General features: G+C 45.3%; 1 protein-coding gene across 3 annotated transcripts; it reads right to left on the bottom strand.

Moving 5' to 3' along the window:
* Positions 1–11,950: 11,950 nt before the first annotated feature.
* On the bottom strand, positions 11,951–44,804 carry KIAA0040 (KIAA0040 ortholog). 3 transcript variants are annotated; one of them, XM_060132733.1, is made up of 3 exons: positions 44,399–44,804; positions 29,609–29,681; positions 11,951–12,851 (listed from the first exon to the last, which is right to left on the bottom strand). In XM_060132733.1, exon 3 carries the CDS (start codon positions 12,717–12,719, stop codon positions 12,411–12,413), a length of 309 nt encoding a protein of 102 aa, XP_059988716.1. In that variant the 5' UTR covers positions 12,720–12,851; positions 29,609–29,681; positions 44,399–44,804; the 3' UTR covers positions 11,951–12,410. The 3 variants fall into 3 exon arrangements, with proteins under 3 accessions (XP_059988716.1, XP_059988718.1, XP_059988717.1); XM_060132735.1 differs by lacking the exon at positions 44,399–44,804 and adding an exon at positions 39,783–39,853; XM_060132734.1 differs by lacking the exon at positions 44,399–44,804 and adding an exon at positions 38,107–38,383.
* Between the last annotated feature and the right edge of the window lie 26,907 nt (positions 44,805–71,711).

The raw sequence follows: 71,711 nt of genomic DNA, 5'->3' as shown, positions 1-71,711 counted from the left end.
CACTTGAATTCTAAATTTAACCTAAGTGCAAGCAAAGGTACCATCTGTGCATTATAATGGAGTTTGGTTGGCCATGGCCTCTGACTGGTGTGATGGCCAATAATGGTATTTGGAACCAGGAAGTGGGTGAGTGGGGAGGAAGACAAGTGCCCTAAAAGCTGCGGTCCTCCTCGAGGGTGCTGGAGTCATTTATTGCCTCGGGTTCTCCAGGTTTTAACCTCTGTCCGAATGCCAAGCCATACTTCCGAAACAGCGTTTGTCAACCTTTAAAATTTTCAGCATCCCCTCGGCTCCCTATACACACGCACTGAGCAATGCCCTGGTAACTTCTCGGTCTGATAAAGTGTGGTCTGGATGAAGTACAGTGTCAGCGTTGGGGCTAGTGGTTTAAAAACGTGCTTGCACCTCTCTCATCTATTCAAGGAGAATTTAAGTGTCTGCTTGCTTATCAGGCAGTGTTCTGGGCACTGGGGAGCCAGCGGTGAGCTCACAGAGGTAAGCAAGCCAGACATGGTCTTTGCACTACTGGATTATGTGTGCTGTCATTCATCCACTCATTAACTCATTCATTCAACAAATACTGATGAAGCCCTATTCTGTGCTGGGTTCTACTCTGTGCCCTGCTGCTATAGAAGTGAACCAAACACAAGATTCCTGCCCTTGTGCTTAGATTCTACTTGTGGAGACTGACAATAAAAAACAGATACACGTACAATTCCCAGAAGGGATGAGTGCCATGGAAGAAAATTATAGTAGGATTAAGAGACGGAGGGGGAATTGGTGGCAGAAGCGGGGGACTCCACGGGCCTCTCTGAGGAGTAGATATTTGCAGAGACTGGCCAGATGTCTTTAGTTTGATCCAACTTCCTCAGGGCTGGAGGCTGAGCTAATTTCCTTGTCCGTTTCAAAGCTCCCTTTGCACAGCTTCTCAGTTCCGAGGCCCCTGGTCTCCTGTTTGCACACGAAGTTCTCACCTTGGTGGCTCCGTAGCCCTGTGCTCATCCCAGTGGGTGCAGCCTTTTTAGAAAAGAAAAGCCTCCTTTGCAAAGTGGATCAAACCCTGGAATGATTCAGAGCGGGGGTGGGGTCGGGTGCATCGTGGGTGGTGCTTCCCAAATTTAACTGCACTTGTCACATGTGCCTGGTGGGGCAGGATTGCTGGGCCGCAGCTCTTCTGACTCAGCAGCTCTGGGCCAGGGCTGCTGTTGGATGGGTGACCGCTCTCTGAGTAGCTCTGGCGGCGCAGGGGGCACCCGCTGATGGCCTGTTTGCTCAGGAGGCGTCTGTGATGATGGCAGCAGCACAGCCCCATCTGTGTTCACCAACCCTGGTGTTTTCCCACCGCTGGCCAAGAAGAGGGCTTGTGGGAAACTGGAGCTGTTTCTTGCATTCTTTTGCCTGTAGGGTCCTTGCTGCCCTGAAGGGACAGGACAGAGAAAACCTCAGCTGACCCTTCAAGGATTCCACTGGGGCAAAGAAGAAAGTGCGGGAGGTGGGAAGTTCATTTTCAAAGGATGTTTGTCTGACTGAGGAGAACCTTCCAGACCTAAATCTCTGTGCCTAACCTCATTTTAACATGACCAGCTCTGGCAACTCCTGCTCTGGGAGCTGAATATAGGCCCCAGAATAGATTTCTGGATAGACCTGCTTTTTCAAGGGTCAGACACATTTCTTAGAGCCAGGTTATGAGCCATCAGGGCTTTGAAGCTTAAGGGACAATTCCTACCAGTCAGGACAAACCAAAGAAAACAAAAGCTGTCATAGAAGGGACAGATGACACAGCCAGGCACTAGGGTAAAAGCGAGGACACAAGTATCACAAGCAGCGGATAAAGTCTCCGAGCCATGGCCTGTTGCATGCAAGATACTAGCAAAGCCTCGATGAGCAGAACACAGCCCCTGCTCGCAGTGCGGTGGGGATGGCCACGGGGACAGACCACGACGGTGGGCGCTGCGACGGGGAGAATGCTGTGAACAGGGCGGGGTGCCCTAGAAAGCATTGTGGGCGTGGCGTCAGCATTGCGTCCGGAAGGGGGACTCTGAGTTTGCCAGGGGAGAAACGAGAGGCCTGGGGGAGGCAGGGCACCTTGGGAGGAGGACACTTGATGGCAAGGATGAAAAAGGGTGGCGTGTGGTGTGTTTGAGGGAGGAAGCCGGTTTCTAGGTGGGGTGAGGAGGGGCTGGTGGGGAGCCTTGCTGGAGAGATGGGCAGGGACTGGTCTCGGCCATGTAAGCACTGTGGTCTCAGGTTGCACTGTTTAGCACAATCAGCTGGAGCTGTTACCAGCCTGATCCTACTTCACCTCCAGAGACACTGCTTCAGTGGGTCTCAGCTGAGTCCTGTGCCTCTGAGTTTTTTTTTTTTTTTTTGCGGTACGCGGGCCTCTCAGCCGCGGCCTCTCCCGTTGCGGAGCACAGGCTCCGGACGCGCAGGCTCAGCGGCCATGGCTCACGGGCCCAGCCGCTCCGCGGCATGTGGGATCTTCCCGGACCGGGGCACGAACCCGTGTCCCCTGCATCGGCAGGCGTATTCTCGACCACTGCGCCACCAGGGAAGCCCTGCCTCTGAGTTTTTTAAGGCTCCAGGGGCTTCTAACATGCAACTGGGGCTGAGAACCATGGCTGAGATGAAAAAGGGGGGCAGTGGAGAACACTCAGGGGTGTTTAAACCTTGGAGTGACACTTGTAGTGAGGCTTGTATTTTGGACACATCAGTCTGGTGACAGCATAGAGAATAGGGGGAGGCGTGGAGGGCTGTTTTAGGGAAAGAGTGGAGATTCACAGACAAGTTAAGGGTTATTGCAATAGGCAATAGGTACTGACTTCCTTGGCCTGTGGCAGAAATTGTGGGAAAGGGAAGAAGAGCATAGATTAAATAATATTTCAGAGGAAGGATTAACAGGATTTGAGGGGGGTGGGTGGTAAAGGGAGGGGAGGGATCCTTTCGTGCAGAGTTTAGGGCTGGTTGTTCTTGACAGTAGCTTCCTCTGGGAAGAGGGTCCCAACTTTTATGTTTGTCACATGATGTCAAGAGTTCTACTTTTGGGAGTTCCCTGGTGATCCCATGTTTAGGCCTCTGCACTTTCACTGCTGAGGGCTTGGGTTCAATCCCTGGTCGATCCCGCCCACACAAGCCCTGCGGCCAAAAAAAAAAAAAAAGGAATTCTACCTCTTTTTTTTTTTTTTTTTTTTTGCTGTACGCGGGCCTCTCACTGTTGTGGCCTCTCCCGTTGCGGAGCACAAGCTCTGGATGTGCAGGCTCAGCGGCCATGGTTCACAGGCCCAGCCACTCCACGACATGTGGGATCTTCCCGGACCGGGGCACGAACCCGTGTCCCCTGCATTGGCAGGTGGACTCTCAACCACTGCGCCACCAGGGAAGCCCAGGAATTCTACTTTTTAACTTGGAATTCTCAGGGATTCAAGGATCCTTAAAGCTAGGAAATGCTGAAGGGAGAAAGAAAAATAAATGACCCAAGGAACTGTGATCAAAGGGATGACATGAAAGAAAAGGACCAGGTATGGTGTGTGAAGAGAGACAGGCTGTGGACAGAGTGGAGTGTCAATGCGGGTACAGCATGGCAGTGGAAAAACAATTATAAATAATGAAATGCTCTCGGCGAAACGTAGTCATTTACTGGAGGAAGTCTTCCGCTAAAAGAATTTCCAAGTCGTTCCCTTAAGCCTTTCCCCAGGACGGTGGAGAGGATCGGGGAAAGTGTTTTCTGTCAATGAAAAGCGCGGATCAATCAACAACGTTTGAGGGCAGCCTCCCCGCGCAGCGGGGCGCGCTGTACGCGGCCGGGCCAGCAGATGGCAGTGTGGTCCTACCGGGAGCCTCTAGCCTCAGCGCCACTTTCCTCTCCTCCAGAAAGGGAAGTTCTGGGGGTCTTCACGTTCCTTCCTTCCTGGGTAGAATGACCTGGAGAGTCAGCCTCTGGGGTACGACTCAGCGTCCAGCCAGTGCTTGGTGGTTGCGCAGGCAGTGCTGCTGCACAAAACAGGTAACTGGGAAACACTTTGAAGAGACTGCCTCGTGAGACGGGTACTCTGTCCCCCGACCTGGCCCACTGGGCTGGTGGTCCGGCAAGGGGATGGGGGGGCACCCCTGGAAGGGGTTTTAGGCAGTTCCTAAAGTGCAAGTGAATCCACTTCCAAAGTCCTTCTGTTGGTTGGATGTTGCTACGGGGGAAATGGGTTGAGTTCCGCCGCCAATGGTAATAAAGAAGTTAGGTTCTCAGGCTGGCCCAGAAAAGCCTGTTCATTCTATAATGCAGATAAATTGCAGTGCACTTATAATGACAGAAATAGAAAACAAAGGTATTGTAGTATTGCAATGTAAGTAAAAGAGCGGTGGGGTGAAACCAGTTCTTTATTTTGGCAGGTGAAGAAAATTAGGTTTGATTAGAGAAGGATAGGAAGCAGATAAAGCTGTCTCTGTGTTCTGGGCTGGTCTCAGCCTATCAATACCCAATGTTTTGGTTGGACTGGCCCTTGAGTTATTATAATTGTAAGATACCCTTCAGCAATAGCCGTCAGGAACCTTTGACAAATAAAGGTTTATTACTTGCAAGACCTGGAAATTACACGGCACACAGGAGGCCACATTGTGAGGTTGTGTGTGAGAGGGAGAGAGAGAGAAAATGAGCTCGAGAGAGAGCACGCCTAGGGTTCTCCTTTTATTGGAGTCTGCAGTGGGGGCCTAGGATTTCGAGGGCTCGCTCTTCACTGGTGAATTTAAAACACAGGAGTGGGAATTTCAACTGCAGGAAAAGAAGAAAAAAAATCAAGAGGCCTAAATGGTTAGCTATTGAAATCAACCGGAATCTCTAAAACAAAGGAGCCGCAGTGTGGGAGGTGGTCTGGGTCCTTGTCCAGCTGTGGGGCTGGCAGTGTGTTTATCCTGCATAGTGGTCTTTGAAGTGGGTGCCTCTTTGAAATGGATGCCTCTGCAATCAAAGCTTAAATCAGGCACTTGGATTACAAAAAAGAAAAAACAGAACTGTCAGGGCTCATGCTACACGGTGGAACATCTGAAGGAGACAGTTGGGTGTCTGAAGGCTTGTGGGCAGAGCCCGTTACGGGATTCTATAAGTTTCTGACCCAAAGGAGGTGCTTCTGCAAGTTAACAGTCTCTGAGGAGGCCAGACCAGCAGAATGGCCTGGATCATGATGCCCTGTGTGCACAAGGGGCACTAGGACAGGAGTCTGAAGACTTTGGTCTTCAGGTTTCCAGGTTTGCGTGAGTTGCTGACCTTTCTGTGCCTCACTTTCTTCCTTTATAAAATGGGGACGACGTTAGTCCCTGATTTACTCACTGCGTCAGTTGCTGCAAGAGTCAAATGAGGTATTGAAAGTGCCCGTAACTATGAGGTTGAAGCACTCTGGAATGGTAAGATAGAGGCCTTGCACCTTTAGTCTCCATAACTTCACTCAGAGCTTTTGGATTTTATTTTTTCCTTGATAGAGGTGTATCCCTAGCTACCTCTAAGGTATATTTGCTATGAATAACCACCAATAGGATTATTATGGCTCACAGAAGAAAGAGAAAGCGCAGGGTGAGAAAGAAAGGTTTGTAAAGGTAAAGGAAAATCTCTACATTTCGAAAGGGGTTTCCTTGGGGATGATATGAATTGAGGTGTTAGCAGTAAAAGATGAACAGATGAAGCATGGGGGTACACAGACCCTCCACGGCAGCATTTCCCAGACGGTGTTCCTTGGAACCCTTGCTCCTCCAGAGGTGCTAAAAGAAGAGGTTACGTGGTCAAATAAGCTTGGGAAAGCTGAGTTCAGTGGAGTTACACCATTTCCTTATTCCAGTACCCATTAGAACCTTTAGTGTGATACCTGCATTGCACATTCCAAGGAGGAGTGGGAAAGTCATGGTATGCAGTGCTTTACAAACTTATTTGACGATAGAATGCTTTTGGTTTCTGAATATCTAGATAATATCAATATTTGTCAAGGTATGGTTCAGAGACCACTGTCATTTACCTAGAGTTCTTGTTAGAAGAGCAGCTTGTCTGGTCTCGTCCAAGATGTAATAAATCCAGCAGAAGGGCAGAGAGGGACTGGGTCTCTGCACTTGTAAGAAACACCCAGTGATTCTTTCTTTTTTCCCCCTAATCAATGCATTTATTTAGCATATAGTATGCACCAGGCTCCACGCTAGGAACTGGAGATACAGTGCTGAATAAGACAGTTAGAATTCTGGCCTCATAATGGCGAATTCTAATGCGGGTGAGAATGGGCTAGAGTGCTGGGAACACAGGAACATGGTTGCCATACAGTCTGATCTTGTTGTGATGGGAAAACTTGTGTACTTAGGGAAGCGTTCCTAGGCAGCGATGTAAAATCTGGAATACTTCACCAGAAATATGTTTTAACAGCAACTAAGACTTAGGGTTATGAAAATCCCTTATCTAGCAAATGAGCGTGGCATCGTTGACCCTGACAGGTTTGTGACTATCACATAAAACCCAGTGAGTCTTCAGCACATTGAGTTTGAGGACCTGTGACGTAGCTGGATTGACGTTCTAAGGCAAACACTGTTTTAAGGTGAAAAAGATGTTGACTCAGACTCTCCTGATCTGGCCACCAGGAGGCACTGTCACCCTAGGGTGGCTTGAGGTGAGGCGGGATAGCTACTTAAGAAGTTCACCTGTCACATACTGTAAATTGGGAGCCCTTAATTCAAAGAGTATTAATAATACTGTGGACAGTGCAGTGTGTGGTGAAATTAAGGAACGTATTACATCAGTGGGAATAGAAGGTGTTACATTATTTTCAGTCCCTATCTCATTTGGCCTGTCTGTACCATCTGACTCTACAGACTCTGGCTTTCTTCTTGAAAGTTTCTTCTCCTTTGACTTCGAGGACACAACTCTCTCATGATCTTCCTTCTGTCCTTAATAATAATGAACATTTACTGAGCACTTATAGTAAGCCAGGCCCTGTGCCGAATGCTTGTATGCATTATCTCATTTAATCCTCTCATCCCTGTGAGATAGGTACTGTCATTAATTCTACACAGAGATTAAGTCCTGGGCCTAAATTACACAACAGAGTTGGAGTTAGCCTCAGAGTCTGGACAACTCCAGTCCTAGCTTCCCACACTTACAGTGGTCCTCGCCAGGCTGCACTTTCAGGTTGTATGCAGATGCAAATGGTGCCCTCCTTTCCCAGTTGCCTCCTCTGCAGCTCTCTTCTGGGGGACAGCTTCTGAGTGACGCCCCCCGTCTCCCCACAGCCTGCCCTGACTCCAGCTTTGAAACTTCCCTCTTTGTAAGCAGTGACCATACCGTACTATAATGGTCTCTTTGCTTGTCTGTTCCCACAGCCAGGCTGTGAGCCCCTCCAGATGACTTTATATTGCTGCCACCTGATGTGCTTGGCACATACTAGAATCAAAAATGTTAAAGGGGGGACTTTCCTGGTGGCACAGTGGTTAAGAATTCGCCTGCCAATGCAGGGGACATGGGTTCGATCCCTGGTCCGGGAAGATCCCTCATGCAGCGGAGCAACTAAGCCCGTGTGCCACAACTACTGAGCCTGTGCTCTAGAGCCCACGAGCCACAACAGCTGAGCCCACGAGCCACAACTACTGAGCCCATGAGCCACAACTACTGAAGCCCGTGTGCCTAGAGCCCGTGCTCTGCAACAAGAGAATCCACCGCAGTGAGAAGCCCACGCACCACAACGAAGAGAAGCCCCCACTCTCTGCAACTAGAGAAAGCCCACGCGCAGCAGTGAAGACCCAACGCAGCCAAAAATAAATAAATAAATTTATTAAAAAAAATGTTAATGGAATAAATAGCCTCAAGAGGGAGTTAGATAGATACCTGTATGCATGGCTGTTCCTGAATGAAGTATCACAGGTATTTGAAAACGTCCCTTTGAACCTATGGCAGAGACTGCAAGCTGTGTTAAAGGGACTCTTCAATCTTGTAATCCTGTGACTTTGAATCTGGGAATAATACTAAGGGCAAAGGGCAAGAGGTCAGTGCAGAGGGTTCTGGTGAGTTGAGAATGCTCATAGCATTGTCCAAACTTACATTCACACCCCCAGGGTCAGGGCTGAGCCTGGGCAGGTGGAGCTGATGGCACTGAGCTCTGGCATCCGCTCAGGTGTGCAGCAGCTGCCTCTCCCCCAGATGCTGTCTGGGCAACGTTCCTTCCTCCAGGGTGGAAAGTTTTAGAAGTCCTGGAGGAAGGATCAGAGAGCTGAGTGAAGCGTGTCTGTCCTCAGTTGCTCATGGGATGTGTGGCGATGGGGAAGGGAGCCCAGGGATCAAGTACAGCAACAGGAATAATCAGCCTGCCTCGGGAGAGATGAGGCTCGGGGCTGCCTAGGTGCTTGAAGTGCAGTAAACATGGTGCTTTGCCAGCGTGTTTGACCCCTCCCCCCACAAGCTTCTCGGCCCATGTTCTCCAGGATGGTAGCCACCAACCGTGTGTGGTTGTTGAGCAAGTGAAATGTGGCTGGTGTAACTCAGCTACTGGACCTTTAACTTTATTTAATTTTAATTAATTTAAATAGCCATATATGGCTAATGGTACCATATTGGACAGGGTAAGAAGATTCCCATCATTCCTAGTTCTATTGGACCGCACTGCTCTAGATAGTTTCTGCTTTAATGACAGCTTAGCATCATCAAGGGAGGAATCAGGAGCATCTAACTCATTACATTTCTTAACCAATGCAAAGCGATGGCCGACTTGAAAAAGATATACATTTATACACTCGTACACGTGTGTGTCTGTCTGTCTCTATTTCTATATCGTCCACCTACTCTCCTCTATTTATCTGTCTGTCTCCCTTGCAGCTACTATAGAAGCATTTGGTCTCTCTCCTTTCCAGCACCATATTTAACTCAGAAGTCTGTTTTTACTTAGTCTTTGCTATTTTCCCCTTTTTCCTTTAAGAGGACATTGATTGACCTCATTGATGGGAACGTTCTCTAAGTGTTGCCAAGGAACATCAGTGTGTTTTTCTGCACCTGGCACCTCTGAGGCTGCCTAGTCTTCGAGGTGTCTGCTCTGCAGGTAGCAGTGCGAGAGTTCATCCCTGGTCCTTGGACCTCTGACTCTGCCGGGGAAGGCAGTGCCTGGGGATGGCTGGGCGTTTGGTGTCCCAGAGGAAGTCATTGCATCCATCATTCTGAGTGACGTCTGGGAGACGGTAATCTCCGATGTCAAGAAAATAACTATCTGATTCCATAAGTAAGGAGGCCAGGCACGGCTTTTCATTTTCAAAGTATTTTATTTAAATAAGTTCTTCTCTTGGTGTGTTTGAACTTTCCAGAAAAAAAAAAAATACTGACAAATACTATACAACTTGGACCATTTGTATTCTTCCTGAAGAGGTAACTGCCCTTTTTTCTGCATCTTCCCCTCCCCCCAAGAAACCCAAAGCGAATCTATTAAGCAGTGGGAGAAAGACCTCTTCTGACCATTCAGAAGTCCTGGGCCTGGGGGCTCCTCCCCCAGCCTGGGCTGGTTTAGGAAGCCTCTTCTTTACCATCCTTTTTGCCCTCTGTTAGCTTAACCTCCCCAAGATGGGCCAAGCAGGCTCCAGTCCTGAGGCACCCCTGGCTGCCAGTGGCAGTTCTGGGACAGAGGCTGGGAAGAAGGAGTAAAGATGGAGAGGGATAGAGGAATGGAGCTGGGGTGGTGCCTAGAGAGGAGGGGAATAAGAGAAGAAAACAGAGGAGAGAAAGATGAGAATGAAGTGGGAAGAAATGGTAGTGGACTCCAATTATTGCTTTGAGCTCCTTTCATGCGCCCACGAATACAACAAAAATTTGCGGGCGTATCACACTCCGGGACTATTCTCGGTACTCCAGTGAAGGTTTTCGGGGAGGTGGGGTGGGAAAAAGATAAGCCTCTTTCAGGGTTTGGGTCTCCAAACCTGGGTACAGAAGCAACTGAGAAGTGTGTTTCTGGGTGTTTCATACCTGGACGTAGAGCAGGTCCATTCTGTGAGGAGACAGTGGGGCACTGCCCCTGGAGACGGGCCTTGTCATGGCAATGACGACCGACTGCTCTCTTACTATTCAATTCAAACTAGCAGCCGGTTGTCAAGGCAACCATGGCACTTGTGCGGTCCCTGATCCCGGAGATCCTCTCTCCTAGATTATATCTGACACCAGTCTCGGCCATCAGCCTCCACGTCTCCCCCAAGTCATCCGTTTTAGGGGGGCTGAGAGTTGGAGACTGAAAGAGCACCTCACCCTGCTGGGCAGTGGGGTATGTGGGGAGTCACGTGCATGTTGTGTGGGGAGAAGACAAGTCATCCTGGGATGTGAGAGGGACAGCCAGATGCTCTACGACAAGTCTCCACATGACAAGGGGACAGAGCATGAGAGGGTGCTTCTTTCTCTGGTCAAAGAGGTTTATGCATAAGGAGCCTGAGTGCCCAGGGTATTTAAGGCCACTTAGGGTGAGAGGGTGAACATGACTGTTTTTAAAATACAAGCAGGCCTGAATTATGCTTCACAGGGTCATCTGTCAGAAGACCTTGGTGCAGCGGTTGCTACCAGACACCTCCCCTCCCTAGGACTAGACCTGGACTTTACCTGGAGGGCAGTTGAGTACCAGCTAGCCCAAGTGAACAAATAGAATACATTTTTCCATGAACACAGTCTTTCAGGATTTAGCTTTTGCTTCTATAAATATCATAGTTGAGCTACATTGTTAATTAAATTGCAATTTCACCACCATTTAGAAGAGCTTCCGTGGGAAAATATTTCAAGAGAGCTACCCAGCAGATTTGCAAATGAACTTTTAGAGCCCAGCCTGCTCCCAAGTTGGAAATTATCCATCTTTGTGATATGGTCACAATACAATCAAAATACCAACCAGTTCACCCTATGAGTGGATTAATTCGGCCCCCCCAACCTCAGCCCGGTGGGAAGACACTCTCCTCAACTCACTGCGGACCTAGCTTACATGTCCTCATGGCTCTCAGGGCAGACTTGTCAACCCGACCCTTGGTCCTGCATGCACCCTCCTCCTGCGGAATTCAATACCCAGCTTCCATCTGTTGCAGCAATTAGTGGGCTCACTTAGAAGGGAAGGTCACTTGGGGGAATTGGGGAGGGGTTACAAGTTTACCCTTAACATCATCACATATCCGACAGCATCCACAGACAGTTGTGAGTACCGACTGTGTGGAAGGCACTTGCCTGAGCGTCAAAATAAATATTGATCAACCTCTGTATAGCTTCGTCCTACTTTCATTTAAACTCTGTAACTTCTGCATCCCATCTGCAACATACCATGCATCCATGACAACCTTATGAAATTGTTTCCAGTGTGCCTTCTGTGAGACTGGACCTGTGATTGTCCTAATTCCTTCCCTGCTGAAAACCTTTGGTTTCATAGGGGATCCCTAGCTCAGGGGTAGCATCCCCTTCCCATCTGTGAAACATACATGGCACAGGTATACAACGGTAGTCCACTGAAGTGGATGGCGTACACCCGGTCTCCATGGCCTCCTGGCGGTCGCTACCAGGAGCCGTTTGTCCTTGCTTGGAGAAGGGAGCCTTGCTGAGTGGTTCTGAGGGTAGCATCTCAAAGAGAGGTCTTGGACTACATTAAACAGCCATCAGTGGTGTTGAGGACCTTGTCATGATGTGCAAGACAATAGCTTTCGATGAATTTTGATCCATCACACTTTAAACTTTTCCTCCCAGGTGAGAGGTCAGAAGCACAGGAACTTGGTGTGTCTGTATCAATATACAGGAACAGGGGCTGTACCAGGTTGCTGGAATGTCCTAATATGAAGATCCCCAGTAAAAGGCTATGTAGGGATGGGAACAGAAGAGCATACATCTCTAACCTGAGTGGTGTACGGCACTGACAGTGCGTAGGCCTCTTGTCTGGTTATGTAATTGTGCATGTGTGCCCGGGTCTGCCAGGCTTTCCCATGAGATGTTTTTCTAAGAGCAGATAATGTACTGCCTTGTTTAGTGCCTTGTACAAAGTAGACATTCAGTGACCATTTGATGAACAGTATATACTTGTCCAGGTACCTGTTGCCTGAATGTGTGTGTGTGTGTGTGTGTGTGGTGTGCATGTGTGCATTTGGGAGATATGTCAAGATGTATGGATAAACGTTCCTTGTGCTTTTGCATATGGAATGTGCCAGAGGTGGGTGGAAGGCATGCCTGAGTCTGTAGTAAAGAGCATTGCTATTGGACACACAGATGCTGAGACAGCACCTAAGACTTGTCCACGTGTTCCCCGGGAATGTCCTCCATGGGGATACTCAGTCTGAGGTTTGCTCCTTGGTTGAGTAGCTCCTCTGTGGATGTGAGTGCATCACTTCAGGGATTTCTCCTCCCTACCCTGTGTGTGGTTGGAAGGCAGCTGAGCCCCCAGGGGAGGACACTTCTGCCTCCTGTCTAACTAGACGGGCAGTGATGGCCTCTTGTCCATCTGGAGAAGCTTGGGCTGAGCGGAGATCCAGAGGTCTTCTTCAGCCTTCTTCTTCTTCTTCTTCTTCTTCTTCTTCTTCCCCTTGTTTCGCTCTGGCTGTTGGCCACTTTTGCCTGCCCGGCTCCAGCAACAATGGCAACAGATGAAGAGGAGGGTGATCATCACCAGTAGGGGCAGCCCCAGGAGGATGCCTAGACAGATGCTGTTGAAGAGGCCCTCTTGGTGTTTGGCCGAGATGGTGTCCCAGATGGCGCTAAAGAAGGCGCTGATTTTCTCCATGGTGCTTGGCTAGATGGGACCAGAGGAGCCTCTCAGCTCACCAGCAAGGCCTGGGCGTGACAGGTTGCAGAATTGCCCACTTGTAACTTATTCCTCTACCAGCTTTGGGTTTGGGCATGCCACGGATAGCACCTAAAGAGAGAAAAACAGATAATTTAAGAGATATGCAGCGGGAATGGTCTGTGATTTTTAATAACATCATTGATTTTAGGCTTAGGAAATGGGAGGAAATCAAAGGTTTCCAGAGTTCACTGAAATTGTATTGAGACTGTATAAACAAGATAAACACATGCATTTAGTCAATTAAGTATTAACTAATTCTTGCTATGTACAACTGTATGGGGCTTAGGATATAAAAATTAATAGCATATCAGACCTGGCACATAGTAAGTGCTCTGCAATTGTCAGATAAATAAATCAATGTGTGTATTCACAGTGTTCTGGTCAAGGGTCCCTGGACCCTCTACAGGAGCAGTTCTCCACTGCAGCTCACCTGATAGGTGTTAAATACATACTCCCCACAGGACAGCTCCATATCTGACCTTCTATGAACTTGCCATTTTCAACACTAATTAAAGCTTAAGCACAAGTGAGAATGTCCAAGTCTTGCTGGCTGTCATAGGGGACTTGGACCTCCCCAGGCTAGGAGGTCATCAGTCCTCATCCTGCCTCACTCCTGCCTTCCTTGCTGTCCCTTCATGCTCTCTTCCCTGCTCCGTGTCTCCCCCCTCCTTATACCCCACTCCTGTGCCTCATCGTGCTTTGTGTGGGAAACCAGTTCTCTCTGTTTCTACCTTCCTCTCCCTCATTACCCTTGTCTCTGCTTTCTGTCCCCCAGCCAAAGATTCCCAAGTCTCCTTCCCTGCCTGTTCCCTTTCTTTGCAGTGGAAAGAGTTTTGCAGGCTGATCAGTGATGGTGCTTGGAAACAGCAATGAGGTCCCTGGATGTCTCTCTACTCCTGTTCTGAGCTCAGCTTACAGCCGGGACTGTTCTGGTTGCTTGTCCAGAGTGGCCCCTCTTCCTGTGGCACCTTCTCCAACTCTCTATCTACCTATATCTCAGGCCTCAGCCCTCAAGTATAAGGTCTTAGAGGCGCCTTCAGTTCTGGAATCCACAGGTTCTCGGGTGTAAACAAGACTTGGAGGACAAGGATAATTCAAAGAAATTGAAGAGACCTCTTGGCATAAGACATTGCTCAGGACAATAAAAAAGACATTACCTAGGCTGTAGACCTTATAAATCATCCTGACCAGCTCTCTCACTTAAAGATGCAGAATCTGAGGCCCATAGTGTTGAGGTGACATGTTTGAGGACACACAGAGCTGTGATGAACACCCAGACCTCTGAACAATGGGTCCAGCCCTCTCCTAAAGCTGCTGGGCGAGCAGAAAAACTAAGGATGATGACTTTATATTTGTATTTTATTTGCTACTTTTCTAAATCACCTTCATGTAAATTCTCTTTTAAGTGAGCAATGGGATGGTGCATTGTGAATGGAGGGAAGCACTGGGGGACCTGGGTCCAGAATCATTGGAAGTCTGGGCTTTACTGGGTTCTCCTGCACTGGAGCATAAATGTGTGTGTTACACACCTGGGTGGTGTGTTACACGTGGTGTCCCAGCGGTTGTCCTTGGGGGTCTAATTCCTTGGATAACACACTCTATAAGTGTCCTATGTACCCAGTGCCCATGTATCCATTCAGGCACACCCAGGATCTCCGTCCTGGTCTGCAGGCATGTGGACCTATCCCCTCATAACATTATTTATACAGTTTATGCAATTGTATAAATCGGTACCTGTGCCATTTGGCCCATGGAGCCTGACGTCATACTGTAAGCTAGCCCTTATTATATGCCAGGCACTGTTCTAGGCACTTTGCACCTATCGACTCATTTAGTCTTCATCACAACCTTATGAAAGAGGTACAGTTATTCCCCCCACCCTACAGCTGAAGAGACGGAGGTCACGCAGTGAGGGAGTGGCACAGCTGGGCTTATGGATTCTGGGAGATTTGGCCCCTGATCCCCGAGAGGTGAGCCGTTCACAGGTGTTGCTCTGGGCCTCCTATTCTTTTGTGTGGAATTAACCCATTTTTGGCAAGTAGCCCAGAATTTATAGAATCTTACAATCCTTTGCTATCCCTCAGGTTGCCTGAAACATTTATGCCCGTCTGTTGCAGAAGAAGACTACAAAGAGGTTTATTTCGCATTGTCAGACACCTCACAAATGCATGAAGATACGTACAGTAAAAATCCAGTCCCGCCCAAGGGGAGGTTTATAGCAAGCATATGGCACCTGAACTTAAATTCAACATGCAACAAAGAAGAGCATCCTGAGAAGTTATCTCCTTGCTGGAGGCTTTGCCTGAGCCCCTCTGAGTGTCTGGGCACATCTCGCGCCATGGACCTGCCACACACCAGCAAACATACAGGCTTTTTATAGGGGAAAACCACCCTTGGTCTCCCCATAGCCCCTCAGCGGGGCCACTTCGCTGCTTGTTCCTTCTCACACCACCTGCCTCTCCTCTGGGTTCTCCTTCTCCCTTTGCTATAACCTTTGCTTTGACCTCAGCCTTGCGTGGCCCAGTATTCTTTGGCCCATCCAGAGGGATTTTTCTGCTCTGTTGTTAGGTGCTTTTCTCTAACCTGACCCTACACGTACACTTTCGGGGACCAGATGTTCCTTGCACTGCACTTCTGTGATTCAATTATACAGCAGCAGACAACACTTGCTGACAAACTTTGCTGTGCCAGGGGTCGTGCTGGTCTCTGTGGGGAGCATATGTGAATCAGAGCCCACTCTTGGGTTCAGCCAGGGAGGGAGAAGAAGGGCATCAAGCCCTTGGAGAATATTAGGGCAGTTTCATAAAAGTAGAGCCACTTGAGAATAGAGCATCTTAAGAGATGAGTAGGATCTTGACAGAAAAACGTGTGAAAAGGATGTTCAAAGATTGCAGGCAGTGAAAATTCTAGAACATCAGCAGGAGAACGAGGGGCCTTCTGGTGAGCCTGGAGCTCAGGGTGGGAGAGGGAAGGACTGTAGGCTGTGGCCAAGGTAGAGGGGGCCTTCATAGGGTGTGTTTATTTGGGGAGTTTTATAACAGGAGGATGTTGTGATCAGAGCTGCCCTTCAGAAGAAGATGACAGAATCTGAAAACTTCTGGTAGGTGTTTTAAGAGAAGATGTTTCATCCATTTGGCAAACATTTATTGAGCACCTACTATGTGCCACACACTGTGTTAGGTATTGAGGATTCAGGAATGAACGACAATGGTAAGGTTTCTGGCATCATGGAGCCTCGTACATTCCAGGGATCTTATTATCATTGAGGGATCATGCCAGAAGGCAAATAGAAGAAGCAAATTCCAACTTAGGATGCTTAGTTGGATGAAATAAAAGCATGCCTTTGAATTATTTCTTTAGTTCAATGTTCCAGGCCCTCCCACCCATCCCAACCTTTGTCTCAAACTCATCCATCCCTGGCACCTAAAATAGCCTGTGAGTAAACAGATTTCTTTTCAAGCTAAAGCTAAGTCAATAATCCCCCTCTGGATTCCTGAAGGTACTTAATTGTGTCTACTCTCCATATCCAAAGAGAGTATTCATTAAGAGTTGGGAACCCTGTCTGGGGAAAGTTCAATTAAAAGGTATTGTTTATATTTTTTAATCTAAGAATTCTCTTCTAGGCCCCCCACGTTACTTGCTGAGCGCTGCTCATCTACAGTGTTTCATTAGTATTTATGAGCTTTTCATTATTAGCCTTTCCAGGAAACAATCAAATATCTCCTTGGTGGTATGAATGAAAAGTTAGAGCTTCTATGAACGTTTTTGCAAAACGAGCTACACTTTGAGCCTTAGAAATGCTCTTGGGAGACCCCATCCTTCGGTTGGCTCTCAAGCATCACCCACACTGTTTGAAAAACAATTCATCTATTCTTGTAAAACCAACAGTAGGTGCTAACCAACCTTGATTGTGGTTGTGGGGGTGGTTAGGAGGAGGGAGAAGGGGGGAAAAGGTCCTTTCAGTTTTCTTGAAAGTGAGCAGTATTCATCTCTATATCCTTCATAGTATCTAGCTGGGAGAGAGTCCTTCATCCATTCATTCTTCCCACAAGCGTCTGTCTGCCTGCATGTGAGGTGTTGATGGAGAACACAGATCCTGGAGCCAGAAGACCTGGGTTTGAGCCCTGGGTCAACTCTTGTGACCTTGGCCAGTTACCGAACTTCAGTTACAAAATGAAGCTAATAAGCTTCCCTTGTAATGAGGTTTTGAAGATTAAGAGCTCAGTATGTTTAATGCATTTCGTAAACTGTAAAATACTATAAAACATAATCTATAAAATAGCGAGTGATCTCCCCGTAACAGTGGACTAATTCTAGCCTTGAGCTCTTCTTCCCCATCCCTCACCTGTAGCCCTGTCTTCATGGCCAGAGAACCATGGACACCCCACCCCCCCGCCGCCATTCAAATGAAAAGGGCTTCACAGGTGACCTCCCCGCTTAGAACTGGTCTGCAGTTCTGTGACTGTAATTCTAGACTCTGGCATCCAGCAACAGGAATGGAAAAGGGTCGCTTGGGGAACATCTGATGGTGTCTGGAGGACTGTTGAGCTCATAAAGTGAGACCTGGGGCGAGCACCTCGCCCTCTGCAGGCCCCAGCTTCCCTCCAGGCTTTGGAACCCCTGGAAGTGTACTGGGATGGCTCCTGCCACAGTGATGTCTGATCCATCCCTGAGAGCCAAGAGCTGCTCCAGAGTTGTGTCTAGGGCTGGCCCTCAGCCTGCTGTTGCTTCTGGAGCTCCCCAGGAAGGGGGAAGGGCATTCTACTTTGCACCGGCCTCTTGTAATTTCTGTCTGTTAGGTGAAATAATGCCTGTAAAGCTGAAGAATGTGTCTGTTGGATAGCAGATGCTTTCTAGAAATGTTAATGATAAGGATTGTGATGGCGCCCAATTGAAATCCCTGAAACCTTCTCCAGAGTGATTTCCAAATGGTTTAAACCTTTGGCCTTCTTGTAGGGGGTGGGGTGAAGCAGGAGGGTCAGGTTTCTCTCAGAGCCTTAGAAGATTCCTCTGCTGCAGCTGCAGACTCCTGGGTATGTGTGGGGGGCCACCTCATAATTGTAACTTGGGGGCAAAGACCTTCCCTTCTTGTGTTGTGGTCATCACTGTGCTTGCTTTATCTCCTCACCCAAAGATCTCAGGTGATGGCAGGATGGCCTTCCGGCCAGGGAAGGGAGTCACCAAGTGTGTCACCAAGGGATTAAAGGATGCAGGTTCCCGACTTACACTCCTGGAGACCCTGATTCAGTAGGTCTGGGGTATGCCCAGGAATTTATGTTTATAACAAACAACCCAAGTGTTTCTGGACAATTATCAGGTTCAAAAACTGCTGAATGAGCAGGTTGAGCTGATGACCCTTTTCTGTAAGCTTAGAAGCCATGTGCTGAGTGAGAGGATGGATGGATCATGGGCGAGGAGAGGTGGGAAAGAGGTTTTTTTTTATACACAGCAGCACCAGGGCCTGCTGCAGGGAGCCTCCTTGGGTGTTACTTCTTGCTCTTGTGTAGTCAGGGCATCTGGGCCAGAGCTACTCTCGTGGAAGTCACAGTTCAATGCAATAAACATTCACAGAACACCCACTATGTGTCTGGGCCTGTGCATTCAGATCCTGAGCTCCTCCCTGTCTAGTAAGGAGCAGAGACAAAAATAGCAGAAGCAGGGCTTCCCTGGTGGTGCAGTGGTTGAAAGTCCGCCTGCCGATGCAGGGGACACGGCTTCGTGCCCCGGTCCGGGAAGATCCCACGTGCTGCAGAGCGGCTGGGCTCGTGAGCCATGGCCACTGAGCCTGCGCGTCCGGAGCCTGTGCTCCGCAATGGGAGAGGCCACAACAGTGAGAGGCCCGCGTACCACAAAAAAAAAAAAAAAAAAAAATAGCAGAAGCACAGTGTGATCAAGCGTCCTGTGGTCAAACTCTGTGTAAAGGGCATGGGATCGGCACAGGGGAAGGAGTAAGCAAGCTGGCCTGGAGGGGATTAAGAGGTGAAAAGGAAATGACAATCAGGACAGAGTCTGCTCAGTCATTCCTTCAGGGACTACTTATGCGGCACCTAGTACACGCTGGGAACTGTGTTGGGTCCTGGGTATCCAGGAGCAGGCAGGCTCAATCCTTGTCCCTTTTTTGCGCAAAGTCTGGTGTGGGAAGCAAACACTCATCAAAGAACCCTGCAGACCGGTGTGTAAGTATATAGTTGCTATGAAGGAGAAGCCCGGGATGCTGTGAAAGTGAGTGATACCCATCAGGGAAGCCAGGGCAGGCTCTGGGTGGGGATGGCTTCACTAAGATATGAATGACAAAAGCAGCACACATGTGGTCAGGGCGTCTGAAAACTCTTGAGGACATAGACTAAACTTATCTAAAGCACTTTCAAGTAATATGTGTGATGTGTTTTCTTTCAACTCTCCAATACCTTCTCAGATGAAGCGCCTCTAAATTTAAAGCAGTGAGTTCAATTGTTAATACATGATAAATTGTCCCCCCACCCCAAAGTCTGGGAACACAGGAAATAATGTGTTCATTGTGTTTTCTTCAGATGAACAATTGGACCTGTTGCTTCTCCTGCAAAGGACCTGAAAGGACAGTGTGGCTGGACGCAGCAGCAGTGAGTAGGGGTGACAGTGGGGTGACGTGAAGCCCTCGAGGCAGGTGGCCCTACACCTTCAGGGCCTGCTAAGCCATGTCAATGGCTGGTGTGTACTGTAAGGGCCATGGGATTTCAAGCAAGGAGGGGACAGAATAGATCTGTGTTTCATAAAGAACACTGTCACTGGGGTGAGAGAGAACAGATTGGCAAGGGCAGGAGGGGGAGGAGACGACTGCAGTTGTTCAGGGAAAATGGCACTGGGACCAGGGTGAGGGTGGTGGCGTTGGGTGGGATAAGTGCCTGACTTGGGTGTTCTCCAGCGGATGCGGTGAGAGAACTGTCAGGTGGAGGGACATGAGGACTGTCTCTGGGCTGTGCTCTGCTCTTCTTCTTCTAGCCCTAGTCTCCTCTCTGGTCTCCAACTCTGGTATATTCCTAAAATAGGAATCCCATCCAACAGGCTCTACCTGACTCTCGCCATCATCTCCTGAGGGTTTAAAACCTCTTTTTCAGCCCCAGGCCTCTCCACTGTGCCTGCCCAAACCTTGTCCCAGCTCCCAAAACTACCCTGCAGTCCTTGCAAAATCCCTGTGGTTACAATATCACACACTTCAGAAACCAAGGCTCTCTGGCAGCTAGGGCGCGGGTGGAACCTCAGTCAGCAGTTATTAACTCTACTGCTCTGGATATATATTTTCTTGATGTTTCTCACCTTGCTAACCTGGCACGCTCAGATGCCCTCTAATAGATGTAAGTACTGTTTTGTACAAAAATTGTCAGATCACAGAAAATAATCTGCTAGTGGAATATTACGCTTATAACTTAAAACCTAACTTAAAAAGGCATGATGAAATGGATGTCTGTATTTCCCCCAATTTAATTAATTGCTTCAAGTAACTAGTCCAAGTACAAAATTGGATCCTCTTTTTTCCCCCCCAGAGTATGCATACATGGTGTGGAACTAGATATTGAGGATTAGAAGAAAATAGATAGTATTTTCCCTCAGAATCAATGTTGTAATTATGGTTGCAATTTTGAACAAAAGCACAAATAGGTCATCAGTACAGAAACGATTAAGGTACCATGGTTATTAAAAATAATAAAATGATGCTTTGTCATGTAGACATTCTGAATTGGAAGAATCCAGAGATGGGTCCTTTGGTTGGGTTCCCTCACTTTATTGATAAGGAATCTGGGACCAAAAGAAGCTGTGACTTGCTGGAGGTCACACAGTTGACAACTGGTGGATTCAGGGCCAGAACCAATGTCTTCTGACTCCCAGCACCCCTCCTGCCAGGTTTCCCCTACAGAAGTCCGCACAGGTAACTACTGAGGCAGCACTAGGCAAGATGCCCACCACGTCCTCATCCTGGGCTCAGGCTAGTCTATGCCTCTCAGCCCCCTGACACCTCTGGAGCTGTGTGACTGAGTTCTGGCCAAAGGAACATGGGCCTGGCTCCTGAAATCTCCCCCAAGGGCCTCCACATTCTCTCTCTGCTTGCTCACTGGCTGGCCAGATGCAAAGGGCCCAGGGGAGGACTCCAGGGCCCCTGGGACAGCAGAGATGGAAGATGTTCCTGAATGATTGCTAGCAGAGCACCTCGCTGACCACAGTGAACAGTGGAATGAATGAGAAAGAAACCTTTGTTGGGGGAAGCCACTGAGATTTAAGGATTATTCGCTATAGCAATTAGCCCATCCTACCTCATACAAGTGACAAAAAGCTAACGTTGGCAATGATTATAACAAATATGTGATAATTGAACAACTCTTCTGTGGTGCAGCTTTGACCCAAGAGGGGTTTAGCTAAGTGCTTCAGAGTGCCGGTTCCGGGACCAAATATCCTGGGTTCGAATTCTGATGCGGCTGCTCACTAAGTCTATCACGTTGGGCAGGTTACTTAACCCAGGGGCTCACTTTCCTCATTCGTAAAATGGAGCTGATAATAGTAGGCTGTTGTGAAGACTAAATGAGTCAGTAGACGTAGAGCCTCTTGGAGCCACGCCTGGCCATAGATGTGTGCCCTTATTATTTGACCCCAAAGGAATAGGCTGGCCAAAGAAACACCCTCGACTTCTTAGCTAATGATGATTTTGTTTGCCTTTTCAGAATCTGGGATGGTTCTGGAGTCGTGACTGATTCTTTAGGTCTCCTTTAAAAGGCATTTATTTTCTCCTTTCTCTATAGTTTTCCTGTAGTAAGGAGACTCTTACTGCACTCATCATTCTTTTTCAAAGCAACCCTTTCAGAATTAAAACATGTACAGGCATCACTCAGAAGCAGCAGTATGAGGGTGTGGATACAGCCTTTTCACCCCCCGTGGATCTCATATCACTGGGCAGAGTGGGACATGAGCCTCCATCCTTCCCCCACACCAAACTGTCTTTTTGTTCCTTCCCTCTCTCCCTTCTTTTCTTCTGCCAATGCATTTAATGAGCTCCTAGTATGTGTCAGTTCCTTCCCAGGCACTGCATATATAGTCACGAATGATGCAGATATGGTAAAGCTACTTACTTCCCGCAGGGAGAAGGCAGATAGTAAACAGGTGCACAAACAAAGAAGCCAAGATATGCTGTTGGTGCTATAAAGCAAACAGTCCGCATGGCCTCTGAGGAGGTGACTTTGACCTGAGGTTGGAGGGATGACAAGGGTCCAGTTGTGCGCAGGTGGCAGGAACAGCAGGGTGAAGGCCCGGAGTGGGAAAGAGCTTGGCATAATCTAGGATAGAGCTGGAGCCCGAGAGCGCTGGAGGTGAAGCAGAAGCAGGGTTCAAGCCAGGCAGCTCTGGTGGTATGAGTATAGAGGGCAGAGGGTGGAGAAGCAGAGAAAGGACCCCGAGGAGCACAGGCACCCTCCTCTCCACCCTCGTTGTTATCGCATTTGTCCAAGCCCTCAGACTGCTCTCTAGTTTTCCTTCCTTCAGTTCATCTTCTAAAATCCAAATGGGGTCATGCTCCCCCTGCTCAGCCTGTCTTTGGCTCTTCGTCACTTGCATGATCATCGCAACTCCTTAGCAAGGGGGACAAATCGCTTGTGAGCTGTTGGTCTCTGCTCTCACCCTAGCCTCATCTCCCACCACCACCCTTGTTGCCACATTTCTTCAAATTCTCCCGAGCCTCCTGCTGTCTCACACTGCCATTCTTTGGCACGTGCTGTTCCACCTGCCTGGAATGTCTTCTCACCTCTTCCCTTGGTCCGTTCACAGGGAAACTCCTTGTCCTTCCAGCCTCCTCTGGGAGGTCTTCTGTGACTGTCAGTCCTCTGCCTGCAGACCTCCCTGAATCCATTTCTTTCTCTTCTGAGCTCTCATGGAGCCAATAACCTACCATCACAGCCCTTGTTGACTACATTGTAATTATTTGTTTTCTTTGAAAAATTAAAAGCATACAGAAAAGCACAAAGAATCATATATATATGATATATTTATATGTTAAAACCCTAACCCCTATCTCAAAACATGACCTTAGTTGGACACAGCATTTTTGCAGATGTAATTAGGTAAGATGAGGTCATACTGGAGTAAAGTGGGTCCATAATCCAATATGGCTGGTTTCCTTATGAAAAGGGGAAATCTGGACATAGAGGTAGACTTGCACAGAGGGAAGGCAATGAAGGGGCATTTAGAGAAGATGGCCGTTGACAAGCCAAGGAGAGCGGCCTGGAACAGATCCTTCCTTCACAGCTTTCAGAAGGAAAGCTGTTGGTTCAGAAGGAACCAACCCTGCCAACACCTTGATTTCAGGTTTCTAGCCTCCAGAGCTGTGAGGCAATACATTCCTGTTGTTTAAGCCACCCAGCCTGCGGTACTTTGTCACGGTAGCCCCAGGAGACTCATGTACCCCTCTTGCTTCACACCACTCCCACCCCTCAGCTGGTCTCATCCTTTCTATCTCCAGAATATATCCTGCATCTATCCACTTCTGTCCATTTCATGGCTAGGTCACCATCACCCCTCACCTGGATTACTGCACAGCTTCCTAACCAGGCTCTCTGATTCTACTCTTCCCTCTTTATAGCGTCTTCTCCCCACACGAGCCCCCCCTTCCCCCCCCACAGCTTCCCAATGCCTGGAAAGTATTGAATAAAAATACCCGACAAGTGCTTCCATCAGCTGGCTCTGCCTCCATCTCTAATCTCATCCTGTAACCCCTTCTCACTCGCTGTGCCCTGGACACACAAAGTTCAGAGCTGTCTACCCCTCAGGACCTCGTTTGTCTCTCTGGTACATTTTCTCTCAGATCTTGGCGTGGCCGACTGCTTCCTAACATGCAGAGTTCCACACAAAGGCATTTCCACTCACTTGTAACCACAGATGTTACCTCAACACGAAGCCTTTCTTGACCAAGTCATCTAAGAAGCCTAGCCCCATCAACCTCTAGCACACCATCCTGTCTTATGGCCTTGGTAGTTCTTCCCACGCTAAAGTTTCGGAGTCACACGTGATGCTCTTGTCACTGTAGTGTATGCATTTATGGACTCTCTTCCTGCTCTGGAGAATAAGTTCAGTGAGAACTGGGCCCTTGCCTGTCTTATTCTGTGTAGATACTCAGAGTCAGGAATGTCCCTGAATGAATGAATGAAGTCATGCTGGTTAACCCAAGGGTCCTAAAAGAAAAGAGATCTTGAAAAAAAATGTAAATTAGTCAACCGAGGTCATTGGAGAGAGAGCAGGGGCAATGAAAGACATAGAAAAGAGGCCATCAGTCACATCTGTGGCCAGACTTTGATGACAATTATCCACCATTTAGCCCACCATCCAGACGGATCTTCCAGCCAAGTAACTCATTTAAGGAGGAAATAATGATCAAGAAACTCCCATATCACTGAAAGCAGAAGGGAGTGGGGAGTGTGCTTTATCAACTCCTAAATAATCATCTACCTTCCTTTTGCTCAGTTACAGAGAGCTCATTGTGGCTGGGACTTTCTGATAACAAGGGATCCTTTCCTAATTACTATATGCTCTATTTCAGGTTCAGCAGAAAGAAAATTAAAAAGCTCCATTTCACTCCAGGTTCGAATGAGTCAATCTTTCAATCAATCAAGTATTAATTAAGCTATGCTAGGAAATACAGAGGAGGAAAACGACACCTTCTCTCTACTCAAAGATGAATGTGGGGAAAATAATTAGAGAATAATTTAAGAACAATTAAAGGAGTTTAAAAGGGTTTTCATCCAGGCTTTCTTTGACTTTCTGTTATGGATGGCCTAACATGTCTAGACACTTTATTCTCCTTTACTCTTTCTCCCGCCCTCTTCCCTCTCTCTTCTCCATTCTCTTCCCTAATTACATTGTCTCCAAAGGGTCCATGTCATAGACTCTGACAATAATTAGTCGCTTTCAGTCACTCTTAGGATTAAACACTAAAAATCGTGTCTCTCCGATACTCTGAAAATTCCAGCTGTGCTAAATGTGATCTAATGCAATACCCCCAGCCTGTTAGCAAGTTACAGACTTCCTCATGTTTATGTCCCTAGATCATCATGATAACTTCCTGATTTTTCTCCTAAACCAGAAAACATGCACCAAGAGTTTTGCCTCCTTGGGGATATATGTACACATATAGCTGATTCACTTTGTTATAAAGCAGAAACTAACACACCATTGTAAAGCAATTATACTCCATTAAAGATGTTAAAAAAAATGATATAGTAAGATGAAAACAAAATAAAGCAAAGTTATCCCTCAAAAAAAAAAAAAAAGAATTTTGCCTCCTTCGCTAACACTGGCGTGGAGTCTGGTCAACATCCACTTAAGCACCTTGAGTTTAGTTTTCTCTTCTGTAAACAGAGATATGAGCACCCTTCTCTGAGGGCGAGGTGTTTTTTCCACTGTGCTACATCATTTTATTCTTTCTCCCCAGAACAGTGTCTGGCAGAAAGTGGGCTGGCAATAAGTATTTGTTGAATGAATGAATGAGTGCGTGAGTGAGTGAATGACGCGTGTAAAGACAATGTGTGTAAAGTGTGTGGGCTAAGTACACTTTACACAGTGGGGGCTTAAAATTGCCTTGAAAACCATATAACACCCTATTTGTTATTATACTACTCATATTGTGTGAAAGACAAAAGCATCCATTCATTACAGAATTCATAAGCAGAGTCTGATCAACTTTTCTGTGAACCGGTGGGAGTGAGTCAGCCAATCCTAGGAATCAGGGCAGACTCATTTGCCTTCCCCCTGCTTTCTTGCTAATTTTATTTCCATTCATTCTCAGCTGCTGCCCCTCTTTCAGCCCTCCTGACCTCCAGGATCTAGTTTCTTAGGGATGTCTTGTTCTGTCTATCACTATCAACTTTCTTCTCTTCATTTCAGCTAGAATGCTCACTTGTTTTCCTTTGACTGACTTCTTTTGACATAGATACCTCAGGAGGCCAAAGCCTCAAGAACAGAGGCTTGGCATAATATCTTATCACCTTTCACAGGAACAGGGAATGATCTGTTGAATCCAAAAGCCACCATTTGTTGTGTTCTTACTAAGTGCGCAACTCTGCATGTGTAATCAAGGCTCTACAGACATTGCCTCCTTCAGCAATTAAGGAGGCGGGTCTTTTAATCCCCATTATACAGATGAGGAAACCAAGCCTATCAGAGACTAAGTAATTTGCCCAAGGCCATAGAGCTACTAAAGTGCAAAAGACCCTGCTGTAACTGCTATGCTCTAGAACTGCCATTCTCTGGACAGACGCGGAGGACTTCTCTCTTCTAGGATGGAGGGGTATTCACCAATCATTCATCTGTCAAGCATTTGATAGCCTGCCATGTGTGCCACACCCTATGGATATACTCTTGATGGACTAAAACACCTTCTGTGACCTCAAGGAGCTCACATTTTAATAGGACCAAAAATGCAAGAAGAGAAGGGCGATATGTCACGTATGACAGTGGGTGCTGGGGACCCAAAGGCATAAAACTCCTTAGAGTACTCACTGGCAGCCCAGGAGCTATATCCAACCCATAGGCACTTCTCTTTTCCCTTTTTTTTTTTCTCCTCTGATTTCATATAAAATTCTCAATCTTTAGCGAGTCCTAAAATTTGGTCACACTAACCTCCCACATAGCTATAATCTGCTGGAGCTTTAGAAAGACCGATGTTCCCCCAACCTGTACCCTAGTCCCCACCCTTCCGGCTTCACCCAGTCCTGACACCTACCTGGTCCCTGGAGGCATATTAAGCCTGTAGCCCCTGGACCACACCCTCCCTCCAGAATAGGGACGACATTACCTATTCTTTGTGCTGTCCTCCATGAAGGGGAGAACCACGCAGGGGGCTTGAAAAAGAGATGAGGACAAAAGACAAAAGGCAAGCCTTACTTTCCAGTTGTCACCTCCAGTTTAATGGATTGATCCTGGTCTCTGGCTAATTAGATAAATAATAAGGATGAGGGATGTTTGCAAGAGGAATTAATGCATAGCATAATGTCCCAAGCAGAATACAAAAGGCTGGCAGAGGGGTGCAGTGGAAAGAATATTAAGAGGACCCAGTTCTAGTCCCAGTTCATTTGTCCTCCAAGCCTCTGACCTTGGGCAAATCAGTTAAGCTTCCTGAGCCCTTTTCTCATTTGAGAAGTGAGGCTATTAGCCATCTCAGTTATCTCTCAAGATTGTTGTGAAGAACAGACAAGACCTGTGAGAAAACATCGAGAAGGGAAAATTGCAATCTAAATGCAAGCAGTGGCATATTAGAGGATCGTGTTAAAGCTGAATTACAGCTAAAATTAGAACCCTGACTTCTCTTACTGATGCAGCCCTCTGCCCTAAACCTTCTCCTCTGACCCACTGCCACCATCCCCGCCTCCACCCGCCCCAGGTCCTTTATGAATCATAGTCATTAAGGGCTACGTTTTCAATTTGGAAAGTTTGCAGGCACACACTCTGACACCACTCAGGCTTGTGTTTGCCGTCTGTATATATCCAGTCTGACCACATCCTGGTATTAGTGCTAATAAAACCTGTAGTCATGGTTACAGTGACATACCTGGGTTATACTGTTCTTATTTTCACTCTTCGAAACTATTTGGTAAAAGATTTTGGAGCAAATTTTCATAGGTGTGGTAAAGCACTGAGGCAAGTTTTACTTTTGGAAAGTGTGAGTTGAGGCTCTGAGGTCATCTTCGAGTTAGAAGCAGTTGGGGAGGGATGGTGCCTTCTCTGGTCCCCAAATAAAGGGGACAGTTCATGGCTGACTCCAATAATTGATGTTTAAGTCTTCCAATGTCATATCTGCTTAGAAGGAAGGTGTGTTTTTTTAAAAAGCAAGAAGATGACAAAGCACTTGTGTGATTCAGGGCCTCCCACAGGTGGTAATTAAAAAATAGATTCAATTTAAAGGTGTATCATTCTCTTTAATATTAGAGAAGAGAACTGAGAATTTGGCAAACTTTGCAGTGATAACCGAATGACTGACTTATTTTCCTCAGTGGTGGCAGGGGAGAGGTTTATGGGCTGGAATAGTTGAAAACTAATGGGGTGGCAAAAATATACAATTATGCAACTCAAAAGCAATACAGATACGGTTTTATTTTCCTTTCCATTTCCTCCCTTCATTTAATGTTAACAAAGGCTCAGGGCAATTAAACGCCGAAAGCTACCTTACTGCAATATTAAGGCTTAAAATATAAAGGCCAAATCATGGAGTGAGCAAAAATATTCTCATTCCAATCATAACTCACCCCGGCGGAATGCACAGTGTGGAATAGTTCAGGTTCGTCAGACTTCGGGTCACAGGCTCCATCCAGAGGGCGGGTAGCACAGAGTTGATGTTGCTGGAGAATGAACCTCCACTTTCTGTGTGTATGCGTTTACATCTGTATCCCTAACGTTGCATGTAGATGTTTTTTTTACAGTTTTGATAAATAACTGTTGGTGAATGCAGAGGACATATATGAGTGTGCTAAAATATTTATCGAGCCCCCACTCAGGCAAGTAGCACCCCCTTTTTGCCTCAGTACCCTATTTCTTTTTTTGCGGTACGCGGGCCTCTCACTGCTGTGGCCTCTCCCGTCGCGGAGCACAGGCTCCGGACGCGCAGGCTCAGCGGCCGTGGCTCACGGGCCTAGCCGCTCCGCGGCATGTGGGATCTTCCCGGACCGGGGCACGAACCCGCGTCCTCTGCATCAGCAGGTGGACTCTGAACCACTGCGCCACCAGGGAAGCCCCAGTACCCTATTTCTTTGATACAGATGATATTTGCTCAGTCTCATCAAATGCAGCTTTAGGTGCTTCTGTGCAAATAGACTGTTACCTGTAAGACCCTGTTCTAGAGAAATTCTGCAACTGCCACTGGCTTCGCCTCATCCCTGATGCCCTCAACTTGCCTGCCTTTGCCCTCAAATATCTTATCTTCCTCTCCACCCCTGAAATGACCTTCCCAAAGGAGGCTGCAGGTATTGCCCATGAGTGATTTGGGAGTATGGATGGAAGAAACTGCTGGAGACTGTGGGCTAGGGGAGTTCCCCATAGATACCAAAGTGTACGCGCGCACGCGCGTGCGCGCGCGCGCACACACACACACACGCGTGCACGTGCTCTTCCCTCAGCCCCACCCCATCACTCCTCCCCATCTACCACCCCTGCTCCATTCTTGCCTGGAGGCCTCAAAGCTTTATGAAAGACTCTCTGGAAAGCACATGGGGCCACTGGGAGGTGGGGGCATGGTGGGAAAGGCCAGGGAATTCTGATCTTGTCTCCTAGCTCTCTACCTGTGGCCTCAGGCCTGGACCACCTGCAGGCTCTGTACCAGCCTTAAGTTTTATCTTTCCTTAGCATCCCAGAATGTGTGTGTGTGTGTACATACATATATATGTATATATGTATACACACACACACACACACACATACACACACACATACACATATATATTGTTATCAGACCAACCCTCAAAGTATCAGGGTCTTGAAGAAATAGGACATTGGGTGGGAACACTTTGATAGAGCAAAACGGTCAGGATGTATGGTCCTGCCCCTGCTCGGTGGAAGGCAGGAGAGAGTCCTGGAGATGGGAGTTGGCTTGAAGCAGCCAGAGAAGGGGCTTGGAGTGCCCTGAGAGGGGCAGGCAGCTCTGCTTCTCAGGGGACAGCCTATGGAGCTCCAGGCCTCCAGTTCTGGCTTTGACATTTATCTGGTTTTATTTGTTTACACACTTGTAGATTTTCATGAGCTGAATTCTTGGCTAAAATATAGCCTGGAGTGCAGGGGAAGTTCATAGTGGTGTGAGAAGCCAGTTCAAATTCTCACCAGTGACTTACTCAGTATGCGTCCTTGGGAAGGTCATTCAGTTGCTTTGGGCCTCAGCTTCTTCATCTCCAAAATGGGGGAAATCTGGGAAGAGACACAAGAAAATGACAGATCGCATTCTTGCCTCTCCTGAAGGGCATCGGGGGCAGGGCTGGGAGGGGCTTGGCTTTCCTCTCAGTCCTTTGGTACAGTTCTGAAGGTCTGACTGTATGCAGGTACTTTCCAAAGTCAACAACCAACTGGAAGTGAGTACCTGCCTGGCAGGGAGGGTCCTTGTGTCAAAGCAACAGTGCCTGTGAATGTGCTCCTAGGCTGTCAGGAACTGTACGAAACTGAGAGTCATAACGGGTATTACACCAGGTAGATGTAGGGACATGGCAACAAACAACACTCCTCAGTTCTGCCAGGTAGTCACAGTGGCCTGAAATGCTTAGAAAATTGGCTCCCACGCTGGGAGGTCTTCCTACCTCCAACCCAGAATGGATGGATGGACCCCACCCTTATCCCACCCCAACCTTCGAGGTTCTTGCACCTGGCTCCGCAGCGGTTCTGGGCAACCTGCATCTTCCATGTGCCCAAATTTCCAAGGGCTAGCCCAGCCTGTCAACCCTGCCAGGCAAGTTCTGATAAGCACGTTCCATCCTTTGCCAGGAGGCAGTGGGGCCATGCTGCTTGGTGTGAACAGAGGGGCAGAGCCTGCATGAGTGGCTGTCCTCTGATGGACCCCCGGGGGCAGGGGTGGGGACATTTGTATAGAACACGTGAGAGCCTCCCTTAGGTTGTTTACTGGGTCACTATAATAAAAACAATGCTGCAAGCATACTGTTCTTTATACACGAAGAGGCTAATAGTACTAATAGCAATGATGTGCATCAATGAAATATGCCATTCCTATTATTTTTCCAGTAGTTGCTTATGGATTTCACTTCAAGAAATGTTAGTTAATAACTATCTGCTGTGTGATCAACATGATGCTGAGGGAAACAAAGAAGGTTATGATCTGGTTCCCATCCTAGGAGAGTTTCTTAATGAAACTTAGAACACAGTAAGTCCTGACAGGTGACAGTGCAGGTCCCCGAATCTCCAAGCCTCAGGTTCCCCATCTCAGATGGGAAGATAATAATCCCACGGACTCCAGTCACCATCCAGTGTTGTTGTAAAAGTCAAATAATACATACATGAGATTCTTTATAGACTGATAATGCTCTTCACAGTTTAATTTTCAAAAATAATACAAGCAATTAAAGGCTAAGGTAAATATCAGGAAGTGCCAAAATCATGCACGGTTAGAAACGAGAGGGATCGATGTTGGCTTAGGTTTTTGTTTTTTTAATTTAGTTTTATTTATTTTTGGCTGTGTTGGGTCTTCGTTGCTGACCACGGGCTTTCTGTAGTTGCGGCGAGCGGGGGCTACTCTTCGTTTTGGTGCACGGGCTTCTCATTGCAGTGGCTTCTCTGTTGCGGAGCATGGGCTCTAGGCACATGGGCTTCAGTAGTTGTGGCTCGTGGGCTCAGTAGTTGTGGCTCACGGGCTCTAGAGCACAGGCTCAGTAGTTGTGGCACACGGGCTTGGTTGCTCTGCGGCATGTGGGATCTTCCTGGACCAGGGCTCGAACCTGTGTCCCCTGCTTGGCAGGCGGATTCTTAGCCACTGCGCCACCAGGGAAGCCTGGCTTAAGTTTTAAGGGAGAGGCCGCCTGGAGGAGATGGAGGTTGGGTGCCCCCCCCCCCTCCGCCGTGCTGGGTGTTATCACATGGAGGGTTGGACATTTGGGTGGGAGAAGGGAAGCTGGGCTGAGCTGGGTAGGATGGGAAAGCAAGAGTAGAGGTCCAGAGGCCAGCACATACAGAGTTTGAGACTGGGAAGGCAGTGAAGAAACCTCCTGAGGAAGAGTGGGAAATTAGGTGGTACCGGCAAGGCTGGTGAGATTTCAGGGGGCTGGGAAGGCTCAACATAGCTTTGCTGTACAGTAGTGGGCCCTAGGGAAGCCCTGAAAGTTGGTGAGCAGAAGACAGGTAGCAGCGTCAATGTTTCAGAGGCTACATTCTCTTACCTGATCCCTCTTGTAATTCGAAGTATGCCTTGGCCAGAGCAGGATTAAGCCCCACCCTGGGCTCATGGGCAGTCTGCCCTAACTAGCCAGGCTCAGTAATCACAAATATTACAATTAAAAAGAAAAAACCCTTTTATTAATAGCATACTTTCTCCCTTAGACAAAATCGGATTATGAACTGAAATGACATATGACCAAACCAATCAGAAGGAACCTGCTATTTATCTCCTGATCCCTTGGGAAGGGAGGCAGGGGGAAAAAAGCCCCTGATGCAACGACTTCTCCAGTGTAAATGGGCTTGCGTTTATTTATGACTGGGGAAAGTCCTAGCAAAGACCCTGCACTTAATAACTCGTTTTAATTTTTTAACAGCTTCTGCAAACATTTCTTCATCAAATCCACTGTAATGTGAGGAGGGAAGGGATTTCTTGCCCTATTTCACAGATGAATAAACTAAAGAACAGAAATGGGTGTTCAAAATTTGTTTAAAATTGCAAAGCTGGTCAGTGGCCAAGGGCAGACTGGGTCCTAGTTTTCCCATTTCCCAGAGTGATACTCTCCTTACTCCACTCACTCCTAAAAAGCAGCAAGAGAGGAGCAAACAATGGCAACCAGTCACTTTTCCAGTTTACAAAGCCTTCCATTTCTCAGACTCCCTGAGATTTGTGGTCCCTCCTGCTTTAGGGCCTCAGGGAAGCTTCTTTATCTGAAACCCCCAACTCTCTCCCAGTCCCATCCCAATCCCACTCCTGGTCTCTATGCATTTAGTCTCTGCTGAAATATCATCCCCCTTGGGAAACTTTCTGAGACCTCATTATGTTTAGAGCCCCTGTCCTGTGCCCCATCACTGTCCCTATACTATTACCATAGCCCTCAACCCACTTTAGGTTCATTTTATTTAATCATCTTTCTTCCATTCCCAGTAGGGCATCCAGGGACCTGTTTTGTTCTTGGAAAGTATTTGCTGAATTAATGAATGACCATACTTAGAGACGAGGAAACTGAGGTTCACTGAAATTAAATGAGTTGCCCAAGGTCTCACAGCTGATCGTGGAAGATGGGGCAGTTCTACCCCTAAATATGCAGTGCTCATTCCACTCTGCTACCCTGGTTTCTGGGTTCTCACCCAGCATTGTGGCCAGATAGAAGATACTCAGGAAAAGAAAAAATCTACCAATTGGAATTTCAGTATTCTGGGTTTGGAGAATTCATTCAGCTTGGGGTCAGAGCATGCTCAGATGCCAGATATTCTGGGGCATTCCAGACTGCAAGCACACTCTGCAGGCCTCTTTTGGGGACTAGCTACCTTTGAATCTCCAGTGAGGAGTCAGTGCCAAGAAACAGAGATGACAGCAGTGAGACCTGACTTCCAAAGATCACTGGCCTCAAATGGACATGGACCTTTGCCTCACGGGGTGCCGTATTGAATATTATGATTATTTCACTTGAAAGTGAGGTTATCGCCACGTTTTTGGAAAGCCCCGATTGGCTATGTTCCTAACATATTTTGGTGTCATGAATTGATAGCACTCCATCTGGTAATTTTCAGATGCCAAGCCGACTGAGTAGAGAACGTGTGTGTGGCATTCAGCATCTCACTGTCTCACTGTCATTACTGCAAAAAGCTCTCCCTGTTTATTTTCCAGAGGGAGGAACTCTTTGCTGGCTTTTTTCTTCCTTCCCTGAACCTGGGTTGTTGACACAATTGAGTCCAAGGAGGCCAGGAACCGCCCTCTCCCCTCTCTGCAGCACAGCAGCGCACAATTCAATTCAGTGCACATTAGTTGAGAACCTACTATGTGCGCAAGGAACTTCTCTCTTTTCTAGGGCTCTCCCAGCTGATGCTGCCTAACAAGATGTAGAAACCTGCCAACTACCTGGGTAAGGGATTCCACAGTGAACTAAAGATGTAGACTGTGAAGTCAAGGAATTTATTTTTTGTTTGGGAAATGGATGAGCACAGGGGAACTATGAAGCATGACTAGTTAAGTGTCCCAGGGGACACTTGTGCCAACAAATGGTTATGGGAGCAGCACAGAGGAAGCTGTTAATTCCATTGAGGAATCTAGGCAAGGCTTCAAGGAGGCTGTGATTTGAGTTGGCACCTGCAGGGAGAATGGAACGATCAAATGCAGTGAGGATGAGAATGAAGAGGTTCCAGACTGCTCAAGGAAGCACAGCTGGCTCAGAGAAGGAATCCAATCAAGGTGGCCTAGGCACCGGGCCAAGATCTGGGGACTTCGAATCTCCCATTGTTACCATGGCAACAAGCAGCTCACTCCTGCTTGGCCCTCTCCCAGCCAACTGCTCTAATCCATGGCATTCCAGTGGCCTGAGGAGAAGGGCTGCTACTGGGAGACCTTCTCTCCCTCCTTAACTTCTTACTTATTATGACTTGAATGTTCAGGGACAGGGCGGGGGATAACTGATGATATGCTGGGCCAAGGACCTTCAGGGGATGTTTTTCATGTTTAACCATGAAAGCAGATTATTGTGTAAGAAAATTTGAGTGGATAGTGAGTTTTCTGCCTCCTTCCTTCTCAACTCCAAACACGCTTTATTCCTTTGTATGTTCTTAAATTTGGTGATAATCCTGAATTCAAATCTGGGGCTACAAAGGTAACCAAAGCTGGTTCCAGTTGGCACAAGTTCAAAGGGATCTCTCTCTCATACATACACACACACACACACACACACACACTTAGCCTACCCATGTAATAATACTGGTAACATTTAGCCCAAGGTTGGTAGAAATCAAATGAGATTTTTGTGCAAGAAGGGCAAACCTAGACCACAGGTTGCAAGCTGGAAGCCCCTGAGGTAGATGTGACCAGTGAAGAGAGGTTGTTTGAACCACAGCTTCCAGCACAGCTGGTCCTGCCCATATTCCCGCACCGCCTGTGTTACTCTTTCGGGCGGATCAGCTTGGGTCAAAGGTTGCCCCTCCCGCATTCACTAGCTGTCTGACCTTGGAAAGTCCCTTTACCCCTCTGTGCCTCAGTTTCCTCAAATATAAAAGAAGAATCAGAAGAGATTCTGTCATTGAATTGTTATGGAAATCAGATGAGTTAAATCATCTGTATCATGTCGTTAAAGCAGCACATGGCACAGAGTAAGTGTTCCATAAATGTTAGCTTTATCTGTCAGGCTTCGTGGGTGTTGAGCTCGTGAGCCCTGCTACGATCCAGCGGTGGGGAGCTCAAGGATGCAGAAGGGACCACAGTGATTGATGACTGCTGTGTGTAGCATGGCAAGACGCTTTGGTTATCTCAGGCAGAGCCAGTGAGGAATGCTCTGGCCTGTAGAACTGCACCAGAGATTGACCTGTGTACTGTACTGCCCCCACCAGATAGGGTAAGAGAAAAGAAAATTTAGTGGCCTGGGGCTTTTTCTGCAATCATGGGTTACATAGAGATCATCATGGTTGAACATTTCTGTCCCTCTCTCCTACATTACCTCCTTGACAACGGGTGAAAGATACTGTTGGATACTTGTGCTGTCTTACTATTGTATTCTTATGGTACAGATGCTGTTCATGTCTGCTTTCCCACTTGACTATAGACTGTTTGAGAGTTTTTTCCTCTAGGAATCCCCCATGCCTAGTTCACTGTTGGCACATAGTAGATGCTCAATAAATGCTTGTCCGTTTGATTAGTGAACTGACTGAATGGTTATGGGATGGAAAAGACCCAGAGTTGAGAGTGCCTTTGTGAGGCTGTATATTACCTCCTGCAGGCCGGGATGCCCACATTTTCATTCCTGGGAGACTGAGCCCTCATATCTCCACAAGCTTTGCATTGGCCTCTGCAGGACCAGGTCACGGGTGCTCTAACAGGGTAGGGTTACAGCAGTGAATGGGGACCAGGATGGGGGCCTGTGCAGAACAAGAAGGCCTTGCTTTCACAGTTGGGGTAGGAGCCCAAAGCAGCAGCTTATGGCTTAGGTGAGTTGCTCAGAGCCTGGGGAGCCGGCTGAGCAGGATGAAGCAGGTGTCAGGGATGCTGAGAGTCACACGACACAGAGCCTGGGTGGTGGGTGAAGAGAGGGTGGCACCAGCAAGCAGAGATCCCAGGACAGACTCTAATCCCAGGGGGGAGGCTGTTTCTTCCACCTCTGGATGAGGGGGCAGGACTACGGCTAAGGGCTGGCAGGTTCCTAGGCATAGGCAGTAGGCCCCTGCAGGTGGGATCTGTGCCTGTCTTTGTTTTTTAAATTCCCCACGGCCTCCAGTATAGTGTGTGGCACACACAAAGACATTTAAGAAATGTGTATGAATAAAATGCAGCCAGAGCCACGCTGGGACAGCTCCTGCCTTCTAAAGCAAGGCCAGCAGGGCTCCTAAGAATTTTTACAGTTCTCCTTTTGTAGAGAGGTGCTGAACGTGAACCAGTCTCACTGAAAACACCTGAGAAAGAGGAGTGAGTATTATCAACTGGGGAGAGTCTAGACCTTTCTGTGAGGCTACTGATTCTTGTCCCTGCTGGTGAGGTGAATTGCCCCAGATACTGGATAGCCATGAGCTAGGAGTCTTGAAGTAACAACACAACCTTGAGATGAAATGGAGAACGTAGTTTGGTAAAGTGGTTTAGCAGTTCATTCCAGTTCTGCTTCAGGATCCCAGGCATCTCTGCAGACTCCTCACCTGGGTGTGGGGAGATGTCTTCACAGTCCCCCCCGTCTCCCCACCCTTCTTCCCCCTCTTCTCTTGTCTTCTCGTGTACGCAAGCATGTTCAGATGTAGAGAGAACAACAGAAGCCCTTCTAGGCTTTTTCTAATTTCCTTCCCCTCGTGCCTGGGCCACAGCTTTTTTGAGAAAGCATATGAGTTGAGTTCCAGGCATTGGAGTTCCGTAACAGTGTGACAGGGGCTGGAAGTTCCATCGGCAGAAGCACACGTGTTTATTAACCTGTGTTTAATGAGCAGCTACTGTGTGCCAGACACTGGGCTCTGGGAATGATGAGGTGGTGTTGCCAAAGGGAGGATGGGGGAGGGTCAAGCCTTACCAAGGGGCACAAAGGCTCATTTATTTATAAATGAAATAACAACTTTGACTTAGATTTTGTCTCCTCTGTTAAGTCTGTCACCTAGAGCCGGGCTAAGTGCCCTTCCTCCCTGTTGTGACACCTATCATAACATTGATGACACTGTATTATAATTGCCTCTTTATCCATCCACCAAAGTAGACTGTAAGCCCCCAAGATATTGAACAGCTTCTGGTTCATCACTGGTGGCAGCTGCAGAATTTCTCTGTAGGAGAGTCTTACAGATAATACTCTGGAGCCAGAGGAAGAGAACTTTGCTCTTGGTAGAAACCTTAGTTTTCCTCTTCTGTAAAATAGGTATCATAGTTGAACTGTCATGAGGGTTAAGTGAGAAGTATGTGACTTTCTCAATGCAGTGCCCGGCACACATAAGGTCCTCCATAAATGTTGCTGGTGTTATCTGTTGCTTACTACTCAGCTACACCAAGAAGGATTTATAGTTTACCCAAATATTATCTATCTCAAGCATCCAAATAACTGCATCTCTAGGACCACAAGAAGCCAGGTTTAATATCTTTCCTTAAAGCATAAGATTAAAGGCAAGAAATCAGGGACCAGGCGTGGGAAAGCATGCCACTTACTATACACTTTATCCTCAAGAAAGGAAAGTGAGTTTATAAATACGTTGATTAAAATGTGGGAGAAGAGAAAACAGTTTGGCCGTTCCTCAAAAAGTTAAACATAGAGTTAGTTACCCTATGATCCAGCAATTCCACTGCTGGGTATATACCCAAAACAATTGAAAATAGGTACTCAGACAAATCCTTGTACCTGCATGTCCACAGCAGCACTATTCACAATAGCCAAAAGGTAGAAACAACCCAAGTGTCTGTCAACAGATGAATAGGTAAACAAATGGTGGTACATACACACGATGGAATATTATTCAGCCATGAAAAAGCACGAAGCACCAATAAATGCTAGAACATGAATGAACCTTGAAAACATTATGCTAAATGAAAGAAGCCAGACACAAAAGGGCATACATTGTATGGTTCCATTTATAAGAAATATCAGAATAGATAAATCCATAAATGCAGATTGGTAGTTGCCACGGGCTGGGAAGAGGGAGCAATAGGAGGTAACTGCTTACTGGGCATGGGGGTTTATTTTGCAACGACGAAAGTATTTTGGAAGTAGATAGAGGTGGTGGTTCTACAGCATCATGAATGTACTAGATGCCACTGAATTTTTCACAGTAAAATGGTTAATTTTATGTAATGTGAATTTCACCTCAATAAAAAAAGTGGGAGGAGATAACACAAAATTTCTTGAAAGCTGATTGATGGTTAAATGGAAAAGAATGGTGTAGTTTCCATTATTAATGGTTTGAGAAGTATAACATCACTGATTATCTTTTTAGTGTGTATTTATTCATTCACTCCAATACCAAATGTCAAATGACCACATACCTCAGTGGTTGAAGTATTCCTTATTGAAGGAATAATATTTTTTAAACCACTGAAGACTTATTCCTGGAAAATGTCAGTCAGGAGCATCAGACCTTCTTCCCTGTGTGTCACGTGCTCTGTGACTGTATCCCTTCCTCTTGTCCCAGACAGGGAGGGGGAAATGCAGTATCTCTGCCTGGAAATGAGATATTCTTTCCACATCCAGCCGTGGAAACCTGTGCCATCCATCCACTGAAAACACAGTAAAAATCAGCTCTTTCCTCAGAGGGGTCAATAATGTCTCCTGCAAAACTACAAAGAACACAGTAGTTGGAAATCAGCAAGCGCCCTAAGGCACCCGGCGCATCATTGCTGTTTTCCTGAACCAGAGAAGGCTTCGGGCCAAATATCCCACAGGGCAGGGTCTGAGTTTCTAATTTGGAAACCAGGAGAGCTCTGAGCAAGCAGGTCATGTCTGGGTGGTGTGCTGTGCCAATGTGCTCCCCACTCCCAGGGGAGGTCTCATTATGGGATGGGGTGGGTCACCCACGTAATGAGTCTGGAGGTTTTAATCTAGGCCATGGCCAGGTTGCACTGGCCACTGCTATTCAGCCGACTGTGGGCCTTGGGCAGGAGCAGGGGGATGTTTCAGGTCAGGAACGGAAGGCGGAGTGAGGGAGGGGAGGGTGGGAGCCACCAGTCACTTACAAGAAAGGAGTTTGACAGATGGGGTAGGTCTGCAGGGCTGGCCCTGAGAGTGGTGTGTTCTCTTCCAGCCTTGCCGCTTCTCCCCAGCATGATGTTGAGTAAACCACTGTGATGTGCTCGTAAAGCAACCCGGTGGGTGGCTGGGAGGCAGCAGCGGCTGTCATTTTTGTGTGCCTCAAATTCTTAGCACCACTATTCAGCAAATAGCTATGGAGAGCCTAGTGTGCACACTACAGATTCATGGGAGCAAGAAAAGTTGGATGGATATTTGTTTGCTCCCGGTCCCTGATCACTGGGAAGGTCACTTTGACCCCAGCGTTAGTTCCTGGGTGATTTCGGGCCCGTGTGCCTGAGTGGCTCTCTGGAACGTCAGGCTACGGTGGGACTTTTACAGCAGAAGGGCTTTTGAAAGCCGGCACCTTGTCCCATTGGTGGAGCTGCATAGGAACCAAAGATTATAAGCGTAGAAAGGACACAGCCTCAGGATCTTCCTCAGGTTGGGGTGGGAAAAGCAGGCTCCGGACTCGCACGCAGCTTTTCTCTTCTCTTATTTAAGGTGGCTGCGGTCACACGTCATTTAGGTTAAGACCCAGCATGTGCACCGTGTGCCATTCTGTTCCCATTAACAGTAAAGCTAATTCAATGTCCCAGTTTCCCCTGCCTCTTTCTCCGTCCCCAACCCCCAGCCTCCATACACATCTCTAAACCTGTGTACCCCCAGCTTTTCCTTCTCAGGACAATTTGAAGACTAAAAGAACTATAACATACAACTATCCTTATTGCTATTACATTTTTTCCTCCTTCTCTTCTGCCAGTTTTCTCTTATGACTTGCCTGGAAAATGAAAAGAAATTGCTGATGGGCTTTCCTTAAGCCTGTCCGGCTTGAAATTAGGATTGTATCTGAGGAGAATAAAAGTCTACTGAAAAACAACCTAACAGGAAGGAGTTATAGACAGTTGAGAGCAAGGGCAAGTCTGCAATGACTTACAAACACAATCTTCAATTTTGACCAAGAAACACGGCTATGATTCGGTTTTCCTTCATTTCTTAGCAACAAATTCCATGGAGCAGTTTGCTTACAGACGTGGGAGGAGGTCTCTTCCCAGGGCCAGGATTTGGTTCGGACACTGCCATAAGCCCCTTGGGAGCTGCCCTGAGAAAGGAATCTTGTGTTTGTGTGAAGTTCGTTTTGGAACTCAGCTACCCTTGCCCGGTCTCCACTAAGGGGCCACTGACCTCCCCAGGTGGTGCTCTGTTCAGATGGCTCGGGCTGATGTGGGAGAAATGTCAGAAACCTGAGCTGGTCGATGGCCCTGGGGATTGCCCCTCCAAAAATTTGCTGTAGATTTTCCTTTTGCTGCTTGGAGAGGGCAAGTCTGTCTGTCACGGTTTTATCTCTTGCTGTGCCTGTGATAAGTCTCACGAGCTCCTATGATTCGCTTAGAGCCTTTCTTATCGAATGGTCAGTTGAATGTCATATTTGATGTGTAATGCTGACCCACCCACTGGTCTGGAAACAGTCTTCACGATAAGTTTCATGAAACACTAAACAGGCTTTAGTTCATTAAGGCACCCAATGCTGTTTTCCTTCTTGAGGGATCTCTGGGAATTCTTGAGAACAGTTTAAGGATTGACATCGAGGAAACAGAAGGGATGGCAGCGGTATGGAGATTGTTGTAAAGGAGGAGATCTGCCCACATCTCCTGAAGGTCTGCTCTGGGTTATCCCCAGAGACCGCTCGGGGAAGATTCAGCCTTCAAGTAGAATCTTCTCGCTTTTCCTCTCTGCCAGCACTTGAGCGACTGCGTGTGTCCCTGTGTGTGAGGCACAGAAGGTCCAGGTGATAGAAAGTCCAGAGAGCGTTCGCTATTCCTGAACTTGGATTCTGGTCCCTCCATTAACCAGCTGTTGACCCGGGCACACACTTCCCTCCCTGAACCTTGGGTTGCTCATCTGTGGCGTGAGAGGGAGAGGGGCTGGCTCATCTCTAAAGTATCTTTCCATCTGAAGTCTCTGTGTCTGTGGTTATTTCCTTTTCTTCATTCGACAGCCAGCCCCTACAGGGAGTCTGTTTACTTGAAAGTTTGGATGTTGGCGTAAAACTTGAGCTTCACTGGGTTGGAATATGTCAGGCTTCTCTGGCTGGGAGAAGACACAGAGACATCTAAGCCATCAAAAGATGCTCAGATTCAGGGCCACTACTGGTTCAACTAGCACATTGGTGAGGATTAGGAAAAAAGTGTCCCCTCTGGGTGGACTTGGCTGCAAAGGGGGTGGGTCTGTGGCTTAGCAAGTGGAATCTTGACTGCTTTCAGCCCCATGAGCTCCCAGGAGCCCTTGTGCACCACGCAACCTGCATACGCTTTAGGAGAGCATTTGCTTCTTTGGTCTCTGACCACATTAGGTAAGGAGTTAAAAGAGAAGTGGCCAGAATAGATGCATGTCATTGCTCTGATGGAAGGAGACTTTTATAATTACTGCCTTAAAATATTTCATGCATTTAAAAAGCTGCGAGTCTGGGCCTAAGACGCTGCCCAGATCCTGCACCTACACAGTCCATCTGATTTGGTAGCTTCAAGAGGAAAGACTAGTACTACTAGTAAAAGCCCCTTACATTTTCATAGAGCCTTACAATTTATGTAGCACATTAAATGTACTTTCTTTTTCAATTTGATTCTGATTCTGACTATTGCCCTGGTGAGATATAATTATCTCCATTTTAAATATAAGGGAAATGAAGCTGAGAGATTCAAAGACTTGTTCAAGGGCAGCTAGTAAGTGGTCAAGGCAAGAATTGAACCCATGTCTGTCTAGTTCCAAGTTCAAGGTTTTTTTCTTCCACACCAGGACACATAAGATCCTGATCTGGGCACTGGCAGCCAGACCTAAAGGACCACTCTATAGTGGTTTAGAATTAGTCTGAGAAAGTTGTCCTTCTTGTTTTAATGAAGGTAGGACTCCCCCACACAGGTGCCATGACTAGATTTGGGGTATGAGTTCCGGAGGTGTCTCTGCAGATTTTACAATTCAACTAAAGTATTCATTTCTCACACGGGGGAGTGATTCTTGGGGATTTACTTGTTTGGTTAAATGCATCTGTACCACCTGTGTGCCATTTTAGGGTTCTCGCCAACATTTTAGGTATCACCGTGCAAGGCATCTGGGGAAAACCTTGGGAGTCTAGAGAGAGTCATCTGGAAGTCACTGTGTGGTATGAAAATAATACCTGTAGGCCATTACTGACCAATCCAAGACTCTTCAGGGTCAAGTGGTCTCACTGACAGTGTAATCAGGCCTCTTTAGCTTCCTTCGACACTGCTTTTCTGTACAGCATCTGAGATAGTTACGTTGGAGCAGCCTCTGCCTGTCCTTGGGCTCCAGACTTGTGTGCCCGCTGCCTCCCATATATCTCCACCTGGACATCCCCTGAGTACATCCAACTTAAATGTGTCTAACATGTTCATCGTTTTCTTCAAAAATCTGCTTCCCAAGCCCACTCCTCCCCTAGTTCATGTGGTTTCCATTACAAGCATCACGGTGCATCTCTCCATCCCCAGCTCAACACCTTATAATCCTCTGTTCCACTCATTCCTCCTTTGCCATGTTCACTTGGTCACCAGGTACCTTTGACTCTACTTCCTAAACACCACTAAAGTCCATGCCCTTTTCTCAGTTCCCTCTGCCATGATCTTAGTTGAGGTCTTCCTTATCTCTGTTCTCATCTCTCCAAGTCCGCCTCCATCTGGCCATCAGTTCTCTCTCCAAACACAAATCTGACCATACTGTTTCCCTGTTGAAAAAATGACTTCCCACTGCTACAGGAAAGAGCTCACCATTCTTTGTACAGTAGTGTAATCCCCATTACGTGCAATTCCCCCAACCTGCCATTGAATTTGCAGATACTCTTTCCTCTGTCTGGAATACCCTTTTCCTGGGAATGCCTAATCATTTTCAAAACCTGCTCCTCCGTCATTTCTGCAGATAATTCCTGGGGGATTTATTCACTCCCTCCTTTGGATTGTTTTAGTGTCCCATAGCTATTGCTATGATGATGTGTATTATTCTGAGCTGTAGTTTGTTCCTCTGTCTCATTTACCAGATTTCATGTCCTCAAATGCAGAAACTGTATCATGATAATTGGACTCCAAGGTCCCGGCATACTGCCTGGCACACAGTGGGTACAGTAACTGTTGAATGAATGGATGGGATGAGTGTACGTCCCTGTTTGATGAAATCAGTGACTGTGCTTGTTGAGTGTTCGTTACTCTCTTGGGGTTAGTCATCAGGGAAGAGGACAGAAAAGATCCTTTCTTTATTCCCCAGGCTAAATATTAACAAAGTTTGAAGGCTGGAGAGACATTTGTTTTGCAATACATTTCTTTCCTAAAATTGTATCTGGGGTGGGGATGGGGAGCCAGAATTTCAGATGAAATGAAGGACTTGATCAGATTTTTTTTAATACAGCTGCCTCCCCAGCCCAGCACAGGCGAAAGGTAGACACATCAGACCAGGAGGTTGATGGTGACATCCTTGCTGAATTCTCTAGGCGGAACTTGCAAACCATTTGTACAGAGGTTAGGAACAACCTAGCGTCAGTGCTGTCTTCCAGTCCTGTTCCTTGTAACTCAAGGCTCTCCCATTATCCAACAGGACTTCAGAATGAGGGTCCCTTCAGATTAGGTGCAGGTTCTTATGAACTTCAGCTGAGTGAATGAAAGGCAACAGCTTTGGAAGGAAAGTGCTTCTCAGATGCTCAAGTGTACCACCCTTCCTCATTCAGCAGATTCTGTGGAGCAGTCCTGCAAGGCAGCTAGCATGTGGGCTGCCACTGTTCCCTAAGAAATTAGGGCAGTGCCTGTCTGCTTCAGTTTCCCTTTCGGTTAGGCAGGGCTGGTGTTCCCACTAGCTAATGTCCATAGTTTAACTCTACCATAATGTATTCCTGTGAAACTCTTCAAAATACTAGGGAAACTCACTGTGTCCTCCATTTTACGTTCATGGGCAGGGTGAGGGACTGGGTGTGGGACTGTTGAGAGAGGTAAAGAAGTTAGCAAGCGGTCTGGGTCAAGGCAGATCCCCCCAGAGGCTCGGGGAAGAGCAGACAGGTTCCCATTCCAGCTCTGGCTCCAGGCCATATTTTCGCGGTGGCCAGTTTCTTAGACCCCTTGAAAATTTGGCTTCACCTAGGATAATTTAGAAACCTCTGAGCCTGGGGTGATTTTTGGAGGGTCTCAGGTCTTGACTTTTTTTGTTAGCAAACTGAATGTCCCTCTGTCCCTTTCAAGCCGCTCCTGCCGGCAGCTGTTGTCAACGGGAGTCGGAGAACTCCACCCCAAACCCCACTAGGAACCCATGTGGACTCAGCCCAGAAGCAGAAGTAAGGCTGCCAAGAATCCTCGCGAAGCAGGGGGACACTGGAAGTGAAGTGGCGAAGGGGCAAGAGGCTGTTTGGAAACAATCCTTAAATTTCACTTATCTAGGGGGCTAGTCTCAGTCTTCTGAAGAAAGGAGGGAGTGGGAAGCCCCCTTGCAAACGGAGGGCCGCTCAAAAAGTGTTTTAAAACACACACACACACAACCACCACAAAAAATCTTAAGACTCACCCTTGAGTCCACTGGAGGGCTTCCTGCAGGCGTGGTCGCTCGGGGGTCCGCCGGGTGCTGCCCGTGCACCAGCGATCGGGCGCAGGGACGAGGTCCTGGTGTCTCACTGGAAGCCCCTGCGGGTCCCGCGCGGGCCAGGCCCAGGTGGAGGGTCAGCGGGGGCCGCCCTGCGCTGCGCGTACCTGCCTCCGGCTTTGAGAAAGGCGCCCTCTGTGTTCCCTGCCCTCCCGCTGGCCGACGCCTCGCATTTTTGAGGTTTCACTCCAACTCCGTCCTGCCCCTGATGTCAGAGGCTCGACTTCCTGAATCAGACTCGCTCCTTCTCCCGCTCCCTGGGCTCGGCCCAAACTCGCCACCCTGGGGCCCGCGGAGGACGGCTGCCCTTGGACTTGGGCGCACACGGCCCAGACTCGCCCTCCCTCCCACCCCGACTTCCCGCCAGTTACCCCCTCCCTGCCCCGCCCTTAAGTGTCGGTGCCCTGTCGGTCCCGGAACACGCCTCCTGCAGGACACAGCTGCTCAGGAGCCTGCGGAACCAGTCCCAGTCGCTTTCACGGAGGCACCAAAGTTCCCAGGGATCTGAGACCTAATTCGGGGAAAAGTGGGCTTAAGTGAAAATAGCCCAGCCCTTCCTAATGGAGCAGCCTTCTTGGAAAGGGGGTGGGAGGTGTTGGAGAGGGAGGCCATGGGGCAGATTGGGTGAAGACTCCAGTGCCTTATCTGGACAAAGGACGTGATGGGCTCCCCTGGTCAGCACGGTGTGTTTGGTGGGGTGCACGCAACACCTTGGAAAAGTCTCTGCAGACACTGCTTACCAAAGGCAGTAAGAAACAGTGTGCTCCAGCAGGAGCTGTCAGAAGCAGAGGTGGATGGGAAAACTGCCTTCACAAAGTTCTCAAAGGTGCTTCCCCTCTCATCCTCAGTTGCCCTCTATCCACTTTTTATTCAGAGCTGGTGGGTCTGGAGTCCAGCACCTGGAAAGCTAGGAAATGAAAGAGCTGCACCAGTGTGGGATGGAGGACTCCAGACACAAAGCTTCTGATTACCCATGGCAGGGAGCTCAGTGTCTCCCAGGTACTGTGTGTGTGGGGGGAGGGTGGGTTGACGACAGAACCTGGCCCTGGAGTGTCTAGGGGCCTCCTCAGAGGTCCTCCCATGACGTGGACCTGAGATGCTGTCCTCTTGACTATTTTTGCCAGGTGCCCAGGTGCCAGGTGCTGAGCCGTGTCTTGCCCACCAGCTCCTGTGCTTGAGTGCTGGTGTCCTTTGGCCTCTGCGTGTGGGTGTTAAAATGACTAGTGCAGCCAACTGTTTCGACTGAGGACTAAGAGATCTGTTTCTGTTAGAGATGGAGAAACCAAATGGCTCTGAGTTGAAAGACCAAAGAGAAACCCAGCCCTCCAATCAGAAATGCCAAAGATGATTAAGGAAAGAGAGAAAAGGAAGTTTTCCTCCAATGGAAGGAAATTAGATGAGACCTTCTTCCCAGAAACCCAGGTGGAGAAAACTTAGTCTGGATTTGAACAAGAGGGGAAAGGTGGGTCCCAGAAGCAGGTGGGCTAACAGGTGGTCAGGTAGGGCCAGCAGAGATTGGAAGATTGGGCTGAGGAGATTGCTTAGAAGTGTCCAGATGAGGGGCTTCCCTTAGTCGATGTGCTAACCAAGATGGGAGATGCTCAATCTGTAACCACATTTTGGGCTTACAACTGTCTACCTACATAGAGTTGGTTCCTCTGACACTCTCGGAGTTTAAAGCCAGAGTCTAACAGAGCCCTGAGCAAGGGATGGGGTAGGGGCAGGGGGCAAAGTGAGGCCTTGAATGCTGGCCTGAGGATTTGGGAGTGGAGATTTCCTTTCATGCTAAGGACACTTGACACTGTGCCAGGAGCTTTGCCCATAACATATCATTCAGCCTTTCACAACACAGCTATGAGACGTAGTATCATCCTCGTTTTACAGATGAGGAGACTGAGGTTCAGAGTAGCTAAGTAACTTCCTCCCAGTCACATAACTCATAAATGGTGGCACCCAGATTTGAGTCTGTTTCCAACCCCTCAATCCATCCTTTTACTACTATATCATCAAGTAGAGGAGGAAGTCACCTTCTGTTAAGGAATTCCACATTGGAGCAAGGGTCATGTTCAGGCCTGGAATGAGGCCTATTGAGGAAGGGCTACAGAAGATGCCTTCCTGGAAATCTAGAGCAACATTACAGATTGGCTCTGGCCTACATGACAATTTTTAGGGTTGCTTTTCAGAGAGAACGGGAAGAAATTAAACAAGAGAAACTGAGGCAGTTGATTTGAGCTTAGGGCTTGATGGACATGCCTGTCGATGGTGGGAAGAAAATCTCGGGCCTCTCCATGAGGTGGTGTCTCTGTGATGCCTCAGTAAGTGAGGAAGGCCAACAGCTTCTGTGGCAGAGAAGGCAGTGGGCAAGATGGCGGATTCGCTCACATTGGTTTGCCAAGGCTGCCAAGTCTGTTGAGGAACTGGCATTGCTAGGAAGATGCAATTATGGTAGAAGTACAGGAGTGGGCGACTGGCCAGGATGTTCTCACTCAGGGCGGATGACGCATCCCATCCCTTACAAAAAAGCATGTTAGAGCATCCACCTACTATTTTATTCTCTAGGCAGTGATAATCCCAAGTCTGATGACCTCATGCATGGCCCCAGGCCACCATGGTTTGCTTAATCCTCATTATTTTTCATATTTTTAGTAAAGATATTTGAGAGTGGTCAAGAGGTTAGTGGGCTCTAAATGGAGTGAAACAGAGCATTAACATCTAATTAAGAAAAAAGAAGAAGCCGAAATAAGCATGTTTGTGAACTGAGACTGGAGATTTGAGTGACTTCCCCCTACTAACTCTAGCACCTGCTGAGCTCTGGTTTCACATCAGTATATTGGGGACAAAAGGTGTTGCTTGCCTCTCAGAGGGTTGTGAAAATCAAGAGGGTATTTAGCATAGAACCTTAGCCTGCTATGAAGGCCAGGACTGCCACACTAGCTTTTCTTTCTTGAAAGTGCCCCGTATCAGACAGGTTAACTTTCACTATTGGCCTTGTGCTGCCTGAAGACACTGTCCCATCAGTTTGCAAACCCTCTGAGTCCAGAAGCCATGTCGAATATAATGTGTGTGCACCAGGACAGTGCTGAGCCCAAATGGGCCTATTCTTCAGGGAGGGAAAATATTAAATTGAGAACATTATCTTACTCTCACCTTAACCGGTGGTATGTTCTTGGCTGCAACACTTGGGCGAGGGTCTAAAAGTGTACCCGGGTACTTCAGAAAGTACCTGAACAGCAGCCTGGATCCTTAAGGCACCCACTGGAAGTCAGAAGGGCTGTTGACAAGATGCAGGCTGTTAGGAGGAAATGGTCAGCTTATAAATGGTGTGGATGAGATGAGCACAGACTTGTGCACCAGATCCTGAAACGCAGCAGCACTGCGGAACCACGAGGGAGGCAAGTTCAGGAGAAGTCAGTGGAAATACTACACTGTGCAGCAGGTAGTGAATTTATGGGATGGCTTATCTCCCGGAGGCGGCACAAGCTGGCAACATAAATGGATTCCAGAGGGGTCTGGACAGACAGGTGAACGGCAGAGCCGTAAAGGAGTGCTGCAGGAAGCTGAGATGGACTCCATGTGGTCGGGAGTCAGGGTGGCCCGACGGGCCCTTTCACCACGTGCACATGGGGTCTTTGTGGACAAGAGCCCTGGCCTGGTTTTGAGCCAGTGGGCATCCCTAATTCTACAGTCTCCATGGCCGTTGCCTCATGAAGGTAGCAAAACCTTGTTCTTTTTACCTTAGCCAAGTATTTTCTGCAGATGCTATCTTTTATTTTTAGTCTCATTCGTGTTCAGTTTTAGCAGGTTATCCAAAAAACAGTGAGTTTTCCAGCTAAATTATAACTATTCTGAGAAAGCATTTCCTCTCCCCGCCTCCACCCACCCCTCACTCCTGCCCACCCCTTACAGCCCTTTTCAAATGCATTGCTTTTTCATTTTGGCTTTGGATTTCTAAACAGATTTTGAGAGCCTGTTTTCATACCGGTTATTATATTTATCTCTTGCAATTAAATCTCTGTTCCCTAAACTGTCTAATTCTGACATAAATTACTCTAATTATGAAAGCTCGTCTAAAAAGAGCAGTGACAATATACTTTTCTTGGGAGCTCTTTTCCATGCAGCATCCAAAATGTCTTCAATGCTGCATCCAAGATGCCAGGGAAATATTACTTTTATAACTGTAGCTCCAAATCTTGACATTGGGGGAAGTTCAGGAAACTCTTCAATGTCTCCTCTGATAATCACCATGTCTCCCCACACACCTGTGCCGCTCTGCTCCACGTGCTTTATGCTTTCTTGAGCGCTCCTGTAAGTTCTAGAGATGGAGCACCCCTTCCAGCAGTGGGGCTGGTGAGGGGTGGTGATAGCTCGGAAGGCCCTTTGTTTCTACCTCTGGGGCATGAAGGGGCTCAGTTTTCATTTTCCGTTTCTGCCTCCCAGCCTCCTGGGGCTGTGTCTCGAAAGCTCTTTTTCCAGCACTGTCTCTGGAACTGGCAGCACTGCACGACGGAGCGCTCTTTGTTGGGGTTCATCACTGGCTTAGCGCACATGTAAACAAAGGGCCTCAGTATTCCATTTTTCTGGCAGGGGTCTCAGGGTGGGAGGAGGGCTCCACAGAACTCTCATTTCGCCTCTCTTTTTGGCTCCCCTTGTCTCCTGCTCTCGGTTTACTGATCAACTTATTGAGTGAGCCCATCGTGTGGGTTTCATATAGCATTGCCATGGCCTAGGTAAAACATTTCTTGTCACTTTGTCAGAGAGACCTCTGGAAAACCCCAGCTTGCCCTGCCCAGGCATATTCATTCTGGAAGAAGTTTTTGTGAAGACTGGAATTGTTTATTCCTTTTGCCCTGAGGGCCCACAAAGTAACTGTGCCTTTGAAATTTGCTTCCTTAACTAGTTCAGTGACTCAGAACATCATCCTTGCTGCAAGCAACCTTCCTTTCCCTAGGCTGGTGCTTTCATAACAGGTAAAAGGAAGGGCTGACAAAACCATAAGGTAACAGTTTAGCCTTCATTTACCAAGCAGAAATATACTCACCCTCTCCCTCTTTTAACTGCGGTTGACTTATTGCTTCCTATGTGCCAGGCAGCTTATGCATTTTTATGCATAAAAATTAATGCATAAAAATATTTTATGCATTTTTAACACTATGAGATACTATTATACTTATCTAAGAGATAAGGAGAATGGGATTTGGAAAATTGTTAATTTTGCCAAAGATCAGGTAGATGATGGAAGGCAGAAATCCCAATAAACAGAAATTCATTCAGCATATATGTGTATATATATAATATATATATATATATAATATATATACTAAATATTATGCAAAACATGAGATATATAAAAATGAATGAGACTCTAGTCTGGTGGAGCTTACATTAGAGTCAGTTTTCCACCTACAACTTTCTGAATTCAGAGCTCCACTGCTACCCACCTTAGTCAACAGGACAGGTTTGGGAAGCAGCCTCTGTGCCCATGGGACACAATCAAGTTCACTGATTCTGGGATGATAAGGGCAACAATAATAATACCTGAAGCTTGCACATAAATTTCAGTTTACAAAGACATTTCAAGTGTATTATTTAATTTAACCCAACGTTTGTTGGGAGGGCAGAGTAGATGAGAGACTGGGGCTTGAAGAGGCTGGTAGCCCACAGTAGTTGCATAACTGGGCTGGAACCAAGGTGTTCTGGCTCCTAGACCAGTGATCTCTGCATTGTTTTATGCAGGATGAATGATACCTTCCAGGAACATCTCTTGGTGGGGTATAGACCTATTGGCATCTGAAAGTATCTAGAAGCAAAGCCTAAACTGATGAACTCAAGCAGTATCTGGATGTCAGCCTTGGATGGAATTCCTGCACTTGGAAAGGGATGGGCTGCAAAAGTGCTTCTCGTACTTTTCCACCAGAGTATTCCCCCAAAGGAGGACATTTTTGCTTTAGGAAGACATTATTTAATATCTTGTGGCTTCATATATACTTGACTTTCTTTGCCATATTCTTCCAGGGTTGTGGGCACCCTAGTTTGAGAAGCATAGGATCCGATGACATACAAAACTTATTAGAGCTGTGCTCTGATCATTTGAACTGTGCTCTAACCAACTGAGCTAATAAATACACCCAGTGGAATTTCATCCATCCATCTATCCACTAGCAAATATTCATGCAGAATCTATAACAGCCTCTGCCTTGCGCTAGGTAGGCACTATGATATGGTCCTTAATGAATTTACAGTCTGATGTGGAACCTACCACATCTCATGAGATGATTAACAGATAGTAGAAAACTGCTTATAATAAAGTGCTCAATTTTATACTTTGGATTTAAGGGCAGTAAGGGCTGGAGCACTGAAGGAAACATAGAGGTGGGTTGGCCAGAATCTAGGAGGTGCAGAAGAATTTAAAGACTGGGAAAGAGAGTGAAAGATTTCTAAATTGGGTACAACATGAACGAATAAACACAGTAGGACTTTTTTGTAAATAACATTAATTATTTTATTACCTTTCTTATTCTCTCTCTCTCTGTTTCACAGAAACCTAGGGAAAAACTCAGAAGTATGAAGGAGAAAAACAAAATATCATCCATAAACCTCATGACCAAATATAACCAATGTTACATTTTGATATGGGCTCTTCTAGTCTTTTAGAAGGAGGTTAGAATTTGTATGTCAGTAGGTAGAGTCACTGCAGGTTTTGAACAATGGACTGACCACTTTCAAAGTTAATCTGGTGGCCTTCTGTAGGATTTATTGGAGTGTGGAGAGACTGGGAGACTGAACTTCAGCTGGGTAGGAGGCCACTACACACTCCAGCTCCTGCTTTTAAAACTAACTATTAATAACTAGTTGCCTTGATCCGTGGAGAGCTCTCCATTACTGGAGCAATTTGAGCAGAGCCTGGGTGACCATCTGGCAGGGATACTGTAGAAGGGATTTTTATATGTGGTGAGAGGATTCAGTAGCCCATTTGATCCCTTCCAACCTCAAGATTCCAGGGCTTACATTGTTAGCTGTCAAAATTCACAGTCAAATAGATTATGATACTGTCTTTTTTCTTGTAATTAGCCAGCAATTGGTTTGCTCAGTAGTGTTATTGAGTAAAATGATAAATGTTATTGGGAGGGACTATTTTTGAGGTGCTGGGGTTAAGCTCTCATATATTTTAGCCTTGCTATGTCCTCTTACCATGTTATTATTTGAGAACTACCCTTTCATAGGGAGTGTTCGAGGAGAAACGCTTGCCCTACCCAATCTCTACCTGCCTGGGTGCTAGCTGAGGCACCATCTCCTCGGAAAAGATCTTGACTCTCCAGGACTGCGGTAGAAGCCAGTCCTCTGTGTTCCCACTGGACTCTGTGCTTACCCATCATAGAGCCTGCCCCACAGTGATGACATCGTCTGTTTATTTCTTCCCCACACTGGACTGCAAGCGACGGTACAGTGGGGTGCTCGGTACGCATTTGCCAGTGAATGAAGACTGCCAGCCATAAGGCAACATCCAGGAAGTTGTAGAGACTCTCTCCCAGCATGGAAGAGCATGGTACCCTTGCTTGGGCACTTATTTCCTTGTAAGCACCCAAAGCATTGGGTTCTTTCCTTCCTCAGTACTGCTTTGGGGTCTGCAATTCTGTCCGCTCAGGAGGACTGAAAATATAGTTGCGACCATGAATGAAAAGGGCCACAAGAGGGGAAAAGAATGTAATTAAAGATGCCATGGGGTCAGGGTATGGCACAGCCAAAGGTATTTGCACGGCTAAAGAGGTACTTCTGAGATCAGGTGCATACGTTTCCTAAAGCCACTGTGACATGTATAAGGAAAGGTCCCTCCTCTGTGGTGGCCTTGGAACTCCCTTCTCATAATGTCCAATCCTGTCTCAGGCAAACAGAAAGGAGGAACCACAGCTCCTGTTTCTCCCCACCTCCAACATTAGGGTTGTCCTTACTCAAGATCTTGATATTGAGTGCTATCAGTGAGGGCTGGGCAGGAGAAAAATGCTGCAGGCTTATTGGGAATTCCGGACCCCAGCCGGGTTTAAGCCTGGAAGTTGCTGGATCTGAGTTTCTGCGAGATTCACATAGGTTCTCGCTACAGCCTAAGTTAAGAGTTGAAAGGTCTCTACTCACAAGCTTGTCTTCCACTCCTCTGGTGGAGTCACTACAACACGGTTTTCAGTAGCTCTAAAAACCATTTAGGCAAAAGATGATTTATTTCTATATATGGCCAGAGGAGAGCCCAGTCACCGGCTGGCTTCCTGGTTGTCGCTCTCCAGTTTTTCCAGACCTGCAGACTCCACAGACTTCCAGGCTGGACGTGGGTTTCTGTGACCTGTGTGTAATCAGGTTCAGCAATGGAAAATTTGGCTCCCAGTGTGACTGTCCCTACTTGTCCTCGTCTCCCACCCCCTCCCGGCTTGCCTCTCCTCCCTCAGAATGCTGCAGCTAAAAAGCAAATAAAGAAGCTCTCACAGCTGCAGCCCTGCTAAAAATAGAAAGTTTGTTTATTTTTATATTCATGAAGCCCTTTTCCTGCTGTTGCTGTTGTTATGAGCCTAAGTCCCAGGCAGGAATGGGAAGGACTCTGTGTGCTGGGCACTGGCCAAAGGAATTCTGTCCCATGTTGGGGACTCAAACTGAAGCCTGTTCAGGGTCAGAGGATTTGGTGATCTGTTTTCTTTTTTGAGCCTCTCCTCTCCTAGCTGACACCTGTTGCCCAGAATTTGGGGTGTGGGTGTCTTGGTTTTTTGACGATCTGCATGATTGCACTTCCCTTTCAGAGACGGCCTCCCCTTTTGTTATGATCTGCTCGTAGGAGAGTTGTGGGCAGAGGAAAGGACACTGGACTAAGAAGAAAGAAACCTGGGTTTTCTTTCTTGCTCTGTGACCTTGAGCAAGTCGCAACCTCTCTGACCCTTGGTTTCCTCATCTATAAAACAGGGGTAATGATATATGCCCAGAGCTCAACTATAATAATGGATATAAAACTACTTTGGAAAATTCAAGATATCTGCAAATGGATTGTTTTCCACTTTCTGAACAAACACAGGTTTCTCAAGTGTGTCCAAAGGATAGATATTCCCTTTGTGTTGAAGGGCTTTTGAGTCCCCTGTCCCAAAAGGAGGAGTGGAAGGGGAACAAGAGAATAGTACCCAAGGAGGTATGTTTTTATCATATTTCCTTTGAGATCTGTAAAAAAACAAACTCATGTTGAAATACCTGAGAGGTAATGCGGCTAGAACAAAGAATTCTGGATTAGGATTTGGGAAATTGAGGAAGGAGATTCTTCAACATTCTGTTAACTTGCTGTGGACATTGGCGCAATGATTATACTGTTATGTGTTTCATCTCCCTTCTCATAAAGTAGAACTCTTATTAATAGCTGACCTTCCCAGCTGGAAGGGACCTACCTCCACTTGCTCAGACATCTAGATCACTTGGTTTATACCACACACATAGGGCTTGTCACATGTTTCACAGACAGCATCCTGGACTGTCACCATTGACACTTTCTCTTCTGAGATCCTAACAGCTGAGGCAGAGCTATGTTGGATACGCCTTTGACTCACCTCGGACCACTGTGACTGTTGTGTTTGCTTGTTTTCTGTGGAGAGCCCTGGCATACTCAGGATTCGTCCTGGGGCCTGGGTCACATCAGGTACCTGTATCCTACAGGCTTCTCTTTGTAAGCAACAAAATAACAGCTTTGGCTAGTTGAAGCAGAAAAGGAATTTATTTAAATTAAATTTTAATTAAGTTTTTGTGTTTTTTTTTTTTGCGGTACACGGGCCTCTCACTGTTGCGGCCTCTCCCACTGAGGAGCACAGGCTCCGGACGCGCTGGCTCAGTGGCCACGGCTCACGGGCCCAGCCGCTCCACGGCATGTGGGATCTTCCCAGACTGGGGCATGAACCCGTGTCCTCTGCATCGGCAGGCGGACTCTCAACCACTGCGCCACCAGGGAAGCCCTAATTAATTAAGTTTTACAATTAAATTTTAATTAAAAAATAAAGACACTGTGACTTGGATGGATCACTTTAAAAAAATCACTGAATGTAGCATTTCTTTAAGTTATGAATATAGACAACAAATCAGATACCTGTGAACTTATCACCTTTGTAAGTAATAGGGGGCCTTCCCTGGTGGCACAGTGGTTAATAATCCGCCTGCCAGTGCAGGGGACACGGGTTCGAGCCCTGGACCGGGAAGATCCCACATGCTGCAGAGCAACTAAGCCCATGAGCCACAACAGCTGAGCCCATGTGCCACAACTACTGAAGCCTGCGCACCTAGAGCCCGTGCTCCACAACAAGAGAAGCCACCACAATGAGAAGCCTGTACACTGCAACGAAGAGTAGCCCCCTCTCGCTGCAACTAGACAAAGCCCATGCGCAGCAACAAAGACCCAATGCAGCCAAAACTAACTAAATAAATAAAAATATATTTTAAAAAATCTTTAAAAAAAAGTCGTAGGTATTTTCAAGTGACATTTCAGTTGTTGCAGGCATTTCAAAATACTACTTCTGGGCAACAGCAGTTACTAGACCTGCCACTAGATTTATTTAATGTACTAATAAAAAAATCACACATATTATGCTATCATGTATTTGTTTAAAAAATTTAACTATATTTTAATATAACTGGCTTCCTATGTGTTTCATTTTGTGCATTTCAAAACGTTCCTTATATACTTCATAGGCTTCATCAGACCTCCAAAGGGCTCCATGTGGCACACAAAAGGTTAAGAACCCCTTAACCTAAAGTATATTAGCTAGCTCACAGCAGGCTCAGCTACTTAATTTGCAGGGCCCAGTGCAAAATGAAAATGTGAGGCTTCTTGGTGAAAACCTTGAAGGATTGGAAGATGGGCAGCAGACCATTTAACTAAGCACAGGATCATGCTGAGCCTGGGGCCCTGTGTGACCACACAGGTTGCTGACCCATGAAGTAGGCTCTGGTTTGTAGAATTTCCAGAAAGGTCAAAAGGACAGGCTCTGGGGCTACTCGGCCAGGGGAAATATCCAAATTGTGCTGGAGAACTGGTCTGGTGAAGACCCAGGGCAGCTCCTGCTAAGCACAGACACTGCAGCGTGTACCCCTGCCACACTGACAGTAAGTGCTGGAAACTGCTCTGAATCTGCCACCACTGCTATGTCAGTAAGCTGGGTGGAGCCATCCCCACACCAGAATGGATTCTGGGTGACTCCTGCTCTTCTGTGTAACTAGTTTCCAATTTAAAGTCTGAACTAGGTTCATTTGATTGGTAGAGTCTTAGTTCAAGGCTAGCCCATCTGCTCCAGGGGAGGCCAGTAAGCAAATATCTGTCGTTGACAGCTCCACAGTGGGAGACCAGCTCTGCTTCACAGGGAGAGGGACTCCCCAAACAAAGGAAGGATTCAGATGCTAAGTGGCCAAAAGCATGAGAAGTGTCCTTGATGGTACCCACACACCTGATGGGTACCCTGACCACTTCTGAAGAAAGCCCAGGGGCTGGCAGAACATCTACCTTTAGGTAGATGAGGCCGTCAGGGAGAGAATAATATTAAAACATTTTCAGTTTCTGGGACATTTGGGTGGTGTCTAGGATCAATAAGGCAGAATATTTGTAATAGAGATTACTCAAGAAAATTCACAACCTATGGAGATAGGACAAAAAACTTGGGACTTTTACCAAAATATTCTCTATCCACAAGACTGGACAATGCCGGGAAGAAGGAATGGGCTCTACACTGTCATACAGTGTCAAGGTCTAGTTAATTTAAGAATTTCCTTGAAGCAAAAGACAGTGAGTCAGTGCAACATATCAAAAGTTGGGCCAAGCCAAGGGGAGCAGAGGTTGCTCTAGAAATGACCCACCTTGTGGCCTGCACAGTGCCACTCTGTGGGGCAAGTGCTGAGCCCCCAGCCTCAGCTCGTGACTCATTTTTTCCCTTCTCACTCTTACTGAAAAGTAAATCAGTTAAGTAAGTGGTAGTTTTTTCTGTCTCCCTATCCCCACAGCGTGGTGGGTGGGCTGTTCTTTAAAAAGTGGTGCGAGGACAGAGCTGCCCCCAGAGAGTTTGACAGGAGCCCAGCAGAGTATAAGCTGCTTCTAGAGGTGGGGCTGAGAGACCACAACTCACTGTCCAGGAGCTAAGACATCCAGCAGGTCCTCTGAGGCCATGAACATGGGGAGCCCTCCTGCCAAGACAGAGGAGCCATCCTTCCACCCAGAGGGACCTCCTGTAAGGTTTCCCTGAGGGGCTGACAGGAGCCGCCAGTGGGGATGTCCTGAGATGGAGCAAAGGACAATGCCACTCACCTAGCTCCTGACACAGGTCACGTGTTCTACCTCTTTTGTGCCCTTGATTCCCCATTTGAGACACTTGAGAGAGAGGTCATTATCTCTGTTTTACAGACTGGAGAGCCTACATCCTGGAGCTCCCAGTTCCCTTTAGCTTCCCAACATGTTACCTTGAGGAGAAATGGAGTTGGCCACCATCTTTTGGTTGATCTCTAGTAAAAAAAACTGGAGATTTTTGTCCTTTTAGTATATTTTTCAATGCGGAGAGAGAATAGTAATCCCCACCCCTTTCACTCACCAGAGTTTCTTTGGCAAAGAAATCTTGACTTACTATTTTTTTGCTAATTTAAAAATAAATATTTGAATAAACTCTGGAATAATTTTAGATCTACAGACAAGTTACAAAGAAAATACAGGGATCTTACATATCTTTCACTCAGTTTCCCCTAGTGTCGACATCTAATGTAACCATGGTACATTTAGAAATTAGCACTTAGAAATTAGCATTGGTATTATACTAATGATTGAACTATGGACTCTTTGGATTTCACCAATTCATCCACTAATGTCCTTTTTCCTGTTTTAGGATCCAATTTAGGATACCACATTGATTTTGGGAAACCTTGAATTTTAAGAGAAATTTCAGATTGCCAATAGAGGGTTTGACCCAGAATGAAAAATAGTTTTATTTGTATTTTCCCTCATTTTTCAAAATTCAAAACAGCTTTGACTATTAAGTGCTCTTTAAAATGCTTCAACAAACTCCTGGCTGCTTCCCTGAGATGCTAATATCAGACAGGCAGAAGTGGTTTGAGGATTTTGGTATAAAGGTGCTGCAAAAATGCAAAATATTGGAGTCTTTGGTTGGAAATTTGGGATATTCAAGTCTGTTTCTTTCTCCCAAGTTCTAAGTAATAAAAAATAGGATACTTTTCACACTTCTACCTCACATCTTCCTGTGGAGTCATATGAATTTGGGTTCAGTACTGCTTTTTGCGGAGGGCAAAAGAGAATAAAAGTAGGTGAGGTATTGTGTGAACTCAATTATGCAATTGGTTTCCCTGGGTTACTCCATGCATTGTTCATAGCATCAGGCTTGTGCTGGCAACATTCCAAGTCATGGAGTGTCTTATTATTTGTCTGGGCTTCTGCTTATCGATTGGGTGTCCTTGCTAATATAGTTTGTTTTCTCTTGAAATGGAACTAAAAGTGGGATTATAGTTAGGCATTCTTGACTCTATGACAGGTCCCTTTTATAGTCTACTGGCCTGGGCTCCCGTTGCTTTTGGAAATCTGTGAAATTTCAGGAGCTAGGCAGCTGGTGTGTGTGTACATGAGGGGCCCTTGTCATGATTATATAGAACTGAGATCTCACAGAATACATTGGACATCAGAGTTATTTCTGAGGCTTCATGGGATAGATATAGCATAATAATAAGTGCTTGATTAATAATTTAGCTCCCCATTCCCAGTCTTTATCCACCATTATATAAAGATGTGGGTATATTAAACAACCATACATATAACTCTATCCATCTGCTCTTATAGCCCACCTAACTCTTAGGGCTTTACTTTTAGAATAGTGATAATTGCTAATTTTTGTTGAGCATTTACTATGTGTTAAGTAGCCTGCCATACTCTTTACATGTTTCTGTTTTGTGTAATTTTTCACAATTCTGTGTGGTAAGTACCATTATTATGTTCCTATTTTGGATGAGGAAAATTCAATTAAGAAACAATTTCATCCAAGGTCACATGGCTAGAAAGTAGTGAATCCAGGACTTGAAACAGAGCTGTCTAACTCCAAATCCAGTGTTCTCATAAACACCTTGCCACACTGAGCCAGGAGATATGGATAGTTGGTAAATACATACACTTTTCCAGGCAATGACTCCCTACTCCCTCTTTAAGCAAAGATTACTCAAGTTCCAGAAATCAATCATCTACATCATTTATTAGATTTTTCCTACATGCAAAATTCTGTGCTTGATACTGATGGGCAAGAAAAGATAAAAGAAAATTAGCAGAGCACTGGCATGGAAAGAGCCCAGGAGATCCCGGCGCTATCACTGAGGGGTTTTGGCTACATCATGCAACCTCTTTGGACATCAAATAATTTCTTTGTAAAGTGAGCAGGTGGGATTAGATGAACTCAAAGGTCCCTGCCAGTTCTTTGATTCTGTCCCCCATCTTTACACCAGACATGCATAGAATAAATGCCAGATGCCATCCCTGCCCTCTCAAGGATCATGAGACAAAACCTTCAAACACATGAAACAGTTAGAAGACAGTGGTGTTATAAACTGTCTACCTTAGGCTATAAGCCATCACTGGACATGCACTAACTTGAATCTCTTATGACTCAGCAGTTTTAGGGATAAAAGACATATGTCATAATTTCTTCCCTTAATAAGTGTACAAATTAGTTGGGAAACAGGACATAAGCGACTAGAACAGTGACTAATACAAGACATTAGATAATTAAGTGCTAAATTGTGATGTGCAGTCATTGCATGATGATGGTAAAATGATAGCCGACATTTACTGAGTTCTTAGGTGAATGTGTAAGAGTTAAAGGATGCCAAAAAAAAAAAACCCTCAATAATTAAGTTAAGTAATACTTTAATGCAATATTTTTAAATTAAGCTTTCAAAAAATTCATGATGAGCACAAAATATCAAGATTTTAACAAAGACAGGCTCAGTAGTACTGATTTTTCCTTTTGTCTCAGGCTCAAGTACAGCTCAGCACAGCACTGTGAGATAGTGACTATACCTTATTGCTTTACGTTCACTGTCTTATTTAATGTTCACAATGACCCTTATGATTAGATTCTACTATTAGCATCGTATTAGCGATGAGGAAGCTGAGGCTTGGAGAGGTGTTTAGGGGCAGGAATGAAACTTAAACCCAGGTCTCTGGCGTCATAATTCATGCTTTGAAACACTGCCTTAAATGCCCTTACAAATATGCAGACAGAGCTCACCGCCCCAGTAGAAGGCTGTGATCCAGTGTTGCTGAGCTGGGGGTGGGCTCTTCCTGGGGCAACTCTGTGGTCCTCCTGGCAGGGTGCCCAGTGCAGCTGTATTTCTCATACCTGTTGCCTACTGGCTGCTGGAACCCTTGGGTGCCTCCTCTTTCCTTACCTACCCTGGGGGTTCCTTGAGTCTGGAAAGCACTTTGGAGGGTGATGCTCCATCTAATTTCATCCAAAGTAGGAAATCCAAAGTGAAGTCCATCTGAATTGTGCTTTCTGCCTGATCCCACGTAAAGAAAAGTTCTGTAGTGTTTTAGCGATATCTCACAGCAAAGGAAACCATGCTGAACTCAGAGTCTATATCAGAAGTGTTTGTCATCTCAGGCCCCATCTGCAGCACCCAGCCCCATTTCCGGGCAGGAAATGAAACCACAGAAGGCAAGGTAAATATTGATTTTCAAGTCACTGCTTTGGGGGCAGCATTTTCTTGCTGATTTACTTCTAGTGCACATTTGCCCAAGGTGTGGGGCAAAAGCACTGATCAGATGGGCCCATGGGGGCATTTCAAGTGAACTGTGCTGTTTGGGTCAAAAATTCACGCATGTGTCGTCGGGACTAGGGGTTAGACTTCTGCTGCCCCAGGCAATTGGTTGTTAGTACAGATAGTGGCTTGGGATAACTACATGTGGTAAAAAGGAAAGTCAGAATTGTAAACTGTCAGAATGGGACTTTGGAAGTTATTTGGTCCAGGTCTTCATTTTACAGGAGAGGAATTAGAAGCTTAAAGAAATTATGTGACCTTTGGAAAGGCCACATAACCCTTTCATGGCAGACCTGAGACGCAAAATTGTGTAGATAACTTTTTTTTTTTTTTTTTTTTTTTTTTTTGCGTTACGCGGGCCTCTCACTGCTGTGGCATCTCCCGTTGCGGAGCAAAGGCTCCGGACGCGCAGGCTCAGCGGCCATGGCTCACGGGCCCAGCCGCTCCGCGGCATGTGGGATCTTCCCGGACCGGGGCACGAACCCGTGTCCCCTGCATCGGCAGGCGGACTCTCAACCACTGCACCACCAGGGAAGCCCCTGTAGATGACATTTTGAAGTGGCTATTTTAATGCAACCGTAGAGCCATTTCAATGGTGCCTAACAGCACTATTTTTAACAGCACAAGGGATGCTTCCACTCTAGTCTTTGACCTCTCCTTATCCCCTTATCTCAGGTTCAGTGAGAAAACATACTGAGATCATTTAGTGGTACCTGTTGTGGACATAGCGACTATTTCTGTAGCATAAATAAGATGATCTGTAGTGGCACAAAACCCTAGGGTGCTGTGGGTCTCTCCACAAATTGCCATGTCTTGTCTTTATTTTTTTCTTGATGGAAAATTTTTAAATATTTATATTGTGAAATAAACAACGTAAGGCTTAGGTTTCACAGTGTACATAGATGATTCATGTATTAGTCACATTTCTAGAATATTTCTTAACAATTCCAAAATGTTTATTTTTCCAGGATGTTGAGTTATTTTGTTGGGCCATTGAGATGCCCATACTGGGAAGCTGTGTCCCTCTGTCCTTCAGTCTCTCTTCCTTCCCATCCCTCCCAGGACCTTCATCACTGTGGGTGCCATGTCTCATAGAAATTCAGGAACCTGTGGGGAGCAAGGCATAGATGACTGAGGGCCACTTAACAACCTATAACCAATAACTCCAGGTGTTTAGTTAAAAAATATTAGGTGAACCGATTAGCTCATGGAATAGGGAGTGTAAGTTTGTGGTACATGCATCAACAAAATGGGAATAATTATTTGCTGCCAATTTCACAAGGATAGGAAGATATGTATATACTGTGCATGTAAGATACTATGTATACGTACATTATATATGACTTACAGATGTCCCAGTTCTCATGGAACTGCCCACAGTTCCCTGAGTTCACCTCTATATTTAGACTTTGGGCCTTTGTCCTAGGGGTTCCCCTGCCTGGATTGCCTTTACACTCTGTTGGCATGGAAAGCATCTTATCTTTTAAGGTCTGGCTCAATTGTTACTACCTCTGAGAAATAGTTCCTTAATCCTTCAGGTTAAATGGACGACTCCTTTCTTTGTGCCTCCACGTGTCCTTCTACATACCCAGTCACTCTCTACTTGCAATTGTTTATTTATATGTCTACCTCTCCTCTTGAGGACAGGGATTACGATCCACCCATCTTAGTGTCCCTGAGCCCAGCATGGTACCAGGAACACAGTAAAGCTCAGTAAACATTTGTTATGTAAACCATGTCTTCGAGAGGATGATGCTCCAGGAAGTGTTTGAATGGGTGCTTTGGTCATGGGTGTTTAGGTCATGAGTTTGTAGGTCACGGGTGTGTAGGACATCTGGGTCTCCTGCTCCCTGGGTCATGTGGGAGGAGGTGTTCACAGATGTCATGAATACACACACCCCTAAGTACCTGGAACACTTTTGCTTCCAATTTAGCAATTTTGCCAGTGAGATGCCAGCATTTTGGGTACTGTGCCTCTAGGTGTTCATATAAACTTGTGGCTCTAAAAGAAAACCTGATTTTTCCCCCAGCGATTTCCAGTTACCTTTACTGTTGCTTATAAAAATAAAATACTTATTGAAGTGTAATCTTTATCCTGTGCTGATTCCAAATTACCTTTTTTTTACATCTTTATTGGAGTATAATTGCTTTACAATGGTGTGTTAGTTTCTGCTTTATAACAGTGAATCAGTTATACATCAAATTACCTTTTTATGCTGTTATCTCTTTCCATCTGTGTGTTTTTATGATCTGACCATGCATTTGTCAGTCAACAAGTATTTATTGAGAGCCCTGCAGGGTTTCTAGCATAACATTTTTAACACATATCATACTTTTCTTAGGTATTCTCCTGGTGTTATAACTTTGGCTTCTAATACAGTTTAAATGAGAAAACTGTTTGACCTGAAGGTGTTTTGAAGTTCATAATCCAGAGATTGGTGCCTTTGATGGGGAAAGGAACAGTCATAATTTATTGGCCTACTGTGTACTAGGCATTAGGCTCTACAATTTACATACATTATCTTATTTAATTCTCATACCTGTCGCATGTGTAAGTGGTCTGATATTGCATTTTACAGTGAAGGAAACAGATTAAGTGGCAGGCTCCTATAACTAGCAAAGGATCAAGCTGGGCTTGAACTCAGGCCTGTTTGAAACTACAGCCCATACTCTTTCCCATGCATTATTTCCTTATTCCATTAAACTGCTCTAAAGGCAAATGTTTGGAATGATTACAATGGAAAGTAGATTGTAAATTCCTTAAGGCTGGGACTGCTGTGCTTAAAACTGAAATGTGCCGTTTGATGATTTGACATGTCTTTGTGTCTCTTTTTTCCCTATATGTGATAAATAGGACTCACACTGTGATTCTTTTCTAAGCAGCTGGAAATGATGTGATGATTTCTCACCCTCCCTTCTTCCATCAGCCCCAAAGAACAATTCAAAGGACCTAACCCCAAACTTAAAAGCTGTACAGTGATGTTCATGATTCCAACCACGTATTCATTCTTCCCTATCTGTGCTGCTGCTACGTAGGGCTCTTCCTTGTGAGTTATAGGTATTATGTGTATTTTTCTGTCCTTCTGTCTCTCTCTTTATAAAAGGTCCTGGAGTAAAGTTAAAAAATAACCTACATTGTATACTTTACAAGGTATTTCAAGGTCATTCATTCCTTTGTTCACTCAGTTGGTTGAACACCTTGTTTATCAATCAATGTTGAACTCTTTGATGTGTCTACAGTGTGTCTGAAAAATGTACTCTGCCCATCCTTGAGGAACTCTTAGGCAAGCATGTACACAGCTGACTGTCCTGTGAACAACATCTAAGGGACTTTAGGAGAGTAAGGAATGAATTATTTGGGGGGAAAGGATGAGAAAAAGGTAGGACAAGGAAACGACCAGAAAGCAGGAGTCATGTGAGCTGGATAGTCAGCCATTCCACAAACATTTTGACCACCTGCTGTGTGTTGGGCACTATATGAAGCACAGGAACTGCAAAGGTAGAATTACACAGTCCTCATCCTCAAGGCATTCACAGACTAGAAAAGGGAAAGACATGTCAGCAACTGAATGTTAGGTACCAAGATAGATGTACAAGTTACGGTGCTGCTGCCGATGGATGGTGAATTCTCCTTGGTCTGGGCTCTTAAGGGGAGGAACAGGCAAGAGATCCTAGAAGAGGTGAGTTTAACAGAGTCTTGAAAGCTTTGAAGGTGTTTAGGGGCAGGGTGAACAGGCAGAGAGGCATGAAACAGCAAGGCACATTAAGGAACTTCAAGTTGTCAAGAGTTGGGGAGAGGAGTGTGCACCAGTGGGCAGGAGTGAAGGGTGAGTCTGGGTTGATCAGCAAGTGTCTGGAAGAGGAATGTCTTTGAATGCCAAGCTAAGGAGTTTTTATGCTGTAGGCCTTGGAAAGCCATGGAAAGATTTTTAAACAAGGGAATGATGTCATCAGAATGGCATTTGAGTATATTTTCATCAAAGTTATAAATGGAAGTAAATGTTGAAAAGTGAAAATTTGACATTATTTTTCATGTATGTTACTGAAGATATTTTTTCTAAAGCATTTACAATTATATATTAAAATTAAAAGAAAAACGGGGGTGGTGGTGGTGGTGGTGGGATGAATTGGGAGATCAGGATTGACATATATACACTAATATGTATAAAAGAGATAACTAATAAGAACCTGCTGTATAAAAAAATAAAATGAAATTTAAAAAAAAGAAAACCAAATTATAACTAATGCATGGAATTTTTAAATTAAATTTTTTATTTTCAGATAATTATAGATTCACATGCAGTTATAAGAAATAATACAGAGAGATCCCATATACCCTTTACCCAGTTTCCTTCAATGATATTATCTTATAAAATTATAGCACAATTTCGCAACCAGGGTATTGAAATTGATAGTTAAGATAAAGAACACTTCTACCACCGCAAGACTCCCTCATGTTGCCCTTTTATAACCACACACTTCTTTCTCTCCCCCACTTACTTCTTAATCCATGGAAATTTATCATTTTTTCCTTTTTTTGGATGGTGCTTTCAGTGTCAAGTCTAAGAATTCTTTGCCTAGCACGAGATCCTAAAGATTTTCTCCCATTTTTTCTAAAAGTTTATAGTTTTGTGTTTTACATGTAAGTCTATGATCCATTTTAAGTTAAATTTTGTATAAGGTGTGAGATTTAGGTCAATGTATTTTTTTTTTCCTATGGATATCCAATTGCTCCAGCATCATTTATTGAAAAGGCTATATTTCCTCTGTTGAATTGCTTTTGCATGTTTTTCAAAAATCAGTGGGCATATTTGTATGGGCCTATACCTCGGCTCTCTGTTCTGTCCATTGATCTGTGTGTCTGTCTCTCCACCAGTATCACACAGTCTTAATAACTGTAGCTACACAATAAGTCTTGGAATAGGGTAGATTTATTCCTTCTACTTTATTCCTTTATTTCAAAATGGTTTTAGCTATTCAAGTTCCTTTGCCTTTCTATATAAATTTTAGAAGAACCTTGTCCATATCTATGAAAAGTCTTGCCCGGATATTGATAGGAATTATGTTAAACCTGTATAACAATTTGGGGAAAATTGACATCTTTACTAATTTGAGTCTTCTAATCCATAAACATGATATGTCTATTTATTTAGATCTTCTTTGATTTTCTTAATCATCATTGCATAGTTTTCAGCATACAAGCCCTGTACATGTTTTGTTAGGTTTACACCCATTTACTTTCTATGTGTGATTGTTAGTGGTGTTTTATTTTTAATTAAGATGTTTATGTATTCAGTGCTAGTCTATATAAAAACAATGGGTTTTTGCCTATTTATCTTGACTCCTGTAACCTTTCTAAATCCACTTATTTGTTCTAGGAGTTTTATTATTATTTTTAAAAATAGATTCCTTGGGATAGTCTATGTAGACAATCATGTCATCTGCAAGTAGGGACAGTTTTGTTTCATGTTTTAATGTTTTCTAGTCTGTATGCCTTTTGTTTCCTTTGCATTATTGCACTGGCTAAAACTTCTGGCACTATGTTGAGGAGGAGTGGTGACAGCAGACATCCTACCTTGTTCCAGATTTTAGAGGAAAAGCATTTAGTCTTTCACCACTAAGTGTAATGTTAGCTGTAGGTTTTTATAGATTCTTTTTATCAAGTCAGGGTAGTTCCCTCTGTTCCTATTTTTCTGAGAATTTGTATCATGAATGAATATTTAATTTTGTCAAGATTTTTTTTGCATTAATTAATATAATCATGCAGTTTTCATTATTCGATTTGTTGACTGGTGGATTACAATTGCTTTTCAAACATTGAACCAGCTTTGCATCCCTGAAATAAACCCCACTTGGTCATGGTGTATAATTCTTTTTTCATATTGCTGAATTCTATTTGCTAATATTTTGTTAAGTATTTTGGTGTCTAAATTCACAAGGGATATTGGTCAGAGTTTTCTTTTTATGTACTGTTTTTGTTTGGTTTTGGCATCAGGTAATACCAGCTGCATAAAATGAATGGGGAAGTGTTCCCTCCTCTTCCATTTTCTGGAGAGATTGTATAGAATTGGTATTAATTCTTCATTAAGTGTTTGGTAAAATTCTCCAGTGAAACCACATGGTCCTGGAGATTTCTTTTTTGGGAGCTTTTAAGTTAAAAATTCAACTTCCTTAATAGTTATAGGGCTATTCAAATGATCTATTTCATATTGGGTGAGTTGTGGTAGTTTTTATATTTCAAGGGATTGGTCCATTTGCCAGATGTAGGTCTGTAGAGTTTTTTGTAGTATTCATTGGTATTCCTTTTAACATCTGCAGAGTCTGTAACAATACTGTACCCACTGTTTCATTCCTGATATTGGTAATTTGTGTTCTCTCTCTCCTTCTCTCTCTCTCTTTCTCCCCCTTTTTGTCTGTCTTGCTAGAGTATTGCCAATTTTATTGGTCTTCTCAAAGAATCTACTTTTTATTTCATTGATTTTTCTATGTTATCAATTTTCTTGATTTCTGCTTGTATCATTATTATTTCCTTCTTTTCACTTTGGGTTTATTTTGCTTTTCATTTTCTAGGTTCTTGAGATGGGAGCTTGGATTATTGATTTGAGACTTTTTCTCATTTCTAACATATGCATTTAGTGTTATAAATTTACCTCTTAATACTGCTTTACCTGTGTCTCACAAATTTTGATATGTTGTGTTTTTATTTTCTTTCATTTTGATATATTTTAAAAATTTCCTTCAGACTTCTTCTTTGACCCATGGATTATTTAGAAGTGTGTTGTTTAGTTTCCAAGCATTTGGAGATTTTCCTGTTATCTTTCAGTTATTGATTTTTAGTTTGATTCCATTTTATTCAGAAAACATACACTGTATAATTTGAATTCTTTTAAATTTGTTGAGATTTGTTTTATGGCCCAGGCTGTGGTCTATCTTGGTATATGTTTTGTGGGCACTTGAAAAGAACATGTATTCTGCTGTTGTTAAGTGGAGTGTTCTATAAATGTTGATTATATTGTTGGTTGATGATGAATTCTTCTATATCCTTGATGATTTTAGGTCTAGTTATTATAACAATTGTTGAGGGAAGGGTGTTGAAGTCTCCAACTATAATTGTGAATTTGTCTATTTCTTCTTTCAGTTCTATCCGTTTCTTCTTCACATATTTTACACACCATTGTTTGGTGCATACACATTTAGGATTGCTATGTCTTCTTGGTGGATTGACCCTTTCCTATTTATATAACATCCCCCTCTGGGTCTGGTAATTTCTTTGCTTTGAAGTTTACTTTATCTGATATTAATATAATCACTCCTTATTCCCTTTGATTAATGTTTGCATTATATATCTCTCTCCATCCTTTTACTTTCATCTGCTTACACTGTCATGTTTAAAGTGAGTTTCTTTTAGACAGTATACAGTTGGGTCATGTTTTTTAATCTACTCTCCCAATATCTCTCTTTTAATTGGTGTATTTTGATCATTTACATTTAATGTAATTGTTGATAAGGTTGGAATATGCCATTTCCTTCTTCTCTCATTTTTTTTTTCATTTCTGTTTTCTTTTTCCTGTCTTCCTGTGGGTTACTTATTCTTTAGAATTCCATTTTGACTTATCTATAGTGTTTTTGAGTGTATCTCTTTGTATAGCTATTTAAATGGGGGTTCTAGGAATTACATTTTTACATATATATATATATATATAAAACTTATCACTGTCTGTTGGTGTTGTCAGTTTACCAGTTTGAGTGAAATATAGAAGCTTTACCTCCCTTATATACCTTTACACTTCCCCATTTATTATATAATTGTCTTAAATTTCCCTCTACGTACATTTAGAACCATATCAGATAGTAGTATCATTTTTGCTTCAACCATCAAAAATAATTTAGAAACTCAAGAGGAGAAGGAAAGCCTATTGTATTTACGTATATTTTTGCTTACACTTTTTCTTCTCTTCTTTTATTATTCTTTTTCTGTCTAGAGAACTTCCTTTAGCTATTCTCTTAGGGTAGGTCTTCTTGGTGACAAATTCTCTTAGTTTTCCTTCATTTGAGAATATCTTGATTTCTCCTTTATTCCTAGATAACATTTTTGCTGGATAGGATTCTGGGTTTATAACTCTTTTCTTTCAGCACTTGAAAAATATTATAAAATGCTTTTACTTGGAAAAAACTCTTCTGACCTCTATGGTTTCTGATGAGAAACCACTGTCATTCAAATTATTTTTCCCCTATAGGCAAGGTGTTTTTCTCTGACTTTTTCCAAGGTTTTTTCCTTTGTCTTTAGTTTTCGGGAGTTTAATTATATATCTAGGCACGGATTTCTTTGAGTGTATCCTGTTTGGGGTTTGCTAAGCTTCTTTACTCTGTATATTTATGTCTCTTGTCAAATTTGGGAGGTTTTCAGCCATTATTTCTTTGAGTACTTCTTTAGCCCCACCCTCTTTCTCCTTTACAACTGCATTGATGTGAATATGAAAATTTTTTTATGGGCCCACAGGTCTCTGAGACACCATTAATTTTTTTTTAATCTACTTTCTCTTTGTTCAGATTGAGCAGTTCCTATTGTTCTATCTTTCAGCTCACTGTTGAGTCCATCCACTGAACTTTTATTTTGATTATTGTTTTTTAGTTGTACCGTTTCCATTTGGTTCTCCTTTACATCTTTTATTTCTTTGTTGACACTTTCTATTTCTTTGCTGAGACTGACTGTGTTTTTCTTTGTTTCATGCGTGTTCTTAATTGTTCCTTGAAGCACTTTCAACATGGCTGCTTTAAAATCTTTGTCAGATTATTCTAACATCTTTCATCTCAGTGTTGGCATCTATTAATTGTCTTTTTTTCATTCTGTTTGAGATCTTTCTGGTTGTTGATATGATGAGTGATTTTCAATTGAAAATTAAATATTTTTATACTGTGTTCTGAGGCTCTAGATTTTGTTAAACCTGTTTTTATTGGCTTTTTGGCACCACTCTGTCAGGGGGAAGGGGAGGCATCACTTCAGCACTGCAAAGTGGGGGTAGAAGTCCAAGTTCCCCACTTGTCCTCTGTTGACAGCTGACCCCGAGGGAGCTGCTCCTTGTTACTGCCAGGTGGAGATGAGAGTTCCAGCTCCCCGTGTGGTCTCCGCTGACTCTGCAGTTAGAGTGACCTTGTTACCACCAGTGGTGAAAGTCCTGACTCTCCACTAGGCCTCCTCTGACAACACCTGAGAGGGGAGTGAGGGGTGCAGGGCACCTTGTTACTGCTGGATGGGGTGCAAGTCTGGGCTCTCAATGTGTCCTCCACTGACAACACAGGCTGGGGGGAGCTCATTACTGGTGGTGAGGGTGAAAGTCCAGGCACCCTACATGACCTTCTCTGACACCACCTGGGGGTGTTGAGGTGCCTAATTACAGTCTTGTGTGGGGAGATGTCTAGGCTCCCACTTTAGCTGCTGACATGGGTGGGAGTGGGGCTACAGATATTTTCTATGGTGTCTGGCTGGAGTAGAGTTATTATAATATAAAAAGCTTTCTGTCTGCTAGGCTGCCCTTGTCCTATTCCTTTGGCTAGAGAGAGAAGGCTTTGATTGGGGCTTGTTTTGTCTGCCTGTTGGTGTTTCTAAGCTGCTGGGTTGTTTAGCTCTAAGTCTGGGATGCATGAGGCAAAAAGAAAACCCAGGGAGCTCATCACTCTGCCATTCCTTGGGTTCTGAAGTCTCTAGTCAGTCTTCCTTCTTCTTTCTAACTTTCAGAGACTTCTTATCTTTATTTTATGTATAATGTTGAAGGTTGTTAATGGAAGAAATAGGTATATTGAAGTATGTCTACTCTATCTTCCTTGAAGAAGTATTGAATATAAGTCTTTTAAATAAAACTGAATTTTAATTTGATTTTTCTTGAAATTTAATTAAATATATTTTAAAGTAATTTTACAAGGATAAAACCATTTACAATTTTAGCATTCAATATTCTTCTAGTTACCAATAAAAATATTGATACCATGCTTCAACCATATACACAAATTTAAGGGTGGTATGATTTGTTTAATATTGCATAATGTTCCTCAGCTGCTACCTGCATCTGTTGTAAATACTGTGAACATTTGTGATTACTTCTGGAACCTTAAATTAGAATACAAAGAGATGGAAGAAAACAGACACCTGGCACTTACTAGGAAACAACCATTTGGTATGCAAGAAGTATCGCACTTATGCTGACAGGAAGGATTTGACAAGTTAATTTGTCTCTTCTCTTATACCTGAGTGCTTCTGTTGCTCGAATTCTCCCTATGGTTCAATGTCTGCAGGACAAAACCCACAAACCTTCATGGCATCCAGACACAGCTGCCTTCTGTTTTGAGGACATGGGCAAGAGATGTGGAGTATTCTCTTGGGGCCTGAAGGGTGCTAGAAGCAAGAGTGGATCTTTGGGATTGTGTGTTGCTCTGCACCAGCTCTGAGCACCAGATCCCAAGTGACAGAGGTGTTCACATGATCTTGTGTGTGTGTGTGTGTGTGTGTGTGTGTGTGTGTGTGTGTGTGCGCCGTGAGGTATGGGATCCCCTCTAATACTTAGGTCCAGGCCAGGGACCCTTTTGCCCGGAACTTAAGAGTAATATTGTCTTCCACAGGACAAGTTCAGCTAAGGCTTTTAAACCATTTTCACATGCTAAAGGCCTTCTCTCTCATCTGTTTTCTCATAATCTAGTGTAAGACTATTAACAATGTAAATGAGGCAAAACTAAATATTTCCACATTCAATTGAGAATGAATATGAGGTAAACACAGATCAGGAGATGGTGAGCATTCTTTCTCTATAATTTATGATATAATTTTAATGGCACTGCACAACTCTCTCTGTTTAGAGACACTGTGTGGGCAGACAGGGATGTTTCTCTTTCTGAATGATGGGGGAAAGAGATGAAGGTTTATTTTTACGGTCAATTTCATTTTTTTTCAAGCTAGAGTCAAACGCTTGATATAATTAAAAATACATCAAGTCATCCAGAACAGTAGCAGTTGTGTGTTTGGTTAGATGGTAGGATCGTTGCCAACCCTTATCTTCAATTTTCAGATTTAGAATCTCTTTCCTATTTCACTTTAATTGGCTCTAGGCTTCCATCCATCCTTAACTTTGGGTTCATTTGTTGCAATTGTCGGAACTAAGTTGTTCTCCAGTGAATACAATAAATACATGTATCTGATTCATCTTTGTTTTTATGGTTAGTTTTTTAAGATTATAAAACCAGACTCTTAAGAATGTTATATATAGGAGTAAATGTCTGCATCTCAGAATCACTTTATCGATGTCTCTGAAAAGGCATTAGCTATTAGGCACTAGCTTATTGAATCACATTTTTAAAAACTCTCTGTAAAAAATAAGAATTTGTATTTTCATTCTCCCTGCTCTTAAATCTTGCTGGTTTTTTACAACTCTCATAGCAGCTATTTTGGAAA

The sequence above is a fragment of the Lagenorhynchus albirostris genome, chromosome 2, assembly GCF_949774975.1.
Source record: "Lagenorhynchus albirostris chromosome 2, mLagAlb1.1, whole genome shotgun sequence".
In the NCBI taxonomy this organism is placed as follows: domain Eukaryota; kingdom Metazoa; phylum Chordata; class Mammalia; order Artiodactyla; family Delphinidae; genus Lagenorhynchus; species Lagenorhynchus albirostris.
The sequence above is the reverse complement of the archived record's forward strand: the minus strand, read 5'-3'. Positions and strand labels throughout refer to the sequence as shown.

Coding starts and splice junctions, on each gene's coding strand:
- KIAA0040 (XM_060132733.1), bottom strand. CDS start 12,719: ATGGAGAAAATCAGCGCCTTCTTTAGCGCCATCTGGGACACCATCTCG.